This window comes from Aedes aegypti, chromosome 1 (assembly GCF_002204515.2).
Source record: "Aedes aegypti strain LVP_AGWG chromosome 1, AaegL5.0 Primary Assembly, whole genome shotgun sequence".
Lineage (NCBI taxonomy): Eukaryota > Metazoa > Arthropoda > Insecta > Diptera > Culicidae > Aedes > Aedes aegypti.
The window spans coordinates 263612887-263684975 of NC_035107.1; the positions used below are offsets into that span (position 1 = coordinate 263612887).

The window sequence follows — 72089 nt, forward strand, 5'->3', positions numbered from 1 at the left end:
GCTGGACAATCTGGGTTTATGCCCTTTATTTATTCATTTTATTCATCAGGTTGGTTTTGCTTACAAAGTGTATCAACCAATTGGTAGATGGTCGCTACCTGAAAAAATCGTGCAAACTTTTCCAGGAAAATTTTGCTGCATGCGATGTACTACATATCGTTACGTCTAAGGCTTAAGAGGTGCTGTGTAGTTTCCGGCTTATAGAATAGAACTACGGATGACCTGTTCCGGTGGTAAGAGTCCACCAAACGGGGTAACCCCCATTCAAGGTGTCAATCGAAAAACCGTGCTAAGGAATGAATTGTCGAAGGGGTGAAAAAGATGTTCGGCCATTAACGGAGCCTGTGGGGTACCTGGGCACCCCTCACAGTATTTTGTCCCTTACCGCGTTAATGCAGGGCTCTGGCGTGGTGGACCTCTTTTCCCGTGCTACTCGTGGGATTCAATAATGAGTACAATATCTAATCAAAATAATAGTAGTAGTGCAGGTAGTAGCAGTAGTAGGGAAGCGAACCCCTTCGCACTAGGCTGCAAGAACCCTCCCAAGTGATTTGTTCCGGCAAGTCCGTGAACAACAATCACCCAACGGGAGGCTCAAGGTGCCCGACCTTCAAACGAGCCATTAACGAAAATTCACAGTGCAGGTAACGCAGCTGAACCTGAACCACTGTGACGCAGCTCAGCAACTGCTGTATCAGTCAGTTGCTGAGTAGGGGAGGGACATCGCCATCATATCGGACCCATACCGAGTACCCGCCGGCAACGGCAACTGGGTCGTGGATGGATCCGGAAAAATGGCGGCGATATGGACAACGGGTAAATACCCTGTCCAGCAGTTGGTGTCTACTACCTACGAGAGCTTCGTGATCGCCAAGGTAAACGGGGTCCACTTCTGTAGCTGCTATGCGCCTCCGAGTTGGTCGACCGAGCGGTTCACGCAGATGCTGGACTGTATGACGACCGCGCTGACAGGGCGGAGGCCAGTAGTAATAGCGGGTGACTTCAATGCCTGGGCAGTGGAATGGGGAAGCCGTAACACGACCCAGCGAGGTCAAATCCTGCTAGAGGCACTGGCCGTGCTAGATGTCGATCTGGCTAATGTTGGTACCAAAAGTACCTTCAGCCGTAACGGACTGGAGTCGATTATCGACGTTACTTTTTGTAGTCCTGGCCTAAAGAGTAGTTCGAACTGGAGGGTAGACAATGCCTACACTCACAGCGACCACCTGGCGGTTCGCTACAGTATCGACTACAACAACAGCAGGCAGCGGGTTGAGGAAGCGGCTAGGTCACGGCCAAGCCCTCGTAGGTGGAAGACATTGTACTTCAATGATGAAGTACTAAGGGAGGCGCTCCGCCGTGAGCGTAACCTACTCGGCCTAAGCGGGGACGAACTGGTAGCGGTGCTTACGCGTGTATGCGATGCGACCATGCCTAGAAAAGTCCACCCTAGGAATGGGAGACCACCGACGTACTGGTGGACTCAAGCTATTGCGAACCTGCGCCGTGCCTGCCTACGGGCCAGGAGACGGATGCAGCGAGCACGTACCGAGCAGGAGCGTGAAGAACGACGGGCGGTGTTCACCGCTGCCAAAGTCGCGCTAAAGTCCGAGATAAGGGCAAGCAAAAAGGCCTGCTTCGAGGGACTCTGTCAGAGTGCCAACGCGAACCCGTGGGGTGATGCCTACAGGATCGTTCTGGCGAAGACAAGAGGTGCAATTGCTCCTACGGAGCAGTCTCCACAGATGCTGGAGGGGATCATCGAGGGGCTCTTCCCGCGCCACAACCCTAGCCCATGGCCTCCTTTTGTAGGACAGCCGGGGATTGGGGCTGGCGATGAGGATAGAGTAACCGATGAGGAACTTGTAGGGATTGCAAAATCCCTAAGCATGGGGAAGGCACCAGGTCCGGACGGAGTTCCAAACCTGGCCCTCAAAATCGCAATCTTGGAGGCTCCCGGTATGTTCAGATCTGCTATGCAGATATGCCTGGACGAGAGAGTATTTCCAGATGCGTGGAAGAGGCAGAGCCTGGTACTATTGCCAAAGGCGGGGAAACCACCCGGTGACCCGTCGGCGTATAGACCAATATGCTTGATTGACACGGTGGGAAAAAAGCTCGAGAAAATCATCCTCAACAGACTGTCGAGGTACACCGAGGGTGTAAATGGTCTCTCAAGCAACCAGTTCGGCTTCCGGAAAGGGAGGTCCACTGTAGACGCTATTCTGACGGTTAAGAAAACCGCTGAGATAGCACTCCAGCATAAGAGGAGGAGTATTCGCTACTGCGCAGTAGTGACTCTGGATGTAAGGAACGCATTTAATAGTGCCAGTTGGGCGGCTATTGCTGATGCGCTCCTGCGTCTGGGGATACCCGAGTACCTGTACAAGATTCTCGGAAGTTACTTCCAGAATCGGGTATTAGTCTATGACACAGAGGTGGGTCGGAAGTGCTTTCACATAACCTCAGGAGTCCCGCAAGGTTCCATCCTGGGTCCGGTGTTATGGAATGTCATGTACGACGAGGTGTTGAGATTAAAATTCCCGGCGGGTGTGGTCATCGTTGGCTTTGCCGACGATATTACGCTGGAGGTCTACGGTGAATCGATCGAAGAAGTGGAATTGAGTGCAGCCCACTCGATCGCAATTGTGGAGGAGTGGATGAATTGTCTCACCACAAAACTGAGGCTGTTGTTGTCAACAACCGAAAGTCGGTGCAGCAAGCGGTGATCAGTGTAGGCGACTGCACAATCACTTCGAAGCGCTCCGTCAAACACTTGGGGGTGATGATCGACTACAAGCTTACCTTCGGTAGCCATGTCGATAATGCCTGCAAGAGAGCCTCCACAGCTATTGTGGCACTGTCCCGGATGATGTCCAATAGCTCTGCGGTGTACGCCAGTAAGCGTAAGCTTCTGGCCAGTGTCGCCTCGTCCATACTGAAGTATGGTGGCCCGGCTTGGGGCACGGCTTTGAGTACCGATAGCTACCGTAGCAAGCTAGAGAGTACTTATAGGCTAATGTGCCTGAGGGTTGCGAGCGCGTACCGTACCGTGTCACACGATGTACTCTGTGTCATCACCGGTATGATGCCTATTGGTATCATTATCATGGAAGACATAGAGTGCTTCGAAAGGCGCGGCACAAGAGGCATACGCAGGACTGCCAGACTGGCCTCCATGGTCAAATGGCAGCGTGCGTGGGACAGTTCCACCAAGGGAGTGTGGACTCACAGGTTGATTCCGAGGTTAGATATCTGGGTCAATAGGCGCCATGGGGAACTAACATTCCACCTAACACAGATCCTTTCGGGCCATGGATGCTTTAGACAGTATCTACACCGTTTCGGTCATGCGGGTTCTCCCGAATGTCCAGTTTGTGCAGGTTTAGAGGAAACGGCGGAACACGTTTTGTTCGTGTGCCCGCGTTTCCGCACAATGCGTGACCGCATGTTTGCCACATGCGGTCGGGACACGACTCCGGACAATTTGGTCCAGAGGATGTGTGCAGACGAGTTTGGCTGGAATGCCTTTTCATCGGCTATCATCCACATCGTCTCGGAACTCCAAAGGAGGTGGCGTGTGGACTCGAGAAGTGACTAGTGCAGACGCTAATCAACAGGTGGTCCAAGGGTTCGCAGTCGGCTACGTAGGTCATACCGGTGCCCTACGGTCGAAATCGACCCTTACAGCGATTAAGTGGCCGCGGGGAGAACATCCTGGTAGCGCTGCTGTCGTGGCGCCGGCCTACTGGGTGGATACGAGCCTCTGGTTGTTCGGGGCAGGTGGAGGCCCCTTCGTCAGCAATCCCAGCTGGTGCTAGCTGATAGGGCCTGAGCCTTCAGTAGGTCAAATTGCGAAGCCCGCAGTATCAGTTCTTGATACCTGCGGTGCAGCTGGGCGCGGGCGTTCTGGTCGACCACCCGGGAAGCTGGCAATGCGCCAGCATGCTACCTTGGTGGACCCCCCTAAGCGTGTCATCGATGTTCGTTGCTGCATGGCTACGCAGCTAACCTGGAGGATGCGATGTGCAATAGCCCCTCTCCGAAGCAATGCCTTCTTAGTGGTCCCGGAGAGACGAAGGGTTTGGCGGCAATGGAAATGGTTTAGTGTGTCGGGGTGTAGTCCTGTTTACTGCTTGTATGTAGTAAATGATCCCCAACCGCACACTCCTGGACCTCGATCCGGAGTTTGTTAAGCAGATTATCCCCCCATTGCTTAGAAGGAAAAAAAAAAGGCTTAAGAGGTCCCTGGTACTGGGTCAATGCGGGTATGAGATCCATTATTAAGAATAATCATATCTTTTTGCACATCTAAAATTTTAACTTGCAATTCCAGTACCTTACCTTCCATGAGCAGAGCACTGGCCAAGTAGAAGCTGGTAGTCCTTTCTCAGATAGCTAGGGCTTAGCTTTCTGTAGTTGCCATTGGTTTCCTGTAAGCGCACTATTGCAGGCTGGAATTTTCTAAAAGAATCTGTAGTTCGCTTAGATGGGAGCGGAGCCCGCATATGTTCCACTGAATTGCGAACGCTGGGTTTTTTGTTCGTTCAGATAACGCAGGAATCCGAATCGGTTGATGTTTGTTACGGTGACTGCAAATCGGCGATGTAATTGTTGAATTCGGTCCCTATTGGATTCCAGTACGATGAGCAGTACGCAACATCTGCACCCGATGTTTGAAGGGGAACAGTTGCGGTTGTAGTGACCTCTATTGAATTTACTTCTATGTTGAGGTCTGCGTTGGTAGGAGGAGAAGCAGTACTGAACTGATTTTTAGGGAAAAAGGAGCCGATAGTTGCAGACAAGCCACGTGGACTGCCACCAGGGGCTCTTCGGATTGATCTGGCACATCCCTGCTCAGGGTCGACGTAGAAGGGCTCGCGCTTAGCGAATCAAAGATGGTTGCAGAATCAGCTAACGAACTGGTTTTTGGATGACGAACTTTGCCGCGGCTAGGTTGAAGTGCGCTGGTAGGTGATGTACTGTTACTCTCCATTGATCTGGATCTAGTATCGAAGCCTGGGATAATTGGAACAGATGCAGTATTGGATTCTTCGAATATAAAATTTGAGGAAATATTTACTCAAATACGGTACTCAATGCTTTCCAGTACCAGTATTTCGGTACCAAAAATTGGTCGGTAATACCGGTACTTTCGGTACCGGTACTCCCGGTACCAAGACCATAGATTACACGTATGGATCCTGAGATTTCTGCCTGAATTTTGGTATTTCAATGTGAATCCGTTGGTAACAGTGTAAATCTTTTAATTAAAATGATAATCGTTGAATATCAGTATGGATCTTCAAATAAAATTGTGGATTCTGAGATTCCAGCCTGAATTCTGGAACATCAGTGTGGATCCATTGAAAACGAGATTAAACTAAGCATCTTGAGATTTCAGTATGGATTCAAATGTTAATTCGGGAGTTCAGAGTAGAGCCTGGATTTTCAGTGTAGATCCTGGGAATCCTGTGCGGATCCAGGGATTATAGCATGGATCATAGATTTCGAAGTGGATCCTGGGATTGTAATGTTAAGCGCATAATCTCAGTGGATTTTGACAGGGATCCTAGATTTCCAGTGTAGAACCTTAGATTCATGTGGGTATCCTGGTATTCCAGTGTGGATTATGGGATTCCTGTGTTCCAGTGTAAAATCTGGTATTCCAGTACGAATCCTGGGATTTCAGTGTGCATCCTGGGATTCCAGTTTGGAGACTGATATTAGAGTGTGGACCCGAGGATTTCAGTATTGATTCTAAGCAACCAGTGTAGATTCTGCGATCCCACTGTGAATATTAGAATTCCAGTGAGAATCCAGGGTTTTCCAGTATTATTACTGCGATTCCACAGTAGATCCTAGGTTTTCAGTGTGAATTTCAGTTTTTCAGTGCGGATCCTGGGTTTCATGGATTCCAGATACATATATCATATCATAGTTTATAACCAATTTCATGTGAAAACGATGTCCTGTACGAATATGAATTTGAGATACTGTATGTTATACGTTTCTTTTCCATGTCTGATCCTTCTTCATTAATTCCTTTTTCAGAAGTTTAGTCATTTTAAACATCACATTAATTTCTTATATCTAAGAATTCTGTGTTATCCTAATCGTCCTAATTTGGTCAATCTTAATAATCTATTGTTAACATTTTGTAAACAACATTTCACATTTTATTTGCCGTAGCAGTCAGTGTTGTGAAAAACTCAATTTCTCATAACTCATGCTTGATATTTTTCATGCGTGAGTTGTCAATCGCGCAACTCACTAGTCAAAAAATCATGGATGAGTTGGCTCACCTTTTTGACTCATTGTCTCATATTTCCACAGTTTACTCACACACGGCAATATTTTTTTGTTAGTCTGGTAAAATTATAGTAATGCTTTCTAACGTAAACAACAACATTCGGGTTTCACGAGTTTTTGACGGGTTTTGCGACTGAATCATTTTTTACGGTTTGAGTTGATTGAGTGATTTTGCATCAAAATCTCAAGCGTGAGTTTTGCGAAGCAGTTCTCTAATGAGTTTGCTCTCACGGGAGAGCGTATTGATTGAGATTTGAGGGTGAGTTAATCAACACTAGTAGCAGTTCAAATTTTTTTAAGTTGAATTCAATTCATATTCATCTAAGTGATAAAAAAAACTCAGTGAGATCCTCAATATCCTGACAATGACCACGTTGTTTATGGAGAGCCGCTTATCAAAATGTCTTTGACCAGACATATATTCATACCAAACTTTGTTCATAGGATCAAGAACTATGATTGTACACCCGATTCTGTTTTTGCACGGATTTTTTTTGCACGGATTTTTTTTACACGGCTTTTTTGCACGGTTTCTCGAAATAACACGGATTTTTTTTGCACGGTTTCTCGAAATAACACGGATTTTTTTTGCACGGTTTCTCGAAATAACACGGATTTTTTTTGCACGGTATTTTTTTTACACGCATCCCCCGTGCAAAAACAGAATCGGGTGTACGGTATTTTATATGTTTTCGGTCATTTTACCACTTATTTTAGTGCATTCCAACAATACCATTTTTTCATAATACCGTTACGTACAATCTCCAGATGTTTTTTTTATTGTGTTCTCATATATAATGCTTCTGATCATTATACATTATATGATCTATCATTGAAAAGGAACTTTTTGACAATTTAATTTTTGGGAATCCCTAATGAACAAACAATCATCAAAACATCTATTTGCCAAAGTACAAAATTCCCACTGCTTATCGTTTCCAACCATTACACTCGCCCTTTTTTATTTATCTCCATCACGTGGCGATGGGGTGGCCTTAATGTTTACTTTCTTCAATTGCAAAATCACCCATCTTTCTCCACGGTTCAGGAAAACCACACCCAACGGGCGAAAATTGCCATTAGCCTTCGAGCACACTTTCGGTTGGGCTCCACTCGGCCCCATCATCATCGTCCCCCTCCTGGCCACGGAAGCATAAGCGAATCAAAGGTGAAAAGATCAGTCCACGTCCACCGGACGATTGTATTAGGTTGAGGGGGGTTTCGAGAGCGATTTGTTCATCTATTATTACCCGCTTCCCGGTTGTTGGGCTGGGAGCAAACTTCGATGCACAATGGTATCATTTGTTCTACGAAGCGGTCATAAATGGTATCATACAAAATTTGATGAACAATACTACCGCAAATTGTCAAATAAATTATGTTTTGAATATTTACAACAGTCACGAGATTTTTTCGGTTCCCAAATTCTGCCATATAATGTTCATGGCAGGATCGCGGCTGTGTTGAAATTGCCTTCTTCTCACGCATTCAAGACGAATAAGGAATTGAAGATCATCATCTATAATCACGGAGTCAAATTTAACTTCACATGTTGATATCAGAATGTCCCTTGCCCTAACAATGGGATTTGTTAAAGTTTCGAAAGAATTGTTCAAACATCAACATTGCTATCGATGTATGTTTCATATGTATTCCAGTAAGCTCTTAGATAATCGAAAGCGAAGCTGAAGACCAAATCAATAGTAAAAGGGTTTCTAGAAGAAAAAAAAACAAGAAAAATCAGGGTATTGAATTGAGTATTGAGCACTCTTCATATAAAATTTTGCCGTCGGAATTGCTTTGCGAATTATTGGATGAGCGACGTTTTACATTGAAGTCGCCAATTACAAAAAAATGAATTATTGCGAGCCAATTTCCGCAAGTCCTTTTTTCAAGAAGCTTAACTTGCTGTCCAGTTCATCGAAAAGGCAATCAGGCAGTCATAAATGAATATTTATCAAGCTTTGTTTCAACAGAAATACCAAAAGTTTCCAAAACTTCGGTTTCAAATGACGATAAAGGTTACTGTTTCATACGTCCATGAATGATGACAGCAGCTCCACCACGTGCTGTATTCAGGCGGTCATTTTGATAAACAAAAAATGGATCTCTTTTGAGTTTACATCTAGGTTTCTATATAAGTTGCAGTAATAAGTGCTATATGTATGGTATATTCTTAAAATTTATGTTTTCACATGCTTGAGATCATAATTGACTTATAACAGGGTGAGTGAAAGAAAATCAAGCCAATTTTTATCTCGGTTTTGGCCTAAGGTTAGCACCATGGTGTCGAGCAATAAAAAAGAAGGTTATGTGCGGAAGCTATTGAAGCTGGACAATCTCCGCTCGGCTCGGCTGGGTCCCCATCGATTGGGTCATGCACGTGCGGAGGTGGAAACTGGGTGATTGGGTGGGGATGGGTGATTTTTTTTTGTTATGGTCAGTATCCGTTCAAAATGGGGGTATTGAAGAACGAGAGGTTCCTCCGGTTGCAGCGGAACTATCGGGTAGATGACGACAGGGCTTCGCCAGCGGCAAGATAGAAAGTGGAGTGTGAATAATTGTACTCGTTGAAAGACTAACTACTGTTGTTGTTGGCTTTGCTGACGGTTCTTTCTTTTCGATACGATGGCAATCGCTGTGGAGTGAAAGAATGGAAGGAGCTTTCGAAAGTCCATTATTGATGGGATATTCACTCGATATTTTTGGAACTGTTCCCAGCAAAAGACAAATCACTTGAAGACCAAATTGCATTTCTGAAAAATTCTTGACTTCACACTGGATGGCATTTGAGTTGTCTAAAGTAATCATCTCAGGAACAGCGTTTCTCACATCAGGTTGAAATTTTTGATACAACACTGAGAACCTTCCATGGAAAGTTGAGGTAAACAGTAATACTTAATCAATTATCATTCTAAACATAATAAGCATAGATGACCGTACAATTCGTAGTTGCTACTCCGTGATTGACCAGAATAATCGAAGTTGCACAAGGAACCAACAGAAGTAGCTTGGGAGTAGCTTTCTATCTTCAATGTACACTTTCGAGAACTCCAAACACAAACAAAAGTCAATAACGGCGCCGGCTACGTCCCTACGGTCATCGGGGAAGGGAAGAAATGTTAGTGTGACATCCATTGTTACTAGAGACCGAGATCGCCTCTGCATCTCCATGGTTGTCATGGGAAGGAGTTTTGTTAGTGGGAAGGGATCATAGCTACATGATCAGGATTCACCTTGCTAAGTGATGTGATTTATGCAACCTCAGTTTAAAAAATCACCTATCAGTACTCTAAAGACAACGTGCATAAACAGTACGTCAACACTCCCAGCGTCGAACCTTCCAAAGGATATTTTCTATTATAATAAAAATTAGGTAAAACGAAAGGTATGGGTTTTTTTATGTTAGTGTACAAGAGAATATGTCGACGCTTACAGCGATGATCCGTTCATATTTTGTTAATCAATTCATTTAAGTAACATTCCCATCGTTGTCATGATTAAAATACGTTTCATATTTCCTTGCACCTATAGTGCCTATAGTGGTGCATCAGTACTCATAGTAGAGGGTCCATAAGAAATCAATGGTTTGCGCAACTGAAGGAATAATTCTTAAAACATACCTTCACTAAAGGAACAGTGTTCCTATTATTGGTGCAAGGCTTTTTGCAGGGAAAATAAATGTTTTAGCAGTTTTCCTTAAAGTGCAAATGGTACATTTGCCCTATCATGAACATGAAATGATCTCACCAGTTGGAAGTCCATCCACGATCGAAAACAAATATCTTTTTGCTTTAGAACAACGCGGACCGGACACGATTGATTCCGTCGCTCACCCCACAGGAGCATGCAACGGAATCAAAATACCACAAACTACTGATGCGATTCCACTTTCGTAGAAAAAAATACTCCGAGAACGCACAAAATCAAATACGACAGTGAACGAAAATCAAAAATAAAACACAGCGGTACTGCGCCGGAAACGAACACGAGCTTGGGCCTTCGTAACACAAACAAAATTCAAAAATATATTACAAAAAAATCAAAGAAATGATTTCTAGCAACGTGAATTTTTTTTTTCGAAACAAACAGATGAATCTACCCAGTTATTTTCCTTTACAAAAATTAGTAATGAGTCGTAATTTATCACTGTGGCAGCATCATCTGTAACGCATACTTGAAACATTTCATATTATAATCCTACACGCAAACAAATTTTCTTGTATAATCTACCGAATCCATGGTAGAATTAAGCACTGCACCAACGATTTTCAACCGACTACAAAAATCTGTTAAGTTTACTATAATCTGGTGAAAATCACTGTGCAGTGCAGTAAATTTGACTATTTCTATAGTAGCATCTACTACAAAGCATTGTATTTCAATCCGTGACACCCACCGTACAACACAGTGTGGTTAAAAGTATGATGCTAAACTTCTCAAATCTAGAATGTTTCTAGTCATAAATACTACAATTCTGGTTAAATTAACAGAAGATTTTTTTTTGTGTAGTGATGTTGACTATGTTTTGGTAGAGTTAACAGATTAATGTACAGGGTGATTACTAATTCCTGTCAGTAAAGTAAATGTTCGTAGATAAACGATGTATGTATGAATTTTAATTTCCAGTGTTCATCCTGTTTTGCACATCTATAAAGTTTGTTTTGACAAAGTAAAGATTAAATCTTTTTTCATTTACCTTGGTTTTTAGTCATATGTGTTGTTTTAAAGGCATTGCACCTGGCACGCACGTTTTCCACAGATATGTATTTTTGACTAAACTTCGCTGAAAAAATTGCCTGATTGAACATGCTGTTTACCACAATTTAGACAATTTAGACTTACTAGGGATTAGAATAAGACTGATTATGGAAAATTTTAGCGAAAAAAATATGTATTTTTTGGTTAAAATATATGCTTTTGAATAACGTGCGTGTTAACTGTAATGCTTCTGAAACAATGCTTGTGACTGGAAATTGAGGTAAAAATATTAATTTGTTATCTATGCATAGCAAAGACAAATGTTATAGATGTCCTAAACTGGATATGCACTGGTAATTAAAATTCATTTAACCATTTTTTTCTATGATTACTTATTTTACTGACAGGATATAGTAATCACCCTGTAGTTGGTTGAAAATCGTTGGTGCAGTTCTTAATTCTACCATGGATTCAGTACTTTCTACAATAAAATTCATTTCAGTGTAGGGTAAAGGATCTAATTTTCGACCCAGTGCTTATTTTCGACCCATTGATAGAACAAACATTATTTAAACTACTATTTAAAATTTTAAAACATTTATAAATCAATGGAACATGCCATTACTGTTATACCTGTCATGATCCAACAAAAATTGCATTTATATAACTAAGTTTTGATTGTAAATTGAATGATCTGATTTTTCGGTGTCTGAATCAGTCCTTTTTTCTTCCATTGATGAAAAATCGACAAATTTGAAAAAGGCTCAAATCAGTATGAAATCTGATCAAAGTGATGCCCAATAGATAAAGTCAGATGAAAAGAGATCAAATTAAGGTATATTGTATTGAATTAAGTGCATCTATAAGCGGAAATAAATTTTATTACGCGTTTGAAATTGTTCGAAAATTGAAACACCAGGTTTCAATTTTCGACCGGTCGAAAAAGCATGCCATGATTTCAGCAGGTGATGTGTTTTAGTTTTCGACCCTTCATCAAAAGTAAACATCGTTCATAACGGTTGTGCCTCTTTTTTAGAAATAAATTGCTTGCTTCAACGGCTCTTAACCAAAATGGTGAGAAATATACTGATCCCGGTTCAATTTCATCAATAGTATATGGATTAACATATTACAGCGCCCAGAACAGTACAGGCAAGTCAACGCAGATACCGACATCCAACAAGCAGCATCAAAGATAGTCAACAAGAACTCGGTTATGGAATTCCGAAATTTCATGTATTCAATTTAAAATTTGCAGTCCGTTTTTCGTCCTGGACAGGCCACAATGGAGGAGAAGACTGAATTTGATTCACACATTCCGCAGGCAGCGACGGAGATGGCCAGTGAAACGTGACTCAATATCGTAGTATGTTAAAGGATTCCTTGATACTGCTGAAAGGCCTAACTATTTTTTAAAGAAACATCCTCGAGGTGAATTGGTAGATCAAGATGGATGGAGCGGAGGAGAGAATCCAAAATAAAGAAACAAGAACACAGTGAAGCAAAACGAATCAAGCAAAATTTGAAAAAAAAAAAAGTAAAAGCCTAAGAAACCAGTCTAAGTCAAGTGCTAGAAATAGAATTTCAGTTTTTTATTTAAACTACTAAATAATAAAATGAAATAAATGTTTTAAACAAAATGGTGTTACATGATTAAATGCAAATATCCTATTGCTGTACTACATCCTATCGCAACAATAGAATGTCATGTAGTTTGTTCCACTTAAAATCGTTTCAGTAGTAGAAAAATCGATTATTGTCCATGAATGTTGGTTTTCCTTTGTCATACAGGTTGCTATGAATCATGATATCGTAGGCCACAATTTAATCACACAATACCACAAAACAAAATATTCGATTTATTTATAATTATTTAAAAAAGAAGAAAATAATCGAAGAATATTCAATAACAAATTAATAATTTTCGCACATATATTAATGTTTAAAACTTCCCACATTGCCTTTACAAGTGCTCTCAAAAAGAGAAAAAGTAAATTCATTCCCTTCAGATAAGCACAAACTTGATAAAAATTTCTTAAAACAGTATTTTCCTCAGGCAACATACCGATTATATTGTTTCAATTTGGTACAGGTCGAAAATTAGCACATGCATGGGTCAAAAAATAAAACAATGGGTCGAAAAATAGCACAATATGATAAAGTCATTTATCCCTAAAAATTACAAAAAAACAATGAAATATCACCTGATAGAAGTTATATATGAATATATATTAGGTTTTTTTATTCGATTGTCAAATTTGAATATTAGTTTATGATTTTGTGCAGGATTTTTAGAAGTTTTCCACTCCTATGCTGGTTTCATGGGTCGAAATATAGTGCTTTTACCCTAGCGCTTTTTGTTCAACCGTTATGCATGCACTACATGGCATCACTACCGTTATCCATGTTATAACACTGCATTACAATTCCCCAAATATTGTGATCTCCTATCAGAAAATTCCAACTTCACGGCGGTCACTTGTCTATTACAAAATATTTGCAAGATACTTAGCTTTGGAGCTCATGCCGATCTCGTCAATGTCGCTGTCATCATCCATCACATTATAACACAACCTTATTCGCTTCTGGTGCATTGGTGATACGATCATCATATGAGCAATCTCCTCAGTTGCATCCAGTAGCACACTACGACAAACATAACACCGCACACACAGAAAAAAATCCGTTCTCGTATCCGTGAACAGCAGACGTGAACTCGTCAACAACAAAAATACACCGTGAACTAGATCATGTTTATGTGACCATTTGTGGTAGTTCATGGTGTATTTTTGACAGTTCACGTTTTCCAGAATTCTTTTTTGAGCGTGCACGCAACAACATGAAATGAAATCATTTTTTTCGGCCGCAAATCCCGAACTTCCAAAATCACACCCTTGGCTGAATAAACCACTCAACGCACTAATTCTTCCATTCACCATGAAAATGTCCATCTTTAGCAGCAATATCACACTAACAACCGGAATATATTCGTACAAAAAACACCAATTTTTCAATAAATTGTTTGAAACGAAATACAACCACGACTGCAGCATAGCAGTGCTGCCAACTCTCCCCTAATATTTAATCAATTATCATTCTCACTATTAACCTTCATCGGGATAATTGTCAGTTAGCTCTCTGTTGCAGACTTTTATTTAAATGTCTCCAATTATCAATCAGCTCAGAATATTTACCTTAACATTGCAATAAACAATACATTTTCATCGAAATTAGATTTTTTTGGAATGTTATTTTGATACAAATTTAAAAGAATTTAAAAAAACATATATGTTACACATTTAGTATGAGGTCACTGAGTCGGATTCAAGTCACACAAGTCTGACGACCGGCTTAAAAGTCAGTAAATTTTGTGATTCAGTTCGGTGAATCATAGAGCAAACCACATTAAACGCCTGATGGCAATTTCCTTAAAAACTGGCAACGTACTCACAAAAAAAAAAACAGTTTTTATTGACTCTGATTATGAACTTCTTATATCGATACTTACCTGAAATACTTATATTGCAAATCTCATTTCTTTGAAATTAATAATTTTATAATTTGAAAATGAGCCTGCTTAAAGAAAAAACAAATACAGTTGAAATTTCTTGTTGTAGAAATCATTCTTCCCAAAGATGTGTTACAAAATTACTTTCTCTTGAGTGTGTCTTTCAAACGTTAACAGTAGCTGTTCTCAGTTGCTCCCATTCTAGATCTTTCGTCCCCTTTCTAGCTTTATTGCCCCCATATTTGTTTTACAAAGTATTCCCCCTCGGCGCTGAAAATCACCTCATGGAACCCTCTTTGGTTTCAAAATTTAGCCACTTTGGAAATCACTGATCTAGAGCAACCCATATGCTGTTCAAATTTGTGATTGCCAGGACAACTCTGTATGTAGAAAATTTTATTCGTGTTGCGATGTCTTACATGTAACCTTTACCATTTATCATCAACTATCAGAAGATGCTATCTTTTCACAAAACATGCCATCCTCACCATTCCATGTTTATGAACCAAAACTGTCGTTGACTTCCTGTGTGCCAACATTGCCAACAAACTGGTTCATCTAGGTTCGCTTCAGATAAGGCGATCCGTTAGCTATCGCAGACTTCCTTCTCCAATCGGGTACCACTGCGACGACCACACGAAAGCGATGACAGCCAACTCTGCCCGACTTTGTGCTCAGATCTGCAAGCTTTATTTCAAACTTTGCGTTAAAGAGCATTGCAGCCATAGCAACATTTTCACCTAATCGGACGAATGGTGGTTCACAACATATAGGGTAACGTGATTCAAAGTGGTCTTCTGTCCTCGGGTTTTTGAGAATTGGGAACTTTTGGCAGTGATACAACTAATGATTTTTTCCATCCAGATTGGAACTCTACTCTGCTAAGGGATTTGTTAATGAGCACGAGAAACTCATGTTTGATTGCTTCGAATGCATCAAATTATACTGATGTACTGACGTTATTGATTCCACCACATTTTTTTTCAGATATGGTACTGTGTTTCTCATTATCAATTGTTACATATCGATTGGTTTGAAAGTAGAATTTGGATTTAGACTGACGTTTCCAGTATCACTTGATCCACACTCTAGAATACTGTCGTGAATCTTTTTGACACTATCAATAAAGTATTAATTTTATTTATCAGCTTTTGCTTTGTCACCGCCTTTAGCTGGGTTAATTAACTTTTTCAAAGATTTCCATAACTTTTTAGAGTCACTTTGACTTGCTCTTAGCTCCTGTTGTATAGCCGTCTTCTCAGCATCACGAATTGCATTGATATAATTATTTCTTTTTCTCTGGTATTCTTTCCAATCTTCTTGACTACGCGATGATCTAAATTCAAAATGAGCTTCGTCCTTACACAATTTCATCCCATGTAGTGAACTCGTGTACCACGGTGCTGTCTCAGTAACAGTAATCTTTTTCAGCTCTACCATATTATTTACAGTAACTTCTAACGCTTCAGCCAACATGTTTGCAGACTCGTCAACACTACTACATTGATGAAAATCTCTCAATTTCCAACGGAGCTCGGATTGCAAACGTACCTTAGAATATTTTTTCCAACTTCTGATTTTAGTTCTAGTAGGTGTCGATTTGTCAGCTACACTACTCACTAAAACACTTATTGTTGCATGGTCAGATATTTTGTCTGCCGATTATTCCGTCACTTGTAGCTTAGTAATTACCAAACAAAAGGTCAATCACAGACAAACAGACGTCACACTCTCATCGATGTCCATCGACCACCTTTTTAACGGTCGATTTGAATAAATTGTAGGTGGCCAACACACCACCCGCAGCGCTCGCGGCGTTTTTGTTCGTGTTTGACGTTTACACACTACCGCCACCTGTTGGCCGATCGGCCAAACACACCGATTTTAGCATTGGGCGTATATGTTCTCGCGACTATGATTTTCATCGAAATTTGTTCTAAGTGTTACGTCTGTTTGTCTGTGGGTCAATCATTGTACTACTTCTATGGTTTACTCTTGTAGAAAAACTTATAAACTGATGCAGTGATAATGAGTTTAAGTTCTCTTCTATCATATTTTCTAACCCAGGGTTTCTCAACCGGTGGTCCGCGGACCCCTAGGGGGCCGTGACGAGCTCTCAGGGGGTCCGTAAAGCCATTGAGAATAAGTGTCGGTTTTCTTGATAAAAGGATCTGTTCGTAATATATTAGGCACCGTCCACAAGTTACGTAACTCTCTAGGGGAGAGAAGGAGTAGGCTCAAGCGTTATGGCTCATACAAAAAATTGAAATTTTTCATACAAAAAGCGTTACGGAAGAAGATTATAAATTTCCAATTTTAGCATTACGTAATAAATGTACGCTGTCTTATTACCCAGTTGTAAATTTGGCGTCTTTCAAATATTTTTAAACCTTAACCTTTTTTGTTTCCTTCAATTGTGATAATACTGGGAAATTACCTTCAATGTCATTCAGTCGGCTTACATAGCAAGCCAGAAATCATTACTTAATGCTGATCCGTTCCAGTTCAATTCAGTGTGGACTTGAAAATAGTTTAAATCTTGGCGGATTTTGCCAGCTTCCTGGCAAGATCCTCCAAAAATTTCTCAGAACTTTGTTGGTTATTGGAAGTAGTGAATAAAGCAATTTTTTAACAGCTTTTACAAAAACCATTCGCGGAAGTCTTGTGAATTTTTCATTAAGTTTTCAAGTAAAATTTTCGATCGATTTTTGTCACAGTGATCTTCGGTAGATTTCTGCGAAGATTCCTTACGGATAGATATCCGCTTGCTTTCAAAGATTTCCTGGCGAAACTTTTGACAAATTCTCCCCACTGCAGAATATAGCAGAGCATAGAAGCCCATTAGCGAGTCTCTTAATATATTCAATGCAGATTATCCAGAGCTGACGATCTCTGATGAAATCTTCAATAGAGTCCTAAAATTTTGATAGAAACTTATTTTTATTTAATAACACGGTAGAGCGTGTTCTTGTTACAATTTTTGCAAATAACAGCTATATCATATTTATTCTTTAATGTTTTGAAAAAATGGGTTCAAATTTGAACCTTGACACTTTTGATCATGTTTGACGTTCACTTAGTCGACAAAAACTCCACAGGGGCTCAAGTTTTTAACACTGGGGTTGTTTCTATTATTGGGGTACTAAAATTAAAACAGGGCTCTATATTTTTCTTGACAGGGTGTCGACTACCTGGAAAAATCTGGAAAGTCAGGGAATGTCAGGGAATTTCACTAAAGGTCAGGGAAAAATATTCAATACTACAACATCAAACAAGTTAATTGAGAAGATGCTTATATGCATATAAGAGTGAGCTATACTTTACTATCTATACTTGTTCTTAGAATCCAAAATTTTCTTAAATGAAAAGCATCAACAGTGCTCTCTGAACAATTTCTTCAAAGTTGGTGTAGCTTGCTTTATTAATATTTAGTTCTAAATTTTGATAGATCAAATCATTGTCTTCTCTTCAAAATCTTAAGGAAATTCATCAAATCATGAAGATGAAAACCATATTTTAAAATCTCAAGAGCATTCACATTTTTATCATGTCGTTTCTGGAAACAATAAAGATAATACCGCAAAGTGCTCTAATATTGATATTTGTCCATTTTTCTATCTATTTCAATTTCAATTTTCCAGGATTTTATGGAAATATCGTGAATTCTAAGCGTTACTTAAGGATTTTATTCAGGAGCTTACCTACAGATATGTCCAGTTTGTTTTTTGTTCTGAGAATATACAGAAAGTTCGCCAAAAAATATAAAGATCATTATCTAAGATATCTTTGTGAATCCATAAAATCCATGGAAGCAGAACTTTCAGGAAATTAATTTGAAGGAATCTGCTCGATAATCCTTTGATTTGTGAGATTACTTGGAAGGTTAGTCGGACATCTTCCCGTAGTTGGGCTAGACCGAGCTTGAAGTCGGTCGAATAAAAAGGTAAATTTAAATTATTTTTGAATTGTTTGTAATAACAATATGTGTTATTTACGTTCTCGTATCGCGTTCTGTGAGTGTACATGAAGTTTTTACGTTAGCACAAACCCCCGAAAAAAGTACTTGGAAGATACTCATTGAATACTCATTCTTAGCGTAGTCAAGTCGAGGATTGTTGGAGGCACGACACATTAAAATGAACTTCTGAAAACTTAATATTAGCGCGTTATTCAATTCCAGAATTCATTCCGTTAAAATATTTAGATAAATTTCTGGGGAGAACGGTTGCTTGAATTTAAAAAAAATCACATCAGAATCATGGTGAAGAATTTTAAGAAAAAATGAATACATTTTGGAAAAAGTGTCTTTGTGATCCCTAAACATGTTTTTGAAGTATTTCTGTAATATTCCTATGGATTCTAAATTAATTTCTAGGAAAAAAAAAAATCATGACTGAAATAAATTCTTTAATATTTTTTAGAGATTCCTGTAGGTGAATTCCGGTGAACAATTTCTTCAAAGAGAAGAAACTTTTTTCCATTATTCACCAGAAAGAAGATTTTCATTCTTTCAAAGAAAATACGCGCCGGAATTCGCCTACTAGAGGTGTAATTATAAAATTCTTAAGCTAGTTAAAAATCTTTGGACTAGTTTATAGAAGAAAAGCGTAAGAGTTCTTAAAACATAATTTTCGATATTGAAGTCATTGGATAAAACATTTGAGGAGGTTCTGAGAGAAATATTGAAGGAGTTCCTGGAGAAACAAGTATTGGAGGAATATTCGGAAAATACATTTAAGATTTTGAATTGGAATTTCTGATAATTTTTTGTTGAATTCCTTGATGAATTTTTCAAAGAAAGTTCTTTGATAATGGCTGTAATTTCACCTGAAATTCAGGAATAATGTTCTTCCAATAAAAAAAGCATGGTAATGGTCTTAATAGAGTGACGTCTTATGTATGAAAAATGGTATGATCTGCTTGCGGAAAGTGTCCAAAATTGTCCTTTATGCCTGAAACTTGTGAAATTATGTCTAAGGTAGTTCAATATCCAAATACATCGTTTTCTACAATTTTAAAAGTTACTTTTGCGCTTGAAGATTTCAATATGATCAGTAGATGATTCAGAATTTACTTAGCTTCTACTCAGCTTTTACCGCTTTATTAATACGAATCCATGTTGGCCTGTAAATTTTCTGGAAAACGACTGGAAAGTCAGGGAATTTTATTTTCAAAATTAAGTCGACACCCTGGTTGAGAAGCTAGTGGGATTTGGAATTTGAAGAATGTATATTATTCTTTGCACTTTTGTTTCACGTCGGCAGGATATTTTGAAAGCTATTGAGCTCATATTTGGGCTAAAATGCGTTATTTTGAAGAAGCATTTCAATTGCAAAATTTCAGCCTAGGAAAATTGACCATCTTAATCTTTGTTGTCCCAAGTATTTCTTTACTCTATTCTAAAACCGGACATAAATGCGATGTACTGCAGAGTTTCAGACCTTTGGATGGAGAAAAATCCACAATGTTAAAGTGAATGAATTTAGGGCTCCCAAAGGGTTTATCCTACTTGCCCTGCATTATTTTTTTGTTGGACTTTGACAACATTGTTCCTTGTCATACTTTTGAAAATATACTAGTAGTCAGAAATCTACATTCCTAGCAATTATTAGTAAACTCCTCCAAAGGAAAATAGCAGAATTTTTGCATTTGATTGAGGGTCCGCGAGACGTTTATAAAACTTCAAAGGGGGTCGCAGCACCGAAAAGGTTGAGAACCACTGTTCTAACCAGTTGATGTTGAAGTCATCAATGACTGTGATTCATCCATTATGTTCAAGTACCCTGGGCAACCATTCCTCTTCAAGGTACATGAGAAACGTTGCATCATTAGCATTAAGTGAATGATATAAACCACCATACATACCTTTCATAACTCCAACAGATACATAAATGATCAAAAACCAATTTCCACTACACGATTCATTAGAATGCACAATCCATTTAATATTATTTTTTTACATAAAATGTCACTCCACCAGTATGGCTCGAATTAGACAAGCAATTGGTCTTATCATATCCCTTTATATCGAACAAATTCACATTATGTTTATCTGTCAAGTGAGTCTCAGTAATGACACAAATATTTGGATTATATTGTCGTATTATCAATCTTATTTCTTCAATGTGAATACCAATAGCACAATTTGCATACAAAATATCACTTTTTGTTTGCTATGCTTCAAAACCTATCTTTTCTTTCTTTTTATCTTTCATTCTTCGATACACTGAACATTCCTCACTCCAGACAGCATGATCCACACAGATACCCTGCCTGCCTGATTTCAACATTCTGATACAGTTAGCACATTTATACTCTACAGAATCATATTGTTGAATTGAATGAGAACCAGCACATCGGGGACATGTTATCCCTCTAGCACTATAATCAGCTCCTTTATGATTGAATGCACAACACTTATGACACCTAAGCACATCAATGTCATCGACAACACGACAACGATCTCATTCACAGATAAATTTTCCGCGCTCCATAAGTTTACCATATGTATGAGCATCAACTTCGATAATAGCATTGAACAGCTCATTGACTGAATAAATTTCCAACACTTTTAGGTGCTTCACATTATTCAATATTTCGTTATGATCCAAGAGAGATCTCTTAAGTTCATCTTTATTAGGCTCTTCAGCTATACCTAGTAATTTTATCTATATGAAACCATACCCTCGTTTACGATTCCACTTTTGGGCGTATTTTCTACATTTCTCCCAGTGTTTTCTGACCCAGTTTTATTTTTATTTGAGCGCAAATTGTATCGCGGTGTATCACTCAATGAGATTTCACCACTCACATTCGTTGATGTACACAATTTATTAAGTTCTTCTTTGAACAATGCTCAGACTTTTCTGTCAAAGTTCGTTTGGATCCCGCCGGGGACTGCGACAAGGTGATGGACTTTCGTGCCTGTTGTTCAATATTGCGCTAGAAGATGTTATGCGGAGAGCCGGGCTCAACAGCCGGGGGACGATTTGTACGAGATCCAGTCAATTTGTTTGCTTCGCGGATGATATGGACATTGTCGGCCGAACATTTGAAAGGTGGCAGACCTGTCACTAGCCTGCGACACGGTTATATGAAAAATTTAGATTCTCCCTTCAGTCCACTTTTTGGATTGCTTTCTGGTCCCATAACAACTGTGCAATATTTCAACTTGATTGTTGAAACTATATTTTAGCGCCAGCACTTCAAAGTTTGTACGGGATTTACTATGGGAAAACTTATTTTTGCAAGGAAAAATCGCCAGAGGTCTCCCATTGTCCTCTATAGAAATCCTGAACACAGGTCTCAAAAGTTTTTTTTTCTGATGAACAAAATTGAGCGTGGGGCAGAATCGAAGATGGAGAGATGCGGCCACAAACCGAGTATTGTGGCGTGAAATTGTTAATTCAATGTTATCTGTTAAGATGTTAACTAAATAAATGAAAATGAATCATCATATATTGGAAAATTTGAAACAGTTCGTTGAACCGCAAAACTTTGATTCAGCCTATCCCAATGTTCTTGTAAACTAATTCCAAGTGACCAGAAAGCCGTGTAATGTGCTAAAATGTTGATTTATGGCTAATGTTATAAAAAAGCTGTTAAATATCTTTGTATAAGCCATATGAAATGAATTTGATCAGATGTATGACTTATTCTTCAAGTTTCTTTCGGAACTAGACTATTTCGCTGTGAAAATGAGTTTACCCTGGCATTATGAGCCATCTTCCCCTCAAGATAGAAGCAAAACATTGACTTCCAGTGTGAGTGCTGGCGACGGTAGACGGCGGTGGAGGAAAGCCAGCCAGCATCCCAAACGGTACGTCATTGCAGTCTGCGGGAAACCACGCTTCCATACTCCCATTTAGGTACACAGTTTGTTTACCGGATGATGTGTGAAAACCGCATTTCTGGCTGCTTTTGCTGCACAGCTGTTGCTTCCATGAGTAGGGTAGAGTGCGGTAAAATTTCGAGTGTGGCAAAAGTTTTCAAAATTTCTAACTCAATTCATACAAATGCTATAAAAGTCATGGTGGTTCAAATGCTATTCAAGTAAGACTTCCACTCCAAATATTAAAGAAATTGATAAAAATATGAGAAAGTTAAGACTCCTAGCTGAAATTTCACGTTTTTCTTTGGCTTTGCGTTGAATTCCTTTTGCTGAGTTCATTACCATTAACCTTGTTTTGAATATTTTTTTATAAAACTAAAAATATTTTTTATAGAACTAAAAATAGGTAAATATTTTCACACAAGATAGCTCAGCAAAATTGTAGCAAATATGTTGAAGGTTCCTTAGGCCTTGCTTAGCCGAGTGGTTAGAGCTACAAAGCAAAGCCATGCTTAAGGTGTCTGGGATCGATTCCCGGTCGGTTCAGGATCTTTTCGTAATGGAAATTTCCTTGACTTCCCTGGGCATAGAGTGTAATCGTACCTGTCACACGATATACGAATGCGAAAATGGCAACTTTAGCAAATAAAGCTCTCAGTTAAAAACTGTGGAAGTGCTCTTAGAAAACTACGCTGAGTAGCTGGCTCTGTCCCAGTGGAGAAGTTTATGCCAAGAAGAAGAAAAATGTTGAAGGTTCAATGGGTGGTACTTTTTTCCAACTTTTGTAGTTTTTTTTTGTAAATATTGATTTTTCCACTAAGGTCGAACTTTAGCCCCACCTTACTCTACATACTGGCGCTGGCTGCTGCAGCCCGCAACAAAACACGGCTCGGAGAGCACAAACCAAAGCGGGAAAACGGCAAGAAATTAGTTTTGTTTGGTGCGTATAATTAAAATGGGTAAACTTTGCGCCGTGGCGCGCATTCCCAGGGATGGGTCCATCTTACTGTTTGGAAATTACGGCGACCGTTTTCCGCAAATTTTCCCGCGAAAGCATTTAAAAAGCTCCATCAACATTTCGCCGCGCTAGTTGGTAACTGTTTGCTGCTGCGAACTCCAAAGGCAATTGGCATTCGTTCCCTTTGGGGCGAAATTCCATCTGGTTGCACGCTAGCGCCCCGAAGGCAGTATAGTCGATGATGGGTGGAATTCCAGTTTCCTACATTGGCCATAAATGTGGAACAATCAAAGTTTTCACCTTGTTGGGCGCGCGTTTGTCACTCACGCAGAGCGTTGAACACTGTGAGAAACGGGAAGGTTGAAGCAATCTACATGCATTGTCTGTTACAAAATTGTTCGAATTGAGAGAAATTCTATTGCCTATTTTATTGATATTCATTTTGATCGAAGTTTATGATACTTCAGTTAAATTTATTAATCATATTTTTTATAATTGAACAACAGACCACTTATTGTTGAATCAGCCCTGTCGTCCTGCTTAGTCGCGCTTAGTCGACGACTAAGAAGCTTTGCTCAGATTTTTTTTAGAATTTTTCACCCGAAAACATAAAAAATAATGTGCGAAATCAACAACAATCTAACGCCCCACAAGATATCAATCAAAATTTCCAACAAGGGCATATTACCGCCCTGTAGAAAATCAATCGAAATTTACGAGCTGTTTCAACGCCCTAAAGTAATTTCACCACATCGATTGAAAATTCCAGGCTTTATCAACGCCCTAGAGTACTTTGACCTTATTCCACATAGATCAAAATCGAAAACTCCAAGTAGTATCAACGCCCTGGAGTAATTTGTCCCATATAGATCCGTAGCATTTTAACGCCCTGTATGACATCAATTAACAATTCAAGCTTTAACAACACCTTGGATTAACTTGACCTCATCTTATGTAGACCAAGTGCATTTTTACGCCCCACATTACGCCCTGGAGTAATTTGGACTCATGCCATGTAAATCAGTTGCATCTTAACGCCCTGAGGGACAAATGCCAAGATGTATAAATGCCCTTGACTAATTTGAGCTTGTCTTACGTAGATCAGGTGCACCTCAATGCCCTGCATCGATTGAAAACTCTAATCTGTACTGACGCCCTAGAGTAATTTGAAATGGTCTTATATAGATCTGCTGCATCTTACGACCCTGTAGGACATTATTTGAAAATTTCAAGCTGCATAAACGCCCTGGATTAATTTGACTTCATCCCAAGTGCATCTTTACACCCTGCAGGACATCAATCGAATATTCCATGTTTCAAAAACGCCCTGGAGTGATTTGACCTTGTTCCATGTAAATAAGTTACATTTTAACGCCCTGTGGGACAAATTTCAAAATGTATAAACGCCCTTCACTAATTTCACCTTGTCTTACGTAGATCAGGTGCGCCTCAATGCACCTGTATTGATTGAAAATTTCAATCTGTATTGATGCCCTGTAGTAATTTGACCTTCTCTCACGTAGATATTAGATAAGGTGCATATTAACGCCCTGTAGGACATCAATTGAAAATTACAGCATGGAATCATCATCGTCCTGGGGTAATTTGGACTCGTGTCATGTAAATCAACTTTATGTTAACGCCCTGTTCGATATCTACAGCGGGGATTCGATGGTTGGAACATGACTGCCTTCTATCTAGCGAATTCGACCCGTTAGTTGGAATGACTGACAGCTGATGAAAATGCTCCTGACTAACGTATCTGGAGAGCAAATCGTAACGAAATGCACATATACATACACATTTGTTCTATATATGGAGACTTTAATGGGACGGTACTCAGACGTCAAAGTCAGTTTGACATCTTCTCTTGACATTCAAGTGCTTTTTTGTTGGATTTTTTTTCCAACCAGCGAACATCCAACCATCGAGTCATTCCATGTAGCGGACCCCCAACGAGCGAATCCTTACTGTATTTTCTTTGTCTTTTGACCTTGTTTTTACCTTGTGCAACTTAATGCTCTGTTTCCATTGAAAATTCCTAGCTGTATCAACGCCCTGGAGTAATTTGGCCTTCTTTCATATTGATCTTTGCAAGATCGGTAGCATATTTACACCCTGTTGAAAATCAATTGAAATTTCTTAGCAGTATTAACGCCCTGGAGTTATTTGACTGGAGTGACTGACTTATCCTATGAAGATCAGGTACATTTCAACGCCCTGTATGTCATTCCTAGCTCTATCAATATCCTGCAGTAATTTAACCTTAGTCCACATAAATGAATTGAATCGTAACGCACTGCAAAAATTAATCATTTTTTTTAATCTGTATCAACGCCCTGAAGTGATTATACCTTGTTTCACGTAGATAAGCTGCAACTTAACGCCAATTATCAATTAAATTTTGATTGCTTTATGACGGGGGTGACCCATTTCGCATAAAGACGTTTCGCATAAGGATATTTCGCATACGGACGTTTGACATAATGGACAATGTAGTTCCATACAAGAAAAGGTAGCATTGTGAAGAAGGCATATAATTTTCATTATGTCAAACGTCCTTATGCGAATTGTCCTTATGCGAAACGTCTTTATGCGAAATGTCCCACCCCTCTTTATGACCTTAACTAATGTATATCGAGTGAAGAGTAGTATTTGGTTCTTTCCGTTTTATATATTGTTTATAATATCTATATTTTGTCTTTACTATTTATCAAACGATTGTGCTACTTTTCCTTTAATGTCGTTTCCCTAACCCTTTTCCTCGAATGTCATTTTTCCGAATGATTTGTCTTTTCGAGAAGTGAGCAGTTCATGAAGGTGCAAGAATAGTTCTCATTGTTAGGGTGCATACCAGATGACTGGTCCGTTCACTACCCTGAAATGTGGGAAGTTGTGAAACGGGATGAGGATGTGATAACAGACATTCAAGAGAGATCCTTCGATAAAAGCACGTGATCATTAAGAAGCCCAAGACCACCCTCGAAGTTTGATGAAATATGGTATACTTTAAAGCTGAAAAAAACTTCAATTTATATGTTCTTATGTTGACCAATAATTTTCATGTGATAGTGATAAATTTCATAACCACCACCATGAGAATTTTTTTGTTTTTAAATTTGATGAAATAAGTTTGAAAACCATCTGTAATTAATACTTCGCAATTCCAAGATTCACTAATATATCTAACGTAAAACTACAAAAGATAAAACCATTGCGAAATACATTGAAATCCAGAGAAATTTTTGACTTCTTTCCATATTGTTATCACCTCAACAGCGATATTTTATTTGTAATTTAAGCCATATATTTGGCTGAAAACCGAACACCTCTTCTTTATGTAAAAAAAAAATAGTTCAAACGTTCTAGATGTTTTGCTTTTGGAAAGTTCAAGAAAATCTTAGTAAAATTATTTGATTCATTTTTTTAAAAGAAAAAAATATCATATATTTCTCTAAGTATGCTTCATATATTACTTTACGTACAAACAAAATCAAACATTCGAAACTTCGAATCTTAGGTATTAATTTATTTATGTTTAACTTCAAAACTTTTCTTCGCATTCTAGTCAAGTCTACATTTTTTTCTGATCGGACATGACTAAGAATACGCATAATATTTCGTTAAGAAATGTTCCGAGTTATGGTTGAGTAATAATCGCTGAAACGCAGTTACCATCGGCATATATAATTAGAATTACAGTTTGCGTCGTATTTTGCTTGAATTTTATAAAACAAGAGGAGAAGCATTTTAGTTGGCTTAAATTGATGTACCATAGCTTGACAGTTGGCAAAAAGCTCAGTTATTGATAAACTCAGTATTTCTTCTCATATTTTCTTCTCATATATTCCCAGAAACACAAACAATCTTTGGGGCATCGCACGGAGGAAAGCTGTAGTGTAATTTAAAATAATTTCGACGAGCATTTTGAATTTGGTCCCGTCTTGAATTTTATCAGAAAAACGTGATTCACCGTTATCGCTTCGTTTTGAATTCTGAGATCAGCATCAAAAAGTATAGAAAAACTGTACAATAATATTTACCGAATGAACGATTTTCTTATTAAATGACAACATAATAATTTGTACAATGCCATTTTGTTCTTAGTCAATTTATCAAACAAAAAGAAATGCAATATCAAGTAATAAAACAATTATACAATTCAGTTGTATTGTCAAAATTATGCTTTTGACTTTTGAAGAGCTTTATACCGGCAGTATAAATTACCAGAAAAATAAATTGTCGTTACTCGAAAACTGTTTAATCAATTTGCTTAAATTTTTCACAATTTTGTTTTAAAAGTGGAATGCAGTAACAATATATTGTTTTAAAAGCGAAATATTGAACATGAGGATTCTTTTTAATTTGAGGGAGACTTAAAAACGGGTCTATGTGGTTTTTAGATTGACACTAGATGATTCCTTTTACACTGAGTGATAGGTTCTACGAGACTGAGTTTATTTCATGGATTGAGATTTCTATTTCAAGGGCCCATCGTAATATTATTAGTTGTATGATTCTAGGAAATAGTCACATAGCATATACCGTAATCCGGGGTAACATTGATCATTTTTTTGAATATATCTTAAATATTTGGTTTGAAGATGCAAATGTTGCAAATTTTATATTTTTAAAAAAAGTACTGGCCCCTATAGCTCGTGACTATATACTTTATTTTGTTTTTTGAACAATTTAAGAATGTTTAAAAAAATGTTTTAGGCGATTTTTTTATTTAGCTGGTATGAGGTAACATTGATCACTTATGTAAACAACGTTCGGTAATATTAAAAATGTCGTTACTTACTTAAATCATGGCCCCTGAAGCAAAATATGAAGGCCAAACGCTTACAAGTCATTTACTTTTTGAGTTATTTTAAAATTAAAAACATCTCGAACCACGGAATACGCCTAAAGGTAGGCAATTTTCTAAGGGAAATTTACATTCTTAACAGTAATTCGGTAATGTTGCCTGATTCAACATACTTGTGAAAGTTTTGACAACTGAATCCGTTTCAGCGATGCCGTTTTTAGGAAGAACCGCATTTTCCTTGATCATATCGTTTACAGAACTTATGTGAGACATGAATGTTTGTTAGTGTCATCCTCAACCATTAAAATCATTGTTTCAAAAAGTTGCCAAATTTACGTATAAGGTAAACGGAATTTTCGCAAAAATCATCACTTTCATTTGCTCATGAATATAAGAAAGGGAAGCAACATTCATGGTTTAGAAATGTTCCATCAATAAATGATAATGCGAACTTTTTACGAGATGAGTCATTCCGATCAATGTTACCCCGCTGATCAATGATACCCCGGATTACGGTACCATAAAATGGGGTGTTGAGGGATGAAAAAAAAAATCCACCTAAAATTCGAGCAACTTCTAGTATGCCAATAATTGAACAAAATACAGTTCTACCATTCTCCCGGCCAATAACAATGAAGACGGCAGATGGCAGATTTCTGAGATAATCATAAAAATGTGTGATTTTTGACGAAAATGCAAAATGGGGTGTTAAGGAATTTGAGCTTTGTATATAAAACTATATTTTGCCAACAGCAAAAAAATATGATTTTGGTCAACATCGTTGATGTGTCCCTTCAACTCTAAAGGTCTTGTTTAATCTAAAGATGATATTACTTCAATATAATTCAAGTTGGAACTCCTGAAAACGCTAATCATTTTATTTTAACTGCAAAATCTCTCATACCAATTGATTATATTTTCAAGCAAGCTATCAGTGCATCGCACAATTGTCTTGAAAAGATTTTTATACTTATATGTGCAGTGCAGAGCAATCTTGTCATGACTTGTCAAAAAATGGATAATTTCAACAAGATTTAAGTGTGAATAGGGTAAGTGCCCAATTTGCCTTTTAAATAAAGCACCACACCAAATAACGGATTTGCATGTAACACCCAGTGACATGATCGTGAAAAATCCTAACGAAAAGTTTCCAATACAGAGTGGAATCGCTCACACTATACCGCACACTATATATTATCCAAAAAAGCTCGGAAATAACCTTACACTATAATTGTTTATCTAGGACCTAGGTAGTACTTAAAAAAAATTGATGGAATATAGACCGTCTAGACTGATTTTGAGATTTATTGGCGTAATTTAGGTCAAACCTGTTTAGATGTGCCCGGGTGAAAGCTGTGTAAGTTTGTGCTCCGTTCAAATTAAAATTATGTAAGTTAAGTTATTATGTCCGAAATTTATTTGTAATTGCAGTGTAATGTTGTTAGCCGTTCAATCAATGTTTGTCCAAACCCACTTGACTTAAAAACAAATCAATGATGTAAGTAGTATTAATTAATGTTTCGGACTTGACCAGACAAATAGTATATATTTTTGTAAATTGTAGTTTGCCCTGAAGATGAGCAAATAAATGCTCGAAACGTTGGCTTTAATCAAAACGATTGTTTATTAATTTAACCCGTGGACTGAAATTACGCCAATAAATCTCAAAACTTAAAATAATTAATAGCTCCAAAACCATTTCAAATAAGATAATCATTCCTATACGCAAAATTTTCTCCAATGTGATGAAACAACTTATGAAAATATAATCATAAAAAAACACAATTCACATTAATCAGTTTTTATGTAGATTTTCCTACCAATTTAACCAAATTTTGAAATAAGTCATTTTTGGAGATATTTAGTGACTTACTAAATAGATCCCTTAACTTTACATTGTAGTTCAACTTGACGGAACAACTCAAAAATATATTGAAATATATTACGGCATAAATTTAATGAGTTTAGTAACTTAGAAAAGTTAGAATAGATAATTCCTTAACACCCCACTTATTTTCAAAACGAGACTTTTTTCATAAAAGTTGCTTAAAATTGAAACCCAGACATAATTTTATGATGTTTTTGTCTGTACTATGATCTCAATTAAAATGCCTTATCTTCTATTTTACTTGCGAATTTTTCTCAAATATATTTCATGGTTTTGTAGATATATGTATTTAGCCCATAAAATTCGAACAAAAATGTTTTGAAAGGTTTTCAAATTCTAGAAACCACAATACTTCATATTAATAGACAGCTCCTATTACATAATGCAGTTCACAATCCTCTGAACAAATCGAGCATTTCAGATGACTTATATATCGATTTTCGAGGTTTCTGTGATTTGTCGAACTTGATTGAGAAGTTCAATCCCTTTAAGCCCCACGAGTCCTTAACACCCCATTTTACGGTACAGTAAGTATTGTTAAGGTAAATTCAATTGATACTGGGACAAACTAACATTCACTTTTTACATCAGCAAATTTTTCAACTAAATAATGATAATGATAATGATCTCTTCGTTCCATATTTCAATAAAAATGGAACACATACTAAATACGTGCATATTGGTTTTCGTTTGTTAGGAATGTATATTAAAATATTTGTGATATTTGTAATTTTTATATATTAAAATGTGGCTAAGAGTTTTCGGATTCCCGTTTATGATCTTCTTCTTCTTTCTGGCATTACGTCCCCACTGGGACAGAGCCTGCTTCTCAGCTTATGTGTTCTTATGAGCACTTCCACAGTTATTAACTGAGAGCTTACTATGCCAATGACCATTTTTGCATGCGTATATCGTGTGGCAGGTACGATGATATTTTATGCCCTGGGAAGTCGAGAAAATTTCCTCGACCAATGGGATTCGAACCCACGACCCTCAGCTTGGTCTTGCTAAATAGCTGCGCGTTTACCGCTACTGCTATCTGGTCCCTTTTCCGTTTATGATCTATATAGACTGAAATTCTAAAACCCATAGCAACATAACCTCCATCACAGTTGATCCCTATATATTAGAATATTTGTGATATTTCTTATGAGACGACATCATTAAGGCCTGGGAATAGAAGCGTCCTCTGGGCTATAGGAACGCCCTCCTCAAAAAGGGACGACTAAGAAGCTCAAATTTTACGACGACAGGGCTGTGTTGAATTGTTGTGTGTCTTATTTGGCAGCATCCATTTATTACGTAACGCTAAAATTGAAAATTTTTGACCCCCTCCCCCCTCCGTAACGCTTTTTGTATGAAAAATTTAAAATTTTTGTATGAGCCGTAACGCTTGAACCTTCTCCCCCCTCCCCCTAGAGCGTTATGTAATTTGTGGATGCCGCCTTTTAGAAATTCGGATTTAAGAAATAATTTTACGGGCTCTGTTAACCCAAGATCGATTGCATGCGTATACTGAGTACACGCACCTTGAAAAAATCCCGCTTTTCATACACAGCTCGAGCGAATACTACATAAAGGCGAAAATGGTCAATTGCCAAAGAAAGCGAGATAGAGAGATATAGCTTTTAGGTAGAATGTTACAAATCTGAGAAAGGAACGGGAGTAGGATTGAACCCACGACCTCCTGCTTGGGAAGCAGAAATGATAGCCATTAGACCACCAACCTTCCTCGGTTTCACACCAGACTTAACTAAAACTCCAATATGTTCTTTAAAAACACTAAACTCAAATTGCTACTAGGGATGCCTGAACGAAATTATCGATTGGCAAATCGAGAGTTTTACATGACAAAATGGTTCACAAAACAATCTCTCGGTGCACATTTTTCGGTTACATTGCCTGGCAAAAAGATAAAATCTTGGAATCGTTGTAGCATCGACATTTCCAAAGAAGCAGTATCGCAAAAAAAAATCAAGTGAAAGGCGTAAGTTTTATTTGCATTGGCACAAGGCTCGCCGGCACCGGCCTCCATTCGCAATGCAACCATTTATCTCTTGCTTCGATATTGGAAAGATTCCACGAAGACAGTCGGCTTACAATGGGTGACAACGGTAAAGACGAAGACGACAGCGCATCAAATCCGTTTACATTTTACCATCCATAAGGCTTCCGCGCTTTTACCGGTGTCGATGCTGCTCTTTGGGACGACGAAAACGTCTTCGAGGGAATAAGTTTGTTTTGTCTCGGTGGTGTTTGTTTATGGAAATCTCGCGGAACATTACTAAAGGACCTATCTAACATTGAGAGGCTCTCTTTGTTTACTTTCTCTTTCATTAATAACTGAGTCACATTAACCTCTTCTGTTGCGTTTTTTGTATGAAACGCTAGTCAAGGAAATTGGCTTTCGATCTATAGTGAAAAACTTCCCAAAATCTTCAGTATTCCACTGTTATAATCGAAAGAGAACGAGAGAGGAGAGAATCTCTCATTTGTACATAGGTCCTTTAGTAATGTTACGCGAGAAATCATTGGGTTTGATTTCAAGGTTGCGCCTCCAATCCGAGGATGACACACTGGAGTGGCGTGTGTCAATAGTGTGACAGATGAATCATGGAGCCAATGTAAATGGGATGACATAATGGATGCATTCCTCCAGGGGGAAAAGGATGCTGGCTGACGCAGTTGTTTGAGCAAATGACGGAGTAGTGCAACCAATGTGGGTTATGTAAACTATTGGAGAAGACGTGCTTTACTGATATTCCCATCACATTTGACGGATTGTGCAAGGAGAGTAATGAGGTTATTTTGAGATGCATTATCGAATTGATTACAAAATTGTTCAAATTGTTCGGTAGGGTAGAAGCACCGATTTTGGCCATACGAGAGTTGAAGTGAATTATACACCGTTTACATAGCCAATCAGCATGAATTCTAACCCAACAGTTGTAATGGATTTGACGCGCCATTCTTATAACAAACCATCCCGTGGAAAACTTCACAGGTATTGTAAATTTCATTACGTTTTCCGTTGGATCATATTACTGAAAGAAGATTTTCTATTTCCCGCGGGTTTCGCGTAAGTGTCTTTGCTTATGTGTCCGCCACATCCCTTTTCGGCCCTTAATACAATGGTATGTTGAATTCAGATTCATAATGAAAATTGACTGTACTGTTAAGTGGAACCGCATGCAGAGCAAGGATTCTATACCATTACCCGGAATACCATTACCCGGAATGCAATTTACCGGAAGACCATTTACCGGAATGTACCATTACCCGGAAAAACCATTTACCGGAATGTACCATTTACCGGAATGCACCATTACCCGGAAAGCCAAATCTTCCATTTTCGACGACCTTTCATTGATGCGCAGCACAAATTATCACGCTAACCATGGACATTCTCGACTCCCTCGGTTTCCATAAACACTATTTCAAAAGACATCTCCAAACAGCTATGGACCAAATATGTTATTCTTCTTGCCGGCGTTACGACTCAACTGGGACAAAACCTGCTTCTCAGCTGTTCTAGGAGCATTTTTGCAGTTAATAGCTGAGAGCCTATGTCAACCGACCATTTTTGCATTCGTTCATAGTTTGACAAGTATGTTAGTACTCTAGCTCTGAAGCATTGTCAAATTTGTCAACCAGAAATAATTTTGAACCGTTGGTATTCAATTCTACCAACCTAAGCTTGATCTTTCTGAATAACTTCACTTTGCCGCAACGTAAGCCTTAAACTATCACGATACCAAAATTTGATATAACATGTAATTTTATTGGCGACCTAATTAGAAAAGAATCGCCTGATATAGATCGGAAAACTATGTCTTCAAATTTAGGCCATGAAACTAAACATTACAGGCAAGAATAGAAAGATTGAAAAGAATTTTTAATTTTCTTTTATGTCCGAGACCACTTGGAAGATACCATCATTATTAATCGAACAACAGTTCAATTCTCATGTCAGCTATATGGTCTGAGGAAAGCTAAAAAAATCAAGACCAAAACTAAGAGTACCTTGGTGATTGAGAGTAGGGACACTGTTCGCCATTGGAACGTCCATCTTTGTAACCTCAAGAGATCTACTCTGCCCATAACTGCAAAACAGTCACATTCGAAAATTTTGACAAAATGGAGTTAATACCACAGAATACTTCATGAAGAGTCATCAAATGATAAATACTTTCGATCAACTTACTAAAATCTGTGAGATTGTTCTAGAAAATTCGAAAAAAAATACCAAGTTGTTTTGTCACATTGGTAATTATAACCGCATAACAGTCACATTGAGATTATAAATAAGCCTCGTAAGCCTCGTGCTATCAAACAATGCAAATTCTCTCAGAATTATTTCCTGACAATTCACTTAATATGCGATATGGGTTGTACAAAATATCAGCCTCAAATAAGCATTTTTGAGTTCCTGGTAATTTTTAGAAATTTTAGTTTCCGTTACTACCATAAAATACACACTTATGGTGGTAAGCTCCATCGAAGTTACGACGCCAATCGCGTATTATCCTCGATTTTACTATAGCAAAATTGAGGATAATACGCGGTTGGCGTATTATCATCGATTTTACCATAGTAAAATCGAGGATAATACGCGATTGGCGTATTAACTTCGATGGAGCTTACCACCATTAGTATTCCATTTTCTCAATGCCTACTTTTGTCGAATGTTACAAATATGCAGTTATGGGCAGTACTTTTTCTTTGAATTTGATTGATTGTGCTATTTTTCTCCGAATGTCATAACCCTGAATGTCTGTACCCCGAATTCATTGCCAGTGTAATAAACAATAAAGTACAATAAGCAATCAAAATAATAAGATACTTGGTCATTTTTTACTAAACACATTTTGCCAAAAATGTCGAGATCGGTGTAACTCGAAAGAACCGCCAACCAAATAAAGAAGGGTGAATATCAGATGACCCGAAATGGGTCATTCTAGAAAAAGGGATATACGGGGGATTTACAATCGGTTGATTGACGTTCGGCGAATTGATACTCGGCGAAAAGTATTAAAAATTCTAATCATTGCTTATTTATTAACATTTGGCCACTTTGAGAATCGACGGTCGAATAGTAAACGTAAAGTTACAAGCTGAAAAGATAAGTTGAAAGAACAGCTTATTTTTAAAAGAAGGGTGAATCATTTATGAAATGCAAATATATGAAGATGGTGCATATTGACATGATCAAGTATGAAGATATCTCTCCGGTGCTTATGTATTTTGAAATAAGAACCATATCGTTAGTGGTCATTTTAAATATTTTCAAGTAAACATACTGACCTGAATGACCGTAAAACGGTTAAAAGGACGGTAATGAAAAAAGTTGAGAAATGGAGATATAATTTTCCGGTAAATGGTCCTTCCGGGTAATGGTTTTCCGGTAAGTGGTTCATTCCGGTAAATGGTTTTCCGGGTAATGGTCTTCCGGTAAATTGCATTCCGGGTAATGTCGGAGAACCCAGAGCAAGACTCAAGGATGGTGGCCACATGATAGAGCTACATTCATTTACTCATCCAAATTCAGCATTAGTATGAGCATAGATGATTGTTGTTGATGATGTAGGTGAATTCGTAGTAGCTACTCCGTGATTGATCAGAGCAATCGAGGTTTCATAGAGATTCAATTAATGGGGCTTTGGATTACAATTCTGGTTGTAACAAGTTTTAAAAATAAAAGCAGCGAAAGAGAGCCCCAAGGATAAAGCAATGAGAAATTATTTTTTTCTCGCTTGTTAACCATGTTTTATTTTAATGGCACGTTAAACAATCCCCGAACATCCGATAGCAATAGTGTCCCCCAGGTTTGGAGCTTGTTTAGAGGGGTTTTATCATGCACTGTTATCCCCCCGATCTAATCAGATCTGTAGCAGTATACGCTAAACAGGCTCTCATGATTTGATGCTAATCATGATTGTTACTGAGAGCGGTAAGTGAGAGATTCTCTCAATTTTCTCAGGACTCAACCCCTGGGGAATCACCTTTGATTGGTTATGCGATCCATGATATATTCACTTGTAACTGGATTTACGATATTATGCGATGTTACGTCGATCCGTAACACTATTCCACCGTGCTACGCGAGCAACACGTAACACCACTACATTCATTTAATTGTCCGAATTGATTCGAAACATAAGAAAAATAATCTATTTGCTTCATAATTTCAAATCCCTTATACCTAATCTGGCCAGGGTACTCCTAATTTGGCAACATTCATGGAAAACAATGTGATTGGCCAATTTGAGAACCAGAGCTAAATTTTCGGCCGAAACTGGCTCTGGTGGCTTATATTGATCAACGAGGTTTTTAAAGCAAAAAAATAGTTTCAGCTCAGTTTTAGCTTTAGTTTTAGCTCTTTACTTTAGAATTCTTGATCAAAATGTTGAAAGATCCAGAACCAGAGATGGACGAAATGGCTCTTTTTAGTGAACAGATCCGATCCGAATCACTTGTATCTTTTGAACGGTCAGTGGCTCAGCGGCTCGTAAAAGAAGAGCGTGCTGAACCGAGCTTACGAATTGAACGGTCGTGCGACTCGCTTGCCATGTGTTCTACGATCTTTTGCTTCATAATTCTTCGTACTGTGGGAGACCGAAATCCGTACAAGCATGGGGTGGCCACTCTTTGGCTTTATCTTTCGTTTGCCTGTAATAGAAGTGGGCAGTGGAAATTTGTCTGAGAGTGCTGAGAGAACAGAGCAGCAGCAAAGTGTGCTTGAATGAGTGGCGTGGCGCGCAAAGGAAAACACGTGACATGTGTTATAATAAAGCCGAGATTACTAACGAACTAGAAAAGAATCAGATCGTTCTTTTATGCATTACTTTTTATCTGCTCCGTTGTTTGACTGCTGATCATGGATTGGATCCTGAGAAAATTGAGAGAATCCTTCACTTATCGCTCTCAGTAACAATTATGATATGCAGCACATTATGAGATCCTTTTTATAGCATACTGCTGTGGGGTCTTCCTTAGCCGAGTGGTTAGAGTCCGCGGCTATAAAGCAAAGCCATGTTGAAGGTATCTGGGTTCGATTCCCGGTCGGTCCAGGATCTTTTCGTAATGTAAATAGATCAATTAATGGTCGCAGTGGTTCAAATCCCAACAAAAAAAAAAAAAAAAAAAAAAAATGTAAATTTCCTTGACTTCCCTAGGCATAGTGTATCATCGTACCTGCCACACGATATACGAATGCGAAAATGACAACTTTGGCAATGAAAGCTCTCAGTTAATAACTGTGGAAGTGCTCATAAGAACAGTAAACTGAGAAGCAGGCTCTGTCCCATTGAGGACGTTAATGCCAAAGAGAAGAAGAAGAAGCATACTGCTACAACTCTGATTAGATCGAGGGAACAGCAGTGCATGATAGAACCCCTCTAAATAAGCTCTAAACCTGGGGGACACTATTACCCTAGGATTATCTGGGGATTGTTTGTCGTGCCAGTTAAATTAAACACCTATCCTCAATGGTAAACAAACGAGAAAAATTGGAGTGGGTAATGTCTGATACATTACCACGGGGTTGACGTAGGACTACTATTGACACAACTTCGATCAATTCTGGGTCAGACTTCAACAACAGTGCGGTAGCTTTTTGGAGATTATAGGATGTTTGATGATAGGTGCTGTAATTGTGAGTATTCAATTACGTTACGGGTTTGAGGAAGATCTGTCATTTTATTTGGAAGCTTTTTCAGAGTTTCGGATTTTAAAGTAAAATAATTTAAAAAATCAGTGGGGTTGGGTACAAGACACGACCGCATGACGTTAACTACGCCATATGATTTGCCATATGATTGAATTTAAGTCAGTTGTCATAATTGCAACCTTCCTTTAGTTATATTTCAGAATGTAATGGTTTGTGAATTTAAGAACAGTGAGGAGCGCTGTCATCGATATCGTCATCGCCACTGTAAATTTCAGTTTGCCGTATTGTCAATTCTTCTTCTTCTTGGCATAACGTTCTCAATGGGACAGAGCCTACTTCTACATCGTGTGGCAGGTACGATGAGATTTTATACCCAGGGAAGTCCAGAAAATTCCAATTACGAAAAGGTCCGGGACCGACTGGGAATCGAACTCAGACACCTTCAGCATGGCTTTGCTTTGTAGCCGCGGACTCTAACCACTCGGCTAAGAAAAAGCCCCTATTGGCAATTGTCATTGTTCATTACAAATAAGATATTGTATGATGCTACGAGAAGAATTAGGAGATCATAGCGAGTATGTGGTATACACATTAGGAAATATTACCCAATCAACTCTTTAGTAAACATTTGTTGGCCCTGATAAGGCCCGATTGAACGGTGGAATTCGAGGGCTCGATCCCGACAGCTTCCACAAAGGCTAGCCGGAAATCAGGAAGCAATTTGAACTGGAGCTCCCTCTTGATGGCGATGGCTACGCCCCCACCCTTCTGGTTACCAACCCGGTCGAGTCGGACTACGATGTGTTCGGGAAAGCTGAATGTAGTCTCCGGTTTGATATGCTTTTCCGTTACAAACGCAACATCGATTTATTGGTGTCGCAGGAAATTGATGAATTCCAGTTTTTAGTTTTTCACAGAGTTCCAGTTAAGGGCGTTGAGAGTGAATGTTAAAGTTCACCATAAAGTGCATCATTTGCACCATCATTTTCTGCAGATCACTCACCAGCGTGGTCAGTTGAGCGATGATTTGTGTCATGCTGTCGGACAGTACCGGATTTGGGCTTCGGGGGGCCCGGGTCAGATCTCTTGACGGGGACCCTTGGCACAAAATGAGCGGAAAACGCTAAGCAAATAAAAGTTATGTTCTATGAGAATTAAATATCCGGAAAATCAAAACTATTCTTATATTGCTCGAATTTGACTATACCCATATCACTTCGTGAATATTGTGTAATATAAACCATCTGTATAAAATACTTGAAAAGTTGCATATATCACATGATTAGATTGATTTTTGACTGAATTGTTCTCAATCAAGTCCAAAATTAAAAATGTTCCAATTGAAATGAAGACTATCTGATTATTCGAGACTTGGATAACAATAGCAAATATTATATTCATATCTTTTTCAATTTTACCGCAGATATTTCCAATGAATGAACTTGAATGATAGGCATTATTGAAGCAATAAGCAAATCGTTTAACTATTTTATTTTATTGTGTAGAAATTTACTGATTTCATGCATTGATTGTCAAAACTTATTATTGCATTGAACAGTATGTTTTGAAATACTCAATTTGGTTTTCATAACAGGAAAGGAACTCACGACTAGTATTTGCGAACAAGGAGCATTTGCTTTCAAAAAGCACATAGACTTCACTCTCGGTCAACTTATATCTTCCAGAATTAGCTGTATGAGCTTTCCCCAAGGCTCATGACTAAGTTCCTTGCTTTATAGTTCTTATGTTCCAGATATTCAAAAGTTTGGAAGAACTATGCACGACAAATTGCAGATGATGCTATAGTTTCGTTGTTGTTTAAATTCTGTAGATATTAGTCAAATTTGAAGCTCTTAGCAAAAAATTCAATATTAAAACAAAGCCATGGAAATATTAATATAAAATAAAAAAAATCTGTAATAATGTAGAACTGTAAAATATAAAAATATATATGGTATAATTCAGATGTGTTTGATAGAATAGTAGTTTCAGTATCCTGATGCTACAATCAAGAATGTATGAATTAGCAAGTATTTTCATCTTATCAAGATCATTCCAGGGCATAGGGCACTGCTAATTTGACAGTATCTTTCCCAAAAGCTGTGTCAATTTGCTGAATTTTGAATAGAAGAATTTTCATTGAAACGGAATAGTTCCGATGATCGTCGTATGGAGTTAGCTACTTACTTTCAAATAAAATAATCTCATGGCAGAATATCTCTGTAAGAAATCATATTGAATTTGTATTTGAAATTTAAAATAATTAAAGTAAAAATAAGTCATTTAACTCTATTTTTTTTTACTCTTCGGGGGGGTTTGCCCCCTCGGCACCCCCCCAAATCCAGGCCTGCTGTCGGATGACGGAGCTGGCGACGTGGGACTGGTTCACTGCGTGACATCGCGATGAACGGGCTTGTAGCGCTCCCACTGCACGACGACGCTGAGGAGGGTTCTGACGTTGTGGAGTTCCTTGATGGTCGTGGAGCCGCCTACCAAATGTACCAAGTACAATTGGTCGCGACATTTTACGGCCTCGTTGTACCGAGCGATTTTGAAGACCTTCATTGGCTGCAGGTTGTTGTACATCAGTTCCGCTTCCACCCCGGAAACGTCGACATCGTAGAGGCCGCGAATTATGACCTTGACCTTCTTCGACAGAATATCGTGGGTGAAATGTTCCACCTTCCACACCTGTAGCGTCTCCGCCACTGATTGGTAGTGTGCTGCTGATGCAACGGAAATTTTCACTCCGTCTACGCAAAGTCGGAATTCAGCACGCAGGCCTTTGCGAACCTGTTCGTTTAATTTGGCGAGCAGTTCTCGCGGCTGCCCCTTCACATAGAATGGAGCTTCTCAACTTAACTGCCTCCATCCTCAGGAAATAGCGAGTACGGATTACTTTTTAACTTGACCTCCATCGACGTGGATATCGGCCGGTCGCTTTCCGCCCTGCTCTAGACCACCGCTGGGGCCTGGTTCACCCATGCTTGGGTTGAACGAAAAACCACTTGACAACGCGCTCGGAAAACTTTCTACACGAGAGAGACTGCTGTCGACTGAACGCACTGAATGCTGGTCGCAAACTGAAATGATGATCTTAGAATAGCATATGGTGCTCCTCCTTTTCATATTCTTCGCTTTCTGATCTGTAAAATAGGCTATATGAAATTGATGTCTTGGCAAGGGATGTACAAGAGGAGCATTATGCTGCTATTGTATCCCGACGGCACTGCAGCAGCGTCCTTGGAAACATCCTCAAATTGCCGTAGTGTTGATTATTCGTAATTAATCTGATATTGTATGATACTACGAGATGAATTAAGAGATTTTAGCAAGTATGTGGTAAACACATTAGGAAATATTACACAAATAACTCCTTAGCACACATTTGTTGGCCCTGAAAAAAGTACAGGAGTTGTTCTAAGTAAGAACTTCTAACCCTTCACCATACATCAGAAACCGGAGTATTGTATGGAATAAGTATCGATGTTCTTTGTTCTCCAAGTTCTCCACCGAATGAGGGCCTAAAGATCTACAAGCGTATGCAGTCATATATTGATGATTTTTAATAATGGCTTAGACTCTTAACTCGTTTATAACTTAGCGGAGGCTGCTTGGGCACGTCAGGAGTTAATCATCAATATTAACCTCCTTTTCCCGAGTAGCCTAGATAGCCGCGTAGTGTCAGTAGCGGTTGTTTCAACTGGCTAAGAATTAACACTACGGACTGCCTGTTCCGGTGGTAAAAGTCCACCTCACAGATGACCCCTAATTTATGGTGTGATGCGTACCGTGCCTAGGAATGAATGGTTAGGGGGGGTCTAAATAAAACCTAACCGCTAACGGAGCCTGTGGGGTACCAGGGCGCCCTCCACAGTATTGAGTCCTTCCTGTGCTACCCGGAGCAATGGTGCAGGTGACCTTGTGTTTCTCCGAGATAATCGGCTGCCCTTCTTCAGTCTCTATCCTGAGGCTTAATAAGGGTGGGATTATGAATATGTTGACATTCAATTTAAATTATCACCTATATGGATTCGCATTATGCGTTTTACACAGTGTATTCTGTGCTCTTTCGCCTTTGGCGACTTCAAGTAGATACCGATCTGGTTTTTTCGTTGCTGGTCTTTTTCGTGCTGAGATTGCAAAAAGTTTAATCCTGCCTAGTGCCTAGGCTACGGTTAGGTTAGCTCTGATCAATCTTCAGCATAAAAGAACAGCAACGATCAATCTTTGCAGACTCATGCAAAATGGTGCAGCTCAAGTGGCGCTAGTTCAAGAACCCTACTTTCGTAGTGGGAATTTCTATCTAGGTAACCTTGTGGACCCAGTTTTTGCTACTTTCAGCAAACTTGAAATGGCAAACTCGCGCTCCATGCCCCGCGCATGCGTGCTCGTTAATAAAGCAATCGTTGCTACACTCATTTCTGAGTTAACTACCAGAGATGTATGTGCTGTCACAATCGATGTTTCTGTTGGTGACCTCAACAGGAAATACGTCTATTGTTCGGTATATTTACCACATGATGAACCATCCCCAACGGATGACTTCAAACGAGTTGTCGTACACTGCGTAACAATCGCCCAACCTTCATGGCTTCTAATAGAGAAGAAGTGTTAGACATAACGCTCTGCTCGAATAGAATCAGTCACGAGTTGACGAATTGGCATGTATCAGATGAGGAATCATTATCTGATCATCGCTACATCTTCTTTGAACATTCAAATGTAACTGCGCAGACTTTGCGTTTAAGGAATCCCCGGTCAACAAACTGGGAACTCTACATTGAATTGGTTGCGACCAAATTTCATGGATATTCTCCGTCCATTAAAAATCCAAGTGATCTAGATGATGCCGTTGATACTACAACATCCTACATTATTGAAGCTTTTGAAGAAGCATGTCCTCTGCGGTCTGTAAAGACTACAAGAGGGACCCCATGGTGAAATTCCGATCTGACTAGACTCAGGAAACAATGTAGAAGGAGTTGGAACAGACGCCGTTCAGCTGGATCAGAGTCGTTCAAGTCAGCTCGCAAGGCTTACAAGAAGGCTCTTCGTTCTGTTGAACGATCCGGCTGGAAAAACCTTTGTACAAATGTTTCCAGTTTGAGTGAAGTCAGTCGGTTGAACAAAATCCTTGCAAAATCTAAGGATTTCCAAGTGAACGAAATTCGCTTACCTAAAGGTGACTTTACTTCGTCCGATGAAGAAGTTTTAGAATGTTTATTCAATACACATTTCCCCGGATGTGTGGACATAGCATCTACGGATGAACCAAATGTCTTTTCATGTAGTTACGAGCCTCTGGCCTCGGCTCGCAGTATCGTACCTACTGAATCGATTCAATGGACACTCAATAGTTTTGCTCCTTTCAAATCTCCAGGAGCGGATGGGATTTATCCTGTTCTGCTCCAAAAAGGATTTGAGTTTATCAAACATGTTTTGGAACAGCTACTTGTAAGCAGTTTTGCTACCGGGTACATTCCCAGATCCTGGCGTGATATTACTGTAAAGTTTATCCCAAAAGGAGGACGTACGTCGTACGAAAAAGCGAAAAGTTTCAGACCAATCAGTCTGACCTCTTTTCTTTTGAAATGTCTGGAACGCATTATCGATCATCATATCCGTGATGTTTATTTGGCAAACATGCCTTTTCATGTGAATCAACATGCTTACCAATCTGGAAAGTCCACTGTGACTCTTTTACATAAAGTTGTATACGATATCGAAAAAGCATTCGCTCAGAAGCAATCCTGCTTGGGTGTTTTCTTGGATATTGAGGGTGCCTTTGATAACGTGTCTTTCGATGCCATATTGGAAGGCACACGAAACCATGGGCTACCTACAATGATTACCAATTGGATTCATCAAATGCTCAAAAACCGACATCTCTTCCCAACATTGCGTCAAGCAGCGATTCGAAAATTGAGTGTTTGCGGATGCCCCCAAGGGGGAGTCTTGTCACCACTTTTGTGGAATCTCGTAGCAGATACGCTATTGAGGCAACTCAATAATAGCGGTTTCCCAACTTATGGATTTGCCGACGACTATCTAGCTCTGATAGTTGGTATGTGCTTAAGCACCCTATTCGACCTGATGCAAAGTGCTCTTCAGGTAGTCGAGAGTTGGGGTCGCCAATATGGCCTTTCGGTTAACCCGAATAAAACATCTATTGTTCTTTTTACGGAAAGACGAAACGGCGATGGAATTCGACCTTTAAGTCTTTTTGGCACTGAGATTAATGTGACTGATCAAGTAAAGTATGTCGGAATCATTCTAGATTCCAAACTTTCATGGACACCTCACATTGATTTCAGAGTCAAAAAAGCTTGCATGGCCTTTGGTCAATGCCGGCGAACCTTTGGTAAATCTTGGGGCCTCAAATCCAAATATATCAAATGGATTTACACAACAGTTGTTCGACTAATATTGGCATATGGATGTCTTGTGTGGTGGCAAAAGGGCGAAGTGAGAACAATCCAATCAAAATTGGGCCATCTCCAAAGGATGTGCTTGATGGCGATGTCTGGTGCGTTCTCTACGAGTCCCACGGCAGCGCTTGAGGCTCTTTTCGACGTTGCGCCACTACACATATATCTTAAACGAGAAGCACTTTCTTGCTCTTACCGTTTATGGGTACTGAATCTACTGGAGAAAAATCCAGTGAATCGTAGATCTACACACACATCGTTGTTTCCACTTCTGGTGAATTGGGACAAAATTGTCCTTGCTCCAAGTGATCTCACAATTGCTTGTCACTTTCCTTATAGGACATTTACCACACAAATCCCTTCACGGGAAGAGTGGACGTCTGGCTATTTGGAAAGAAGTATGTCAAACAATATAGTATGTTACACTGATGGCTCCCTTTTTGAAGGTAGAGCTGGTGCAGGAGTATATTCTCGTGAGCTAAGGCTGAATCAGTTTTACTCACTTGGTAGAAACTGCACCGTTTTTCAGGCGGAAATATTTGCCCTTATGTGTGGAGTGCAATCAGCACTTCAACAGCGCGTAATGGGTAAAGTCATATACTTCTGTTCAGATAGTCAGGCTGCTATAAAAGCTCTCGCTTCGGCCAACTCAAGGTCGAAGCTTGTTATCGCATGTCGAACTCAAATTGAGGAACTGAATTCAGTCAACTCTGTAGACCTTGTATGGGTACCTGGCCATTCTTCCATCGTTGGAAATGAATTAGCTGATGAGCTAGGTCGTGATGGAGCATCGCATGACTTCATTGGCCCAACTCAGCACAAGCAATATTGGAATAGTTTGGAGTCATGTCGTCAAACAAAATTGTACATTACTGAGCCATCTCCAAGGGTGGCGAAGTATTTAACAAATCTGTCAAAGCAGAATTGCAGTCTCTTGGTCAGAGCGTTGACAGGCCACTGCCGACTCAACTATCACATGGCAAATATTCAGCGTGCTGACTCATTTGTGTGTGATTGTTGTGACTCCGATTATGGAACTTCGTATCACCTGATATGTAACTGTCCAGTTTTTGCGCAAATGCGATTCCAATTACTTGGTAAACACTTATTAAGTGAAACTGAATTCAGAAGCCTGAATCTTCAGGACATTCTGTTATTCTTAACCCGCTGTGGTAATGAGCTATAGGCACTCTTTACGCTCATGCGTTTTGCAGTGCACTTTTTAGGGCGCTGTTCGAACCCATTGTGGTATGGAGCTACATGCTCTCATTTCGCTTATGTGATCTTCCCTCTTCAAGGGACCCCATTCCCATTTCCTCCCATCTTTCCCTGCCCTTTCCTCTCCCATCGGGTAGATGATGAAATAGGCTCAAATATGGCGATGGCACAAATCTCCCAACTGGTGGGGAACGTGCCTTTGGAGCCGGCCTTCTGATACCTGAAGTTAGAACTTCTAACCATTCACCATTTATATCAGAAACCGGAGTATTGTATGGAATACTTAAGTATCGATGTTCTTGGTTCTCCAAGTACTCCACCGAATGAGGGCCTAAGGATCTACAAGCGTATGCAGTCTTATATTGATGATTTTTAATAATGGCTTAGACTCTTAACTCGTCATATAACTTAGCGAAGTATTGCATAAATTGTCACCGATATTCTTGGTCCTCGAGGGACTCCACAAAATGAAGGCCTTACAGTCCTAGCGTAACCAGTGGCATATTGTTAGTTTTTAGTTACGACACAGACCCTCGACTATTATCAAAAAAAAAACAAAGTATTGTTTTGCTTTATATCAGTATTCGTTGTTCTACAAATATTCCATCATGTACAGACCTTTAGATCTACAAACGTAATCGGTGTACATATATTGATCGAAGAACGGGGGGATGGGTCTGGTGTAGTGGTTAGATCAAACGTCTCTCATGCCGAGGACCTGGGATCCCATTCGCATGATTATGAAGAAAAAGTTGGTGAGACGACTTCCTTCGGAAGAGGAGCAAAGCCGTTGGTCCTGAGATGAACAAGGCCAAGGCCAAAACTCTCGTTACCAAAGACAAAAAAACAGAGTGTATTAAATTTATTTGTACGGATGGTACCCTAAGAACTTCATGAAATATTGGCTTTTGCAGCCACAAGAGTAACCAGTGCTCTATTGATAGGATCTATAAACTTAAGCAGTTGTATATAAATCGTGTTTAAACCTTGTAAAGCCTGTCTTTTAGCCCTTCATATAACTAAATGGAGCGTTGCCCTAATTTATGGGGATGAACTTGGTCATCCGAGAATTCCATCATTGGTCCAAAAGATCTACAAGCGTAGCCAGTGATATATTGATAGTTTTTAAATAATGCCTAGGTCCTTAACCATTCATATTAGTAAATGGAATGATATGTCTTTTTATACCGATGATCTTTATCTTTCATGAACTCCATTGAACACAGGCCCTAGAGTCGCAAAAGTCTGTGAAAGTTAGAGAAGGATCGAAAAAGGTCCGTAAAAGTCGATGAAGGTGCCTTGAAATTGAAAAGCAACATTTTTCCATCAATTAGTTTCTAGTTTTCATACTGTGAGTATTAAATGCAGTGATTATCTATCAATATGTCATCTATTACGCACATAATTCTCATGAGCTATATTCCAGGAAGTTATTGGGTGGATAGAACACCCGTTGAACTCAGCAACTCACCCAGTTATGCCGGTAGAAGGGATTAAGCTCTACCGGCAGCTTATTTTTTACCGTAAAACAATATTCAAATCGCAATAACTTTTTTGTTTTTCTATATTTTTGCACCATTTTTTCACAAGTTCTCCAAAAACTATGCGATTCTGTGTCGGTATGGACCATTGGTCATCCAGTTTCGACGACATTCCGGTATTGGTTGAAGGACCGACATTTCCCATATTAAATTTCTTCGGTCGCCATTTTGTTTTCAGTCGATTCATCAAATAAAAAAATATATAAATGCGGGCTACACAATGTCAGGCAATAAGGGGTCTTCCTGAAAAAAAAAACATTCAAATCGGTTAAGTTGTCTCCGTGAAATCCAAAAATTACAACATGATGATTTTTGAAGTTTATAAGATCTTGTCAAGGTCGGATTGGTACCATAAACATAAAAGCTTATTACTCAAAAAACGATTGCACTGATTTGTTTCATTTTTTTCACAACAGACTGTCGTCAAAGTATTGTTTTGAAAAGCATGAAAAAAATGGTTACTCTAGATATACATGTCTGTCATGGCTACGTGTTGGTCCCCCAAGGAATTTTTGAATATCTCCAGACCCAGATGACCAATGATCAAAACCAATACAGATTATTAAACAAGACGAGTTTTTTGAGAACTCAAGACCAACAATTGAAAAGGCCTCAAGTCCAAAATGTAAACAAATCGGTTTTCTGCTGATTTCAATATATAAGAGCCTATTCTTACTAAAACATACCGTTTTGTCTCAAATTCCGAACAGACTCATACTCCGAACACTCGGTTTTTGTATGGCAATTTGGTTGAAATGTTTCACTGAAATATGTCATCAAATAACCAGGAAATGGCATCAAATGCTATTCAATTTGAACGTCTCCCAATCTATTTTATACCTCGGGAATAGTGATGACTCTCTAGTTCGAGACCAGTTAAACTAGCTCAGATTAATTTATTTGCGAAATTATACATTTGAATACGATTTATTCGTGCTGTTCGGAATTTGAATCAAGGTGTTCGGAATATGAGACAAAGACCATGTACTTTACTTCACCACTTAACACTCTTCTACACTTCAAATTTCATAATTCATCATCAATTTTGAATGATTTTCAAAAGGCCACTTCAGAACATGATGAAAAAACAAGCCACAACTAGAAGGCCTCAACACATTTTAGAGTAAACAAAGGCGTCAACTCACAGGCCTCATCAGCGTCGGCCGGCGTCTATGGGCACAAATGAAAAGGGCTGCACAGCTTTTGGTGAAATAAAAGTCTCATTTCCTTTGACTCGTTTTTTTAGCAGGATTTTTTGCTAAAATGATAGTAATGAATATTCATAGCTATAAATCAGTTTATCCATCGACTTTCTGGATGATAAAATAACATACAATGCTAAAATTCATAATTTAAATTTGATTTATTGTTTGACAAAACAAGATTGCATTTTTCTCATTGTTTACTTTTTGGAGATGAAACCTTCTGAATTGTTAGTCTTGAACTTTTAAAAAATTGATGCAAATATATTGGAAAACAAAAAAGTTATAGCGATTTGATTATTAAAAAAAATGAAGCTGCTGGTAGAGGGGACAACATTAGCCAATTCGGCGTGTACTGCTGATCAAACAATCAATTATTTTGCTGATAAATCGTAAAAGCTTTCATGGCCTATCTCACCGGAAGTTCTTAGATGAACTTCTGCTGTACTCACCAAGAATTGAATTCTTCAAACATTTGTGGATGTGTACAAAATTGAAAATCCTTCAATATGTAACCATTTGTAACCATTGTCGTAAATTTGAAGACCTATATCAATATTAGGAAGTTCTTTAATGACCTAGATTGTCCACAAACTATTTTTCAGCGAACTCTTTTTAGATTTCATGAAGCTTTCTCTATTGAATAACTAAGAGCAAGTACGTAAATGTATCAAAAATCGTCCATTTTTTCACTTATAACGTATGATTATCTGAAGATCTATTTTTAAGGATGTTCTTGGATAGTTCAGAACATCTCTTAAATACAGCACAATAATACAACAACAATTTCAAAACAACATATCGTCCTCTTGATGCTACAAATAGATAACTCAAAAATCCAAATTTCGAACAATTCAACATTGAGTGTTTGACCGTTTCACAAGGAGATGGATAACCATATAGGGTAGAAGTACCAATTATGGCTATAGCACCAATTATGGCAATAGTGGGAACAAAAAGAGATTTTTATTAATGTTTCACTAGAATATAACGGCTAATATTCACAGAAATGATAAAACTATTTGTTTTTGATGGTAACTAAACCTTGAAAAGAACATTCGTGCAATAAGCTTCGAAAAATGAAGATTTGAAAATATTACCTCACATTTATGTCACCTTCTTAGCAGTTTGCTAAGGGACACCCGTTACGAAATGTATGTTTTCATCCGGAAAAACTGCTTCAACCGATGAATGTATGATGCCTAGTGAGAACAAATGAATCAATGTAGCTGGTGTGCAAACAAATCTTCTGTTTTAAGTTGGAAATCGTGTTATTTCCACTATGTCGATAAATGGTACAAAGAGTGTATGAGAGCCCAATTATGGCAATACTCTGGAGGCGGTTTGTTTACATTTTTTGATCAGTGAAATAAAATAAATAAAGCTATTTCACGGGTTACTTCCACGACGGGACGGTTTGGTAAGGCATTATCTGCGTGTTTTGTACCCAATTACTAAGATTTTTCAATCACACGTTCGAAAACGTTCGCAAGCGGAAGATGCTAATTTCATGGTATAGAAGGGTTTTCAGCGACACTCGATTTTTGAATTTTCCCTCTTTTTTCGTTAAAATTAGGCACTGGAAAGGTAATGTGAGATCATTAATGCTGTTTTGTATCATAATTTGCATTTACACTACATTTTGACTCCTTTTCGAAAATTAATTTTCTCCTATGAACCCATTGCAATAAATTGATTTAAAATCTATCTATCACAAAATTTTTGGAAAGTTTTATGAGCAATCACTTCATTACATATTAGCGTTGCATTATCATTCGCTCTGGATGGCGTTTGAATTCATTTCGTGCAAATATTCGATAGTCCATAATTGGTACACTTTTATGTCGAATGCTAGGAACGCTATTGCCATAATTGGTACAAAGACAACGCTTTTTAAAATCAATTTTTAGCAGCTCAAAGTCAATTTAGTACTAAAACTGTTTAAATCAACAGATTCGCAAGGTTTTAAACTAGTAATTGACACCAACAAGTCATGCTTACGTTTTAGAAACGCGGTGAAAACTTGATTTTTATCACTACTGTTGACATATTGCATCCATAATTGGTACACCTACCCTAGAATATGATTAAAACGTAATCTTAGACTTGTTTACTTTGTTTTACTTATAATCTGTAAATATCTGACAGATTAGATTAATATTTATGTTTCGACAAATTTTACTCTAAAAATCGAAATTTCAAGTTATCTAGTTGTAGTATTGAGGGAACGATATTGCTGTGAACTTTTTTTGCATTAACAAAGATTCTCAACGATTGTACAGTAAGTGCCCAGAGGTACAAGCGTGACTCATAGCTTGTAGATCTGGGCACTTACTGTACAATCAATAATATGTATTACTAGTGGTCCCGGCAAACTTCGTCTTGTCATCAAGTTGGCTGTTGGAAAATGTCGTGAAATCTCCCATACAAAATTTCAGATTATTTTTCCCGTTTTCGTGACTATTCCGAAAATGTTCCTAGATATTTTCCTTGCACGGACACGTCGCATTCCCTGTCGAATGCAACAGTGACAGAATTGTGCAAATCCGTGCACCTGTTATCAAGCCATTTCGTGACATACAAACACTATTCCATTTTTATTTAAATAGATAGATAGATAGATTAAACACGTCCGAGTTAAACTGCAAAGCACAAGTTTAAAAAAACATGAATCATCCCAAATCAATTTACGAACTACCTTAAAAAAGTCACGTAAATTCAATTTACGTACAAAACGACTTCTAAATCCGATTATTCAGTGTAATCTGAAGGTAGCTTGAGCCGGTAGGATACGCTGAGCAGGGCATGTTGTACGAGTTTACAGTGAATTGGAGAGAGATAGTCATGAGCTGAGTGATTTGGCGTCATATTGTAGGCGAGGTTTTATCAAGAAAAATTGATGCAGAACCAAATAATTTGATCTTATTCTTAGTTTAGTAGAATCATTGTTTAAAATAAGCCAAGCAAGACATAGTATTAACTTTTACTACAATCATTAGAAAGCGAAATCAGTAGTCGTGCAAAATATCGTCAAATGCACAATCCGATATCCGGATATCCAATCGATTTCTCTGTTTCATTGGAAAACTGTCGCGTTAAAAGCGATGTCATTTTTCGGAAACAGAATGAAATAATTAATCATTGATCAATCGTCTTTTTTATCTCTGAGCTTTTTTGTATTGACTTCTAATACCTCCGTTTTTTATCGCAATATTTTACGAAGCTATGTTCTCTTAGGGTTTTTTGGATGTAAGATTTCCCACGAAGCAGCCATTCGTTACATCAGATTGAAGGGAGGAAGTCACCGTCAAAGGTGCTGTAAAAGCTTGTAGATTCGACGAAAGGTCAATACGAAGTACGTGGTAGCAAACGTGCAAACAGTGAAAATATGAGTCTTTTATTACGCCACTTTGATGACGGGTGCTACCAACATGGATGGACGAGGCTGAGGCGAGTTTCTTGAATGCTTACAAATTATATCCAGGCGCTTACTCGGAGTCTCTTTCACATGTGACCGAAACACTTTCCTTTTCTGTGTAGAGGCTGCAACGTGTACCGCTAGAGCTAATGACGCTCTTGAAACATAATGACTTAATAAATGGTACGGGGTTGGAGTCACGGTTGTGTTTAAACAGCGAGAGTTATTTTATTTCATTTAAGATTCGTTTTGAGTTATGATTTACATAGTGGCTTGCTTGATTTCATCTCGATTCCATGATCATGTTTCATGCTGCCCACCACATTACAAGCTGGCATGTTGGCATCTCGAAACCAAATCACGCATCCGTTTCATGACCAGTTCAGGTGGAGCGGTGCTCTGCATTTTTTGCTCTCATGTCCAATACGATGGGGACTGACCATTGAATACGTAAGACAATTTTAGAGATTTTTCAACCACTAATGGTAAGGATTTTGGTATGAATACTAAGAATATATTGAATTGCACAAAATAAAGCTTTAATCAACTTTCAAGAATGTTTCAAAATTTTCTTCCTTTTCTTGGCATGACGTCCTCACTGGGGCAGAGCCTGCTTCTCAACACGGTATTCTTATGAACACTTCCACAGTTATTAACTGAGAGCTTTCTTTACCAAAGTTGGATTTTGTGTTCTGTAACTCGATACCTCCTTAACTCGATATTCTCTTCAACATCAATTTATGGGGAGTTGACTGTATAATGTTTTTGAAAAGTTAAAAATATTTTGTATCTATTTGAAAAAGATTTCACCCAAAGGTGTTATTCCTTGTTTCAAACTATTGGTAAATAAATAAGCAACACGAACCCTTACGTAATTGATGGACGGCCCCACGACAGATTTGAATTCGAAAATTGTCCGGCTTTCAGTGAGTGTCGCGTCTCGTCGCCTGCAAGAAAAAACGAAGGTGATTGAACTTGATCGCAAGGCTCGTTTCGCTCGTTTACTATCCCAAGTGCAACTGGCAGTCTAACTGGCAAACTGATCGCACGCACGTTTGTCCGTGGAATACGAATCGAATCTGATCCGCCCATGGGGACGAAGGAATCAGCAAAATCGACACTTCATCTCGGATTCCTCGCAACGATTTGGTGAGACACATTGTGCACAGCAAAAAAAAAGTAATAAAAATATAGCGAGTAACAGTCGTTTTTTGAGGTTTAGCATACCCTTTGATAAAAACTCAAATTTTGAGTGAATATCGTTTTTGTTTTTTTTTTTTTTTCAAAATGTCAGCTAGGAAAACCCCCATTGTTGTTACAAAAACTCCTGTGGATGAAATTTCGACCAAATTTTTAACTTAAAATTCAATTAGGAATTGCCTAGTTGTTATTTGAGCGGGAAATTTACCGTTTTGTCTCACATTCCGAACAGTGACGATTTCAAAGGCAAGATTTAATATTTCTGCAATTTGTAAATGTTAATACAAGAATTTATCACCCTGTAAAGGATTTTTAGAGATTTTCTTGAAAAAAAACGATAAAAGTCAAGAATTTGGAATATAAGTCATGTTCGGAATTTGAAACAAAACGGTAGATGCAAGAATTCGCTCTATCATATCATTGAACAACAACAAGATTGTATTCAAAATTTCAAAACCCTATTACGTTTTAAGCAGAATAGGGTTGTAAAATGGATGTGATCGAGTTCCATTACGTCCAATTTTTGGTACATAGGCAAAAATTACGTCGACCGGTATGTTTTTTGCTGTGCAATAGCAGCAGTCAGCGTGTGCAGCTTCGTAATCTGTGCGCTGCCAATGATCTCTTACGTGAGCTGCATGCAGCCTGGGAGGAGCATCGAGCATCGAGGGGTGGTGGGCAGTTAATGCGGCCGGCAATTAGTGTGCGAGCGAGGTGGTGATCCGCAACAGCCAGTGACGTCAATGCCGGGCGGTTTCTATGCCGCCGGATTGTTGATAGCCGGCCGCAGTAGGGTAGGTGTACCGGGGTTCGGCACCTCGGAATATATGCCGTTTCATGACTCATTGTTCAGTGTTATCTAATTACTTTGAAATACTGAGACAAAAATGTCAGAAACCGCGAAATTTGAAAATAATAATGGAAAGAAATCCTTTTTTTTGCTTCTTTAAATCTCATTTCGTCATACTGTTCCTGAGTTCACCACCCCGTTTTCAATAGCTAGTAACCATCTCTTATATTTTTCTGATAAACATACCTAGTTTAAAAGCTTTCATTTGACGTATTTTGCGCATTCAGAAGTCTTTTGACTGATTTTTGAAAAATATGTTCCCTTTGGCGAATACCGGTACGCCTACCCTATCTGCATGTTATTTTTTTGAGAGAAGGTGTTGATTTTTTTTTCTGGGTTAGTGATTTTCGGGTTATGTAAACAATAGCGTTTAATGAGCATGAACAGTTGCCAAGGGAAATTGCTACGTTTCAGGGGGTCAATCAAGTGATACGTAATGGTCGAGTGAGATAGGTTTGGCTTTGCATGAATTTTACCTAGCCTAGACTGTTATGAGAATATCTGAACTCTCTTACTAATTTATACTGCATAATGGATTGATTTCTGATGATCAAAATAAGAGAGATTATTTTCGATGCCGTTAAATGCAACATTCGATATTTTGGAGTTCTTAGTCTGAGGGAGTCGATCAATATGCTTTTAGGGATACAATATATCAGTGGTCCTCAGCCTAACTGATTACACGGGCCATCTTTACTTTTTCAAAACCAGTCGCGGGCCACAAGATTTATAATGATTAATTTTAACAGCTCACTTTAAATCACTATTTACATGAGAACGGATAATACATTTCTGGGAACTTTATGATCAAAGCAAAGGGGTTTGGAAGCAAAGATGTAAGTGACAGAAAAAAATGCCATGTTTTAATGAACTTTGTTAGCCAATACAAAAGAATTAATGACGCACAAACCAAAAAATTGACCAAATAGAGATCAGCAATGTTGTACATTTAGATGACTTTAACAATTATGCTAAAGATACTTGTGTAGGTCTCTTATATTTTGAGATAAATCGTTTGAATATTTTTCGGGAAATTCACTTCAATCGAATCCATATGATTATTCTTTTTTTTGTATTCAATTTTCAAATACCTAAAAATATATGTTGACACTTAAGTAACGTCCGACATGCTGTGTGAATTTTATTCATATCGGGCTATACATAACTGAGATTTATCACACAAAAGTAGACCATTTTGTATGGAAGATCGAAAAAGTTGCAGATGTATTGTCCAATACTGTACATTTCTTTACGTTCGGGCTCCTCAACAATTCAAAAAGCAATCCATAGTAAAAAATTTCGAATAACATAATTTTCAAAGTTTTACAGAAAGAGGAAACATTTTTGAAGTCAAAATTTAAAAATATCAGCATTCTGCGGACACCTCTGCAAGACCAAGATCCTGGTTAAATTTTGTAAATTTAATTATGTTCAGAAGAGAGATTTTTAGAGACTCAAAGACTTTTTGCTGTCCCATAGCCGTGCCTTCAAGATTTTAAAAGAAAAATCAGGTTTTTCAGAAATTTTGAACCTTGGAATGAGTCAAAGTCAATTTCATATTACTCCTTATGCCATGAAGATGCATGAACGCAGAAACATTTTACATGATTTCAATGACTGACTTTCCAAAAACAAAGTTGCAAGAGCAAAGGATTAAACACCAGTATGAATAAAAATTATAACATGCGGGCCGCATCACATTAACATTCAAAATCCATTCGCGGGCCGCACAAAACCTTCTCGAGGGCCACATGCGGCCCGCGGGCCGCAGTTTGGTGACCACTGCAATATATCGTTGACTATGAAGCGAAATGTAGGATGACCTAATGACGCCATGGAGGTTATATAGTCAGCAAAACTTAGTCATGAATACTATCATTACAAAGCTTAACATTTGCGGGGTCATTGACAGTAAACAAAAACAGATTTATGTTTTAAAAACAGGCCATCCAAATAAGTCGAAGGCAGAACAAAGCTCTGCACAAAGTTGAGAGCAGAGAACCGAGAGTAGAGAGCAGAAAGCAGAAAGCAGAGAGCAAAGGTCAGAAACCAGAGAGCATAGAGAAAAGAGCAAAGAGCAAGGAGCAGAGTGCAGAGAGCAGAGAGCAAGTCATTGAAAGTAAATATTGAAAAGGTTATTGAAAGCGAACAAATTCAGATTTATGTGTGAGAACATGCCATCAAAATAAGCCGAAGACAAAAAACAGAGCAGAGAGCAAAAGGAAGAGAGCAAAGAACAGAGAGCAGAAAGTAGAGAGCATAGAACAGAGAGCAGAGAGCAGGTTGAAAGTAAACAAATTCAGATTTATGTTTTAAAAACAGGCCATCCAAATTAGTCAAAGAGAGAAAACAGAGCTCTTTGAAGAGCAGAAAACAGAGAGCAGATAGCAGAGATCAGAGAACAGAGAACAAAAGGCCAAAAACAGAGAGCGCAGAACAGAGAACAGAGAACAGAGAACAGAGAACAGAGAACAGAGAACAGAGAACAGAGAACAGAGAACAGAGAACAGAGAACAGAGAACAGAGAACAGAGAACAGAGAACAGAGAACAGAGAACAGAGAACAGAGAACAGAGAACAGAGAACAGAGAACAGAGAACAGAGAACAGAGAACAGAGAACAGAGAACAGAGAACAGAGAACAGAGAACAGAGAACAGAGAACAGAGAACAGAGAACAGAGAACAGAGAACAGAGAACAGAGAACAGAGAACAGAGAACAGAGAACAGAGAACAGAGAACAGAGAACAGAGAACAGAGAACAGAGAACACAGAACAAAGAACAAAGAGCTGAGAGCAGATCATTGAAAGGGTCATTGATAGTAAACAAATTAAGATTTATGTTTAAAAACAGCGCAAAAGAGCAGATAGCAGAAAACAGAGAGCATAGAGCAGAGAGCAGAGAGCAGGGCAGAACAGATGCTCTGCTCTGCTCCTGGATTTTTGATGTTGGATTTTGGATTTTGGATTTTGGATTTTGGATTTTGGATTTTGGATTTTGGATTTTGGATTTTGGATTTTGGATTTTGGATTTTGGATTTTGGATTTTGGATTTGGATTTTGGATTTTGGATTTTGGATTTTGGATTTTGGATTTTGGATTTTGGATTTTGGATTTTGGATTTTGGATTTTGGATTTTGGATTTTGGATTTTGGATTTTGGATTTTGGATTTTGGATTTTGGATTTTGGATTTTGGATTTTGGATTTTGGATTTTGGATTTTGGATTTTGGATTTTGGATTTTGGATTTTGGATTTTGGATTTTGGATTTTGGATTTTGGATTTTGGATTTTGGATTTTGGATTTTGGATTTTGGATTTGGATTTTGGATTTTGGATTTTGGATTTTGGATTTTGGATTTTGGATTTTGGATTTTGGATTTTGGATTTTGGATTTTGGATTTTGGATTTTGGATTTTGGATTTTGGATTTTGGATTTTGGATTTTGGATTTTGGATTTTGGATTTTGGATTTTGGATTTTGGATTTTGGATTTTGGATTTTGGATTTTGGATTTTGGATTTTGGATTTTGGATTTTGGATTTTGGATTTTGGATTTTGGATTTTGGATTTTGGATTTTGGATTTTGGATTTTGGATTTTGGATTTTGGATTTTGGATTTTGGATTTTGGATTTTGGATTTTGGATTTGGATTTTGGATTTTGGATTTTGGATTTTGGATTTTGGATTTTGGATTTTGGATTTTGGAATTTAGATTTTGGAATTTGGATTTTAGATTTGGATTTTGGATTTTGGATTTTGGATTTTGGATTTTGGATTTTGGATTTGGATTTTAGATTTTGGATTTTGGATTTTGGATTTTGGATTTGGGATTTTGGATTTTGGATTTTGGATTTTGGATTTTGGATTTTGGATTTTGGATTTTGGATTTTGGATTTTGGATTTTGGATTTTGGATTTTGGATTTTGGATTTTGGATTTTGGATTTGGATTTTGGATTTTGGATTTTGGATTTTGAATTTTGAATTTTGGATTTTGGATTTGGAGCAGAGCAGAGCAGAGCAGAGCAGAGCAGAGCAGAGCAGAGCAGAGCAGAGCAGAGCAGAGCAGAGCAGAGCAGAGCAGAGCAGAGCAGAGCAGAGCAGAGCAGAGCAGAGCAGAGCAGAGCAGAGCAGAGCAGAGCAGAGCAGAGCAGAGCAGAGCAGAGCAGAGCAGAGCAGAGCAGAGCAGAGCAGAGCAGAGCAGAGCAGAGCAGAGCAGAGCAGAGCAGAGCAGAGCAGAGCAGAGCAGAGCAGAGCAGAGCAGAGCAGAGCAGAGCAGAGCAGAGCAGAGCAGAGCAGAGCAGAGCAGAGCAGAGCAGAGCAGAGCAGAGCAGAGCAGAGCAGAGCAGAGCAGAGCAGAGCAGAGCAGAGCAGAGCAGAGCAGAGCAGAGCAGAGCAGAGCAGAGCAGAGCAGAGCAGAGCAGAGCAGAGCAGAGCAGAGCAGAGCAGAGCAGAGCAGAGCAGAGCAGAGCAGAGCAGAGCAGAGCAGAGCAGAGCAGAGCAGAGCAGAGCAGAGCAGAGCAGAGCAGAGCAGAGCAGAGCAGAGCAGAGCAGAGCAGAGCAGAGCAGAGCAGAGCAGAGCAGAGCAGAGCAGAGCAGAGCAGAGCAGAGCAGAGCAGAGCAGAGCAGAGCAGAGCAGAGCAGAGCAGAGCAGAGCAGAGCAGAGCAGAGCAGAGCAGAGCAGAGCAGAGCAGAGCAGAGCAGAGCAGAGCAGAGCAGAGCAGAGCAGAGCAGAGCAGAGCAGAGCAGAGCAGAGCAGAGCAGAGCAGAGCAGAGCAGAGCAGAGCAGAGCAGAGCAGAGCAGAGCAGAGCAGAGCAGAGCAGAGCAGAGCAGAGCAGAGCAGAGCAGAGCAGAGCAGAGCAGAGCAGAGCAGAGCAGAGCAGAGCAGAGCAGAGCAGAGCAGAGCAGAGCAGAGCAGAGCAGAGCAGAGCAGAGCAGAGCAGAGCAGAGCAGAGCAGAGCAGAGCAGAGCAGAGCAGAGCAGAGCAGAGCATTTCGCTTAGCATTTCGCTTAGCATTTCGCTTAGCATTTCGCTTAGCATTTCGCTTAGCATTTCGCTTAGCATTTCGCTTAGCATTTCGCTTAGCATTTCGCTTAGCATTTCGCTTAGCATTTCGCTTAGCATTTCGCTTAGCATTTCGCTTAGCATTTCGCTTAGCATTTCGCTTAGCATTTCGCTTAGCATTTCGCTTAGCATTTCGCTTAGCATTTCGCTTAGCATTTCGCTTAGCATTTCGCTTAGCATTTCGCTTAGCATTTCGCTTAGCATTTCGCTTAGCATTTCGCTTAGCATTTCGCTTAGCATTTCGCTTAGCATTTCGCTTAGCATTTCGCTTAGCATTTCGCTTAGCATTTCGCTTAGCATTTCGCTTAGCATTTCGCTTAGCATTTCGCTTAGCATTTCGCTTAGCATTTCGCTTAGCATTTCGCTTAGCATTTCGCTTAGCATTTCGCTTAGCATTTCGCTTAGCATTTCGCTTAGCATTTCGCTTAGCATTTCGCTTAGCATTTCGCTTAGCATTTCGCTTAGCATTTCGCTTAGCATTTCGCTTAGCATTTCGCTTAGCATTTCGCTTAGCATTTCGCTTAGCATTTCGCTTAGCATTTCGCTTAGCATTTCGCTTAGCATTTCGCTTAGCATTTCGCTTAGCATTTCGCTTAGCATTTCGCTTAGCATTTCGCTTAGCATTTCGCTTAGCATTTCGCTTAGCATTTCGCTTAGCATTTCGCTTAGCATTTCGCTTAGCATTTCGCTTAGCATTTCGCTTAGCATTTCGCTTAGCATTTCGCTTAGCATTTCGCTTAGCATTTCGCTTAGCATTTCGCTTAGCATTTCGCTTAGCATTTCGCTTAGCATTTCGCTTAGCATTTCGCTTAGCATTTCGCTTAGCATTTCGCTTAGCATTTCGCTTAGCATTTCGCTTAGCATTTCGCTTAGCATTTCGCTTAGCATTTCGCTTAGCATTTCGCTTAGCATTTCGCTTAGCATTTCGCTTAGCATTTCGCTTAGCATTTCGCTTAGCATTTCGCTTAGCATTTCGCTTAGCATTTCGCTTAGCATTTCGCTTAGCATTTCGCTTAGCATTTCGCTTAGCATTTCGCTTAGCATTTCGCTTAGCATTTCGCTTAGCATTTCGCTTAGCATTTCGCTTAGCATTTCGCTTAGCATTTCGCTTAGCATTTCGCTTAGCATTTCGCTTAGCATTTCGCTTAGCATTTCGCTTAGCATTTCGCTTAGCATTTCGCTTAGCATTTCGCTTAGCATTTCGCTTAGCATTTCGCTTAGCATTTCGCTTAGCATTTCGCTTAGCATTTCGCTTAGCATTTCGCTTAGCATTTCGCTTAGCATTTCGCTTAGCATTTCGCTTAGCATTTCGCTTAGCATTTCGCTTAGCATTTCGCTTAGCATTTCGCTTAGCATTTCGCTTAGCATTTCGCTTAGCATTTCGCTTAGCATTTCGCTTAGCATTTCGCTTAGCATTTCGCTTAGCATTTCGCTTAGCATTTCGCTTAGCATTTCGCTTAGCATTTCGCTTAGCATTTCGCTAAGCATTTCGCTTAGCATTTCGCTTAGCATTTCGCTTAGCATTTCGCTTAGCATTTCGCTTAGCATTTCGCTTAGCATTTCGCTTAGCATTTCGCTTAGCATTTCGCTTAGCATAGTTTGAGACATCATTTTAAGTTTTTTAGATTGAATTCCTAAGAAAAACATAATAGGAATCTATATAATAATTTCTCTAGGGATCCCTGGAGGAGCCTTTGTATATTCTTAAAAATAAGTTTGTGGACAAGTCAATAGAAGAATTCCTGAATCTTTGCCATTATGAATCTGTAAACCTATGGAATAATCTCTTAGCAATTTTTTGGAGTACAAACATTCATTTTGGAAGGCTTGGTTTGGGATATGGCTCACAATAGAAATATTTCCAAAGCAATTTCTCCAGCTCATGTTATAGAGGGCTTCCGGATATTTCTTGATCAACTGAATTATGTATTTCTGAATCCAAAAACACGACGTTCTGTAAAAAAATACTGTGCCATAAGTTTGAAATAAACGCTTTTCATCAATATAACTGGATGCTACGGGGTGCCTCCAAACTGATATTTTTTTCTTTTTGTACACTTTTTAGTTTGTTAAACCTTAAAAGACGGGGTTGGTGGTCCAATGGCCACCGCTTCTGCTTCATAAGCAGAAAATCATGGGTTCAATTTCAGGCCCGTCCCTTTTTTCGTGCTCTGAAGATGTATCTCTCACTTGCTCTCTATCTACCACTTTTAATATACAGTACAGTTGATCTATCACAGCTCATAGCATTTGCTAGAACCCGAGACGGTCAGAAATAAACCGTTTCCCTACGCTTCCATTCTTTCATCATTATAGCACGCCTTTCCTTACGCCTGAAACTTAGCCATTCTGCTAGCCAAACCAGCAAGCCTCTCTGCCATAAAAATTACCCCGCCCCTTCACCGTTCCTGCAGCCAATTGAACGCATCATCAACTCCTTCCTCTTTCCCTCCATTGGCCTGCATTTTGACGTGGCACGCACCATTGTTGCCTTAAAATAGAAGATCACCAGCACTTTTACACTGCGGGTGTCTGTTAATCCCAAGCAGTGATCTAGTTGATTCCTTGTGTAAGTGCAGCTAATCTGGCGATACTGGAGTAGCAACCACAAGCTCAAGCTCAAGCTCATTCCAAACATTACATACATTTTAGTTTGTTATAAACTTAATTTCTTCTGCTACTTGAAATGTTCATGTTGAAATATTTTGTAAAGCAAAAAATCATATGGTTTCAATTTCATCAATTGATGCTGTTCTTTGTTTTCTTCTTCGCACCCAAAAACCTGCTTGACAATCCCCGAAATGATGCAATTTCTGAGAACCCTCGGGAATGAAGAAACCCCCTTCTGGCGCACACCATCGACAGTCCAATCAACGATGGCAATCAATCATTTTCCGCATTTCTCACGTGGGACCAAAACCGGACTTCTGTGGCAGTGCTATAATACTGCGAGGGGTGTGCTGAAAGTTTCATAATAACGTCGCCCGGTTCATTGGATCGCGCAATCGCTCACGCCGAAACTCAGAGCTGCATCTGAGCCAGCCGCGATTCAAAGGAACAACGGCGACATAAGCTCGGCACAAGTGCTGGATACCTGGCGACAAGCCTCTGGGATTGTGTGTAGCTACGCGCGATAATGTGTTTACTCTCGCGATCAGGAAAGCAGAAAATAATGAAAGGCAACGTGCCGTGTCTTGTATTGGAATCATGTGTCTTTCTTTTGCTATTTTTATTCATCTTTTTGATTGATATTTTGCCTTATTCATATCGTAAATTTGTATTGAAAGGCTTTTATTTCACTTATTTTACTCCATTGAAAATTCGATTAGAGCTCGAATGATCGAATGCTGGGTGGATGGAATACCGCCCCGATGTACTGTATTGATTTCTGCATGGGCAAAACTAGAAATATAATAACTCGTTCCCACACCATGACCAACCTATGGTGACAAATGTGAGGACCTGTCGTTGATAAATTCTGCTTAGCATAATCTTTTACAGCATATTTCGGATATCCAGAGGAGATATTCAACGGTTTCTCATTGAGATCCGGGACATATTTCCAAACAGACATGATGAGGTCCTCGATGGACTCTTGTTCGAATAATTACGTGGTTGATTTTCAATCGTAAGAATCTTTCATTTCTTAGCGAAGCATTGCAAGGTATCCGTTAATGATGAATTCCAATTGATCGTCATTGTTGACATAACCAAGTTGCACAACTTACACTACTAAGTGAATCGTCCAAGCTTTTCTGCTTGCCTTCAGCTTCACCTCATAGATCGTGAGGATATGCGATTGAGTAATGGGAAACGCAAAAAATAGGACTGGCTTCAGCAGACTTCTTACAAAACGCTTCGCATGCGCGGCTCATACACACAGTTATCCCTCCTCCTCTCGTGTTGCTGTTGCGTTGCAAGACGGTGGGTCGGCGGTGGGGCACTAAAGCCGTCCAATCTACAAAATGATCCGTGGAGTTTTGTTGGCTTCATGTTTTTTTTTTCATACAACTTCTTTCACTTTCTCCACGGCATCTAGATCCGGCTGTTGTATGGGAACGCGTCTCTGTATACGGCGCACCGCAGAATGTGGTGTAATGCAGCACTGTAATATGCAGCATTGATCTTCTGGTCCGTCGTCGGATTCGTGCCCCTAATGCAGCCCAATCCCTGCTGTGGTTGCATTGCTGGAATTATCGGGGCCTCAAAGTGGTACCGACTGTTTGTAAACCGCTATTATAATGAAAGGCGAACAGACGTGCCTCCTGTTGCGCTCGTATAAGGAGTCGTATTAAGTGGTCATTTCAAAGCCAGTCGAAGGACAACGATACGTCTTTTGAATCGCTATTACCACAAGGCGCACAATGGGATCATTGCAGAAAAAACGATCAAAACCTTCAAGGCGCGTTCTAACGCATCGATGTTTTCAGAGAATATGTTCCAAATATTCTTCTATATCTCTATACCAAATAATTTTGAGTTAAAGCCACCTAGTAAACCCGAATATAAAAAAACTAAAAATAAATGTTGGTGTTTCCAGCAATGTTAGTTAAGTGGTTAAGTGACAATATCTCAAAATCATTATTTGTTGGACTTCTCCATGTTTAAGTCGCAAAATATTTTAACAATCAGCTATTTCATGAAGAACCGATCTAGTGGGTCACTGAATTTAGTGAAAATTTGTTTTTTGTACCTTATCCGAAATAAGGATACACGTGTTTTGATTTTTTCCATTATGGTGGCCATTTCCAAAATAGGGTGAATTTTAATTGTTTTAAACATTATAAATTTTGAGCCGCTTGACCGATTTTCAATTTTCTTGAACGGAAGGAAAGATAAAAATTTTAAATTTTCAAGAATAATATAAAAATTGTTTTTTTTTTTAACATAAAAAAAATCCGTTTTTTCGTGTTTTGAAGGCCTCGGGACCAAAGGGGCTATTGCTGTTCTAACTTTTTGTTGAAAGTTTAATTAATTTTACGTTTACTGTAAAATTTTCAGCGATGTATGTTTTTTAGTTTTTGAGATACATTTTTTTGAAAATAAAATATCAGTCATTTTTTATCAGCACACACTGCAGGTATCAGCGGAATAGATTTTTTATTTAAAAAAAAAAATCATAACTTTTGAACAGCTCAACCGATTTCCAATATTTTTTTATGCAAGCTTAAGATTTCATCTTTTCAGAAGAAAATATAAAATGATGAAAAAAAAAAAATTACATGAAAATATATAAAATTTCCTAAGAAACTTGAATTTTTTTTTTCTTAAAAATTGGAATTTTGATTATAACTTAACATGATACAACCCGATTAGCAGAACATACCATGAAAATTTAAAATCTTAAGCTTTCATTCCATAAAATAGATTGGAAATCGGCTGAGCTGTTCAAAAGCTATGATTTTTTTTAAATAAGAAATCAATTCCCCTGAGACCTACAGTGTGTGCCGATGAAAAATGACTGATTGTTTTTATTTTCAAACAAAAAATGTATCTCAAAAAATAAAAAATAACCATCGCTGAAAATTTGAGAGTAAACGTAAAATTTACTGAGCTTTCGAAAAAAAAACAGCAATAGCCCCTTTGGTCCCAAGGCCTTCAAAACACAAAAAAAAAACGGATTATTATTATTATTTTTTTTATGTAAAAATTTATTTTAATTACATTTTTCTTGATAATTCAAATTCTTTAGCTTTCATTCCGTCCAAGAAAATTAAAAATCGGTCAAGCGGTTCAAACGTTATAATTTGAAAAATAAAATTTAAATTTTGCTAATTCGGGATGTTTTTGGTCACCCTATTCAAGAAATGGTCACCCTAATTAAAAATCCAAAAACACGTGTATCCTTATTTCGGAAAAGGTACAAAGTAGCTAATTTTCACGGAATTCGGTGACCCACTAGATTGGTTTTCATGGAATGGCTGATTGTTAAAATATTTTGCGACTTAAACATGAAGAAGTCCAACAAATAATGATTTTGAGATTTTGTCACTTAACCACCTGTAAAACTTGTTGATTTTTCTAAATACACCTACTCTGTAGAACTAAATGTTTTGCGGTAGAAGGTCTTTTTTAAAATATACACTAGTTTTAATGTTTGAAAGCAGATACAAATGCCACCTGCATTAATAGTACCCGAATAAACCCGACTGTTAACTAACAACTGGCTTGTGATGGCAATGATGAAGCATCGAAAGAAGAAAATTTAGGTCCCGAAAAGTGTTTATTAATAAGTTGTCAAAAAGTGTATATTTTCAATATGAAAGACATTTCAGCAGAACACACTTAGCTGTTACAGATTACTTCTTGGATACCAACATGGGCACAACCAGGATTTCCGTTAAGGGAGGGTTGCTTGAGCAACCTTGAAAGTTAATTAAAACGAATATGATGCGAAAAACGATCATTTTGTACAACTTCTGCATACTTTTTGCATGAAACGTTAAACAGTGAAGGATATCCATTCTCCTTTTCATTCACAGTTACACCCCGGCCGTTAGGCCGAATGCCGTTAGGCCGAAAGGGTCGTTAGGCCGAAAGGGTCGTGAGATCGAAATAACATTTGATCATTTACTACTTTTTTAAATGGTTAACACACTCATTAGTGTTTTTTTTCCTTTTTTTAATCAAAGGCTGTTCTCTCTAATTATATTTCACAGCGGATAGTGTGGGCTACCAAGTAATGCAACTGATGTAACAATCCATTCGACCTGAAAATTCATTCGACGACTTCTAAGTAATACAAACTATCCTGACCTATCCCTGTTAGTTACCCATTCGATCTTACGTTTCATTAAAACTATCAACCATTTTCGGCCTAATGACCTTTCGGCCTAACGTCCCTCTCTGCCTAACGACCCTTTCGGCCTAACGGCATTCGGCCTAACGAAGTCCAGCCTAACGGGATAGAACCGAAAAGTGGAGTCGAAGCACGTGCTGGTTCAATTTGTTTTCTAAGTAATATGTGCATGAACGGTTTGGAAAATTCAAGATTAGAAAATTTCCTTATACATGTTTGAATACACTTTAAAAAGCGATAACAAAATTCAAATACAAGATACTCTCTTCTTTGGTTGGTGAAAGCTGGGCATGGCGTGCTTTATGTACCTGCAGGAATAAAATTTAACCCCTTCGTGTGCTCCTTAGCCTCCTGTCCAGCAACTCCTATCCCTACCTCCTTGTAGTACTGGCTGGGGTACGAGTAACCTTGGGGAAGATCGGGTAACTAACTCCGGTAGGAACTTTGGTCGTATGCTGACAGGGAAGGGGGTTGTTTCTGCAAACCTGGAGCGTCTTTTCCCCATGTCAGGGGCGACTGATCATTGCCGAATGCCAGAGAAGTACTCTAAGCTAAACTGTGCACTATGATCCTCCGTACATTTAGAGGGAATGGTCCTACGGAAATCTAGGATGTTGGTGTCAGGCCCTGCAGGCCAACCGTAAAAACACAGTACAGGAACGTCAACGAAAGAATACGGACCAGAGCAATCGGCAAAGACCATAGTGACGGAAATGGACTAGCGATTGGAAACTCGGTACGTGAAACTGAAAATCGCTCAACTTCATCGGAAGAACTCCCATACTCTCCGATGTACTGAAAACCCGCGGTTTCGGGCCTCTGGAGTGCCAACCGGTACATCAGGATAGATGCCAGTAAAATCCTGATTATGGTATACTGATCACAGCGCAGAACAACGGACAGGACACGGATTACGGATTACACACTACATTGCATTGCGACACAGAGTCGTGTTATTCTATTCCCCGAGTAAGGATGGGTGATACCAACTTAAAACGGCGTGTAGGCTAATGGTGCGATTGTCCCGTCCCGATAAAACCTTGGCAGGCCTCTGGAAACGTTCGGAACCCGTCCATCTTAAGTGATGAATACTAGGCTCGCATGACCAAACCCCGATCTACGCCGATCCGGCTCTGAACACGATCCTCATAAGGGATCGTGTCAACCCTTGCATGGCCTCCCTGCTTGCATAGATTACCATGGGATCAAGAAAGGCGACTACATACGGCGGGAAATGATAGTGGCCCAGTGGGACCCTGAAGAATGGAAGAGAGTCAAATTGAAATCGAAGAAGGCGCGATGAACCATTTTGCTAAAGGTGGCCTAGTAGGGTCACAACCATCGCAGCTAGGGCTACGGCAGCTCGATCAGGAGGAACAGCAGCAGCTTCAACAGCGGCAGCAGCAGCCTCGAGAGCAGCAGCAACAGCTTCAGCAGCAGCAACACACGGAAAACATTCTACAAGCTCAATCAACGTGTTTCACATGTGAGTTTTCACTTATTGTAAAACAATCGATGCTGTAAATCCAGTCGCTATCAGCAATTCAAATTCAAGTGTAAAACACGAAAAGTTACAAATTATCGAAAAAAATGCTGTAGAATTAGGCAAACAAGTTCTACTAATGATAGACATCGTAATTGTAAAACACGTTGAAATTGTGTGTGAAAGCCTTTGCAGTCAAACCTTAACAGAATCATACATTTTACACGTTATTTCACCTTGCCATTTGACACGACAGATCCACATTTAAAATAATGTGGATCAAGCGTGTGGATTATTTTCAGTGCAGGCTCAGGCCAGTGCATGATCGAAGGTGCCAAAGTTGCCGAGAGTTGTAGCAGCCAAGAAACTGGTGGACGAATTGGACGGGTTCGTGGATAAAAGAAGTAATGTACACAAAGACGTCAAGACCTTGGTGTTGAGGATCCAAAGAACTCTTGGACTAGCTGTCAAGGAATGGGCGGCCGTTGCACAGAAAGTGGAATCGATTGAGAAGGAGTTGTCGGCGGCCAAGACTGCCTTAGAAATGAGGCAAGTGCCAACTCAATAAACGGCGATGCCAATCAATTTTGCGAGGGAAACCAACGCAAAGAGGGATAAATCGTAGAGGACGGAGAGCGTGCCCTTCATGCCGATGAGAGCAAGAGCATCACCATGAGATGCAAGACCGGGTGGTTCCAAGAAACATAAGGACACTCGCGTCAACGAGTCAGGCCCAAAATTGGAAGACGAGAACAAAGAGCAGGTCCGAAAAACAAAACCTCTTCAAAGGCCGGAAGAGAGGCGAGGTGCTTATAGTTAAGGCAAGAGATGATTCGTACGAGAAGGTTCATCGTGCAATGCGGGCAAACCCGGAGCTCGAACAGCTAGGTGCAGACGTGTGGAAATTCAGGCGCACCCGCACTGGAGATATGATCCTGGAGCTAAAAAGAGACGTAATGGCCAGCAGCTCTTCTAACAAAGAGCTCGCCGAGAAAGCCATGGGTAATACGGTAGAAGTGAGAGCCGTGTGTCCGGAGGCAGTTCTTGAATGCAATAACTTGGACGCAATCTCTACGAACGAAGATGTAAGGGTTGCCATGAAAGAGCAGTGCAAGCTATGGGGAAGTGCAGATGCAGATCCGCTTAAGGACGGGGCCATCCGGAATGCTAAATGCATCAATTAGGCTTCCGATTGAAGCGGCTGTCAAGGAACTAAAACCGGAGAAGATTAAAGTAGGCTAGTCGGTATGTCCACTGTGTGTCTGTCAGAAACCGGAAGCTTGATATAGATGCCGCGAGTACGGTCATCTTGCTAGATTCTGCAAGGGGCCTGACAGAGGTAATTTATCCAGAAGGTGCGGTGAAGAAGGGCACAAGACGCAAACCTGCCGGAAGCCTCCAAAGTGCATAATTTGCGCTAACGGAGAGAATAATAACCACGTTACAGGAGGCCTGCGATGCCCGGCCTTCATGAAGAGGACTGCTATTAAACCACAGTGGAGGTAATTTAAATTGACCTCAATCACTGTGACACAGTACAACACTTGCTAAGGTAATCTGTGGTGGAGTACAAGTGCGATGTGGCTATCATATCGGAGCCATACCGTGTCCCGACCGGCGATGGGAACTGGATAGTAGACAACGCAAAATCAGCGGCGATATGGACGATATGGGATATTGGAAGATATCCTTTCCAAGAAGTGGTACATCGTGCAGATGAAGGCTTTGTTATAGCCAAAATTAATGGAGTCTTCTTCTGTAGCTGCTACGCACCCCCGCGATGGTCTATTGACCAGTTCAACTAGATGCTCGACAAGCTGACTGAAGAGCTCAAAGACCGCAAACCAGTCGTCACAGCCGGCGATTTCAACGCGTGGGCCATATAATGGGGCAGTCGCTTCACCAACTCAAGAGGGAGCAGTCTACTGGAGGCCTTGGCAAGGCTAAACGTCGATGTTGCCAACGATGGTACCACCAGCACATACCGTCGGGATGGTCGAGAGTCAATTATTGACGTAACTTTCTGTAGCCCTGGGCTGTCAAGAAGTTTGAACTGGCAGGTGAGCGAGGAGTATACGCACAGTGACCACCAATCGCTTCGGTACTATATTGGTAGCGGACGGCAGTTAGAAGCGCGTTCGATTCCATCGAAGGAGCGGAGGTAGAAAACGTCGCAATTTGACAAGGAGGTGTTCGTTGAGGCGTTGAGGTTAAAGGGCAATGCTGAACACTTTACTGCGAATGAGTTAACAGCGGCATTAACACGAGCGTGCAGAGGGAAGGTAAACTGCGACATGGTCGCCGCCCAGCCTACTGGTAGAAATCAACGATTGCCGATCTGCGTGCGAGCTGCTTTCGGGCTAGGAGAAGGATGCAGAGAGCTCGTAACGACGCTGAAAGAGCAGATCGACGACCAGCGTACAAGGCAGCAGAAACCGCGCTCAACAGGGAAATCAGGCTCAGCAAGAAAGCCTGTCTGGAGGAGCTTTATCGCAACGCCAATTCAAACCCGTGGGTTGACGCCTACAGAGTTGCAATGGCAAAGTTGAGGGGCCCAGCTGTACCACCCGATAGGTGTCCGGAGAAGATAAAGACCATCATTGAAGCGCTATTCCCCCGGTTCGAACCGACGAGCTGGCCGTCCACACCGTACGTAGCTCAGGACGACGATGAAGATGAAGTCCAGGTAACGAACGATAAGCTGATCGCGGTGGCGAAAGCCTTAAAAACCAGGAAGGCTCAGGGACTAGACGGTATCCCCAACTTTGAAAGCAGCAATACAAGAAAACCCGGATATGTTCAGGATCGTGCTGCAAAAATGTATCGAGAAGCGTTACTTCCCCTACATTTGAAAGCGACAAAAGCTGGTGATGCTGCCTAAACCAAGCAAGCCTCCTAGAGATCCTTTAGCATATAGACCGATATTTCTGCTGGACACAGTTGGCAAAGTGCTGGAGCGAGTAATCCTAAACAGGCTTACGAAATACATGGAGAGAGAAAACGGCATGTGCGACATGCAGTTGGGCTTTCGGAAAGGTAGATCCACCGTTGATGCCATCCGAACGGTCGTGGAAGCTATGGAGACGGCGCGGAAGCAAAAGAGGAGAGTAAATCGGTACCCAGCTAACACACTATCGTTTATGATGAGATATAAGAGTATAAATGTGGAGGCGATATACGCACATTTTGCACATAGCCTAATGACGCATGTGTGTATATCGCCTCCACTTGTGTACTCTTATGCGCTATCGTATACGAGTTTGTGTTTACTGGGTACTGCGAAGTGGTCACTCTGGACGTAAAAAATGCCTTCTACAGTGCCAGTTGGGCTGCGATCGCCGAATCGCTGCACAAATTGGAGGTTTTCGAGTATCTTTGCAAGATTTTGAGGAGCTACTTGCAAAATCGTACACTGATCTACGAAACAGACGCTGGGAAAAGGGGCACAACACTCACGGCGGGCGTCCCACAGCCCAGTAAACACAAACTCGTATACGGTAGTGCATAATAGTACAGAAGTGGAGGCGATATACGTACATGCATCATTAGACTGCATGCAAAATGTACGTATATCGCCTCCACATTTGTACTTCTATATCTCATTATATATGATCTTGTGTTTACTGGGAGGGTTCTATTCTCGGCCCGACCCTCTGGAACGCTATGTATGACGGAGTGTTGAAGCTGAGCTTCCCCCGGGGTGTGAAGATCGTCGACTTCGCGGAAGACGTGGTGCTCGTAGTCATCGGCGAATCACTAGAGGAAATAGATATACTTGCTTCTGAAGCAGTAGACGCCGTGGAAGAATGGATGCGAGGGAAGAAGCTTGTGCTAGCTGATGACAAAACCGAAGTTGTGATGATAAGCAACCGAAAGGCAGTGCAGCATGCGAGAATCTCGGTTGGACAGTGTATAATCGTCTCAAAGCGGGAAGTAGACACCTGGGAGTGATGATCGATGATCGGCTGAGTTTAAACAGCCATGTCGATTATGCATGTGAGAGGGCCGTGAAGGTGATATAAGCCCTATCCCGGATCATGCAAAACAACTCAGCGATCAGGAGCAGCAAGAAGCGACTACTGGCGAGCGTGTCAACGTCGATACTCAGATACGCTGGCCTCGTGTGGGTGACAGCACTGCAGTCGAAGAGGAATCGCTCCCGGCTGAACAGTACGTTCAAACTGATGGCCATGCGTGTAGCGAGCGCGTATCGTACGATATCATCGGAGGCCGTCTATGCGATTGCAGGATTGACCCCCATAAGCCTTCAACTCGAAGAGGACAACGACTGCTACAGGGACCGAGGCACGCGGGGAATTCGGAAAAGAGCCAGAGAGGAAACCATGAGGAAATGGCAACAGCAGTGGGATAGTGCTGCGAACGGTAGATGGACCCACCGACTAATTCCGTGCTTGTCGATGTGGGTAAACAAAGAGCACGGATAAGTGAATTTACACTTGACGCAGTTTTTGTCTGGTTATGGTTGCTTCAAGAAATACCTGAATAGATTTGGATACGCAAGACCGCCGTTATGCACCGGGTGCGGCGATGTTGATGAAACCCAAGAGCACGTGATCTTCGAATGTCCGCGCTTCGAGCATGAGCGAGCCGAGATGACATCCGTCGTCGGCGGTTTATGGACAAAAGGTCGAAAGACAAAAGGTCGAAGGGACAAAAGGTCGAAAGAAAAAAGGTCGAAAGGACAAAAGGTCGAAAATGATTTGCTTGGTGGGAAATATTTCCTTCTTTGAAAATACATTTTCGACCTTTTGTCCCTCCATTTTTGTTCTTCGACCTTTTGTCCTTTCGACCTTTTGTCTTTCGTCCTTTTGTCCCTTCGACCTTTTGTCTTTTGACCTTTTGTCATAGATTCGTCGTCGGCAATTACATTAATGTGCACAATATTGTCCAACGAATGTGTGCTGACGAAGAGAAATGGGACGCGGTAAACAGGACAATCGTCCAGATGTTGTCTCTTTTTCAATGAAGATGGCGAGCGGAGCAGCGGCATTCAACATAGCGGACAGCACATGGCTCTGAGTCGTTGGGGCAGCCGGAATCGTCGGACCGTCCTTGACACTTGACAAGTCAGTCTGTTGAAGCGAGCATATGAAGGAGACCAACGGGCGCGACCGGAGTAGGCTAGGGACTATTCTGAGTAGTCCGTAGCGAGTCACCGGTTTAAGTCGTCGGGGCACCAGTGAACCG

At 39.7% G+C, this 72089-nt stretch overlaps 1 protein-coding gene across 1 annotated transcript; it reads right to left on the reverse strand.

Annotated features, from left to right (window-relative positions):
- Positions 1 to 8890: 8890 nt before the first annotated feature.
- On the reverse strand, positions 8891 to 60416 carry LOC110674334 (cylicin-2-like). The gene is made up of 3 exons (XM_021838628.1): positions 60411 to 60416; positions 58526 to 60079; positions 8891 to 8950 (listed from the first exon to the last, which is right to left on the reverse strand). The coding sequence occupies exons 1-3, from the start codon at positions 60414 to 60416 to the stop codon at positions 8891 to 8893; spliced, it is 1620 nt and encodes a 539-aa protein (XP_021694320.1).
- Between the last annotated feature and the right edge of the window lie 11673 nt (positions 60417 to 72089).

Coding starts and splice junctions, on each gene's coding strand:
- LOC110674334 (XM_021838628.1), bottom strand. Junction 8,951..58,525: donor AGCGAAATGCTAAGCGAAAT/GCTCTGCTCTGC, acceptor TTCACTCCACAG/CGATTGCCATCGTATCGAAA.